This window comes from Triticum aestivum, chromosome 2B (assembly GCF_018294505.1).
Source record: "Triticum aestivum cultivar Chinese Spring chromosome 2B, IWGSC CS RefSeq v2.1, whole genome shotgun sequence".
NCBI lineage: Eukaryota > Viridiplantae > Streptophyta > Magnoliopsida > Poales > Poaceae > Triticum > Triticum aestivum.
In genome coordinates, this window is record NC_057798.1 from 89,049,701 (window position 1) to 89,121,789 (window position 72,089).

A 72,089-nucleotide genomic window follows, 5' to 3' on the forward strand; every position below is an offset into this window, starting at 1 on the left:
CTGCAAAAACAAGTTAGACGTCCTCTAATTGTTGTTTGCATGTTTTACGTGGCTGCTATGGGTTTCTAGCAAGAACGTTTCTTACCTACGCATGAACCACAACGTGATATGCCAATTGCTATTTACCCTTCATAAGGACCCTTTTCATCGAATCCAATCCGACTAAAGTGGGAGAGACAGACACCCGCCAGCCACCTTATGCAACTAGTACATGTTTGTCGGTGGAACCGGTCTCACGTAAGCGTACGTGTAAGGTTGGTCCGGGCCGCTTCATCCCACGATGCCGCCGAATCAAGATAAGACTAGTAACGGCAAGCATATTGAACAATATCGACGCCCACAACTACTTTGTGTTCTACTCGTGCAAAGAATCTACGCAATAGACCTAGCTCATGATGCCACTGTTGGGGAACGTAGCAGAAATTCAAAATTTTCCTACATGTCACCAAGATCTATCTATGGAGAGACTAGCAACAAGGGGAAGGAGAGTGCATCTACATACCCTTGTAGATCGCTAAGCGGAAGCGTTCAAGTGAACGGGGTTGATGGAGTCGTACTCGTCGTGATTCAGATCACCGATGATCCTAGTGCCGAACGGACGGCACCTCCGCGTTCAACACACGTACAGCTCGACGATGTCTCCCACGCCTTGATCCAGCAAGGAGAGAGGGAGAGGTTGAGGAAGACTCCATCCAGCAGCAGCACAACGGCGTGGTGGTGATGGAGGAGCGTGGCAATCCTGCAGGGCTTCGCCAAGCACCTACGGGAGAGGAGGAGGTGTCACGGGAGGGAGGGAGGCGCCAAGGGCTCAGGTATGGATGCCCTCCCTCCCCTCCACTATATATAGGGGCAGGGGAGAAGGGGGGAGGCGCAGCCTTGCCCCTTCCTCCAAGGAAGGGGTGCGGCTAAGAGGGGGGGAGGAGTCCATCCTCCCCAAGGCACCTCGGAGGTGCCTTCCCCCTTTAGGACTCTCCCCTTTTTCCTATATCTTGGCGCATGGGCCTCTAGGGGCTGGTGCCCTTGGCCCATGTAGGCCAAGGCGCACCCCCTACAGCCCATGTGGCCCCCGGGGCAGGTGGCCCCACCCGGTGGGCCCCCGGGACCCTTCCGGTGGTCCCGGTACAATACCGATGACCCTGAAACTTGTCCCGATGGCCGAAACAGGACTTCCTATATATAAATCTTTACCTCCGGACCATTCCGAAACTCCTCGTGACGTCCGGGATCTCATCCGGGACTCCGAACAACATTCGGTAACCACATACAAACTTCCTTTATAACCCTAGCGTCATCGAACCTTAAGTGTGTAGACCCTACAGGTTCGGGAGACATGTAGTCATGACCGAGATGTTCTCCGGTCAATAACCAACAGCGGGATCTGGATACCCATGTTGGCTCCCACATGTTCCACGAATAGGGTCTACACACTTAAGGTTCGATGACGCTAGGGTTATAAAGGAAGTTTGTATGTGGTTACCAAATGTTGTTCGGAGTCCCGGATGAGATCCCGGACGTCACGAGGAGTTCCGGAATGGTCCGGAGGTAAAGATTTATATATAGGAAGTCCTGTTTCGGCCATCGGGACAAGTTTCGGGGTCATCGGTATTGTACCGGGACCACCGGAAGGGTCCCGGGGGCCCACCGGGTGGGGCCACCTGCCCCGGGGGCCTCATGGGCTGTAGGGGGTGCGCCTTGGCCTACATGGGCCAAGGGCACCAGCCCCTAGAGGCCCATGCGCCAAGATATAGGAAAAAAGGGAGAGTCCTAAAGGGGGAAGGCACCTCCGAGGTGCCTTGGGGAGGATGGACTCCTCCCCCCCTCTTAGCCGCACCCCTTCCTTGGAGGAAGGGGCAAGGCTGCGCCTCCCCCCTTCTCCCCTGCCCCTATATATAGTGGAGGGGAGGGAGGGCATCCATACCTGAGCCCTTGGCGCCTCCCTCCCTCCCGTGACACCTCCTCCTCTCCCGTAGGTGCTTGGCGAAGCCCTGCAGGATTGCCACGCTCCTCCATCACCACCACGCCGTTGTGCTGCTGCCGGATGGAGTCTTCCTCAACCTCTCCCTCTCTCCTTGCTGGATCAAGGCGTGGGAGACATCGTCGAGCTGTACGTGTGTTGAACGCGGAGGTGCCGTCCGTTCGGCACTAGGATCATCGGTGATCTGAATCACGACGAGTACGACTCCATCAACCCCGTTCACTTGAACGCTTCCGCTTAGTGATCTACAAGGGTATGTAGATGCACTCTCCTTCCCCTCGTTGCTAGTCTCTCCATAGATAGATCTTGGTGACACGTAGGAAAATTTTGAATTTCTGCTACGTTCCCCAACAGAGCCCTTATTACAATGGACCCACATTTGAATACAAAATCCAATATATTTAATGGGCCTAGTTGATTGGGCCATCTGGGCGATTATGAGCCCACATAGATTAGGATGCACTAACTATTTAGTTGATAAGCCCAATTATGGTCCACTACGACTACCCATGTCTGTTCGTTCGGATGGTGTCCAGGTGATGATTAGGCGTATTGGCCCCCGTTTCAATGATAGCTTATACAAAGAATTATCCTACTCTACACTATATCCTATCAAAAACCTACACTATACAATAAAGAGATTAAAGTATAGAAACAAAGAATAATCCTACACTATACAATAAAGAAATTACAGCATATTATATCCACTGGGCATCATAGTTTGCCACTAGTGATAATAAAGTGTACCCAAACAGAAAATTACATACACTCGGCAAATAAAGCTCATGCATCATGGGCACGCTTCAACAAAACTTGCCATTTAAACTATAATCTCTTCAGAAAATAGGATTGGCCGGATTCAGATAGCACAAGTTTCAGTCTGCAAAAATCTACAACTCCTTTGTGGTTGCCTCAGTGTCTTGTTTCATTTTTTGACTCGTGCATCTGATATCTGCACCTCCAGTCTCAACTTGTTGATTACGTGTTGAGACTCATATGCACGTTGTCTTGCCACCTCTAGTTGATGTTCTAGAACAGAAGCACATTGCAATTACAATCCATAATAAATTGGTAATGGCCATGCCGAACTACTCTGAGATTGTTGTGTTGATGTTACTTCATCCTGAAATGTTTCTGTAAGTACACATGAGACTAGGGTAAAAATATAGTTACAATAGTGAAGCGAGCAAGACAACCTATCTTGTACATGGCAAAAAAGGACTAACAATAATGTACACGTCATGAAGCATAAGCAGGTGATATTTTAAAAATTATAAAAATGGTAGTCTATGCAGCCCGCGTAGAGAGATCTCTTGTAGCTCACCAAGGGAGCATGATGTTGGGGCCAAATCCAAAACACAAACATGTCACAAATTTACATATATCTTGTGTATAAGTAAGCAAGCAGTTAACAATTCCTTATATCATATTAACTAGCTGGAACATTGTGTGCCATGTGCCAAAAGAGTCTTAGGGAGTATAATGAACTGTAGAGGGATTCAGACAAACCTACAGCAACAAGCAAAACTATGCAATCATTAGCATCATATAAACTAGATTGTAAGCCTCATGCAGTAATAGTTGCTTAATAGACTTCAAAAGCTTCAGGCACACTTCACCAGAGTAATGAAATGGTAAGGCATTTAATTATGTTAACTAATAGTTATAACCCTACATCAGGCATCATTGTTTGGGCATCTCATTAACTGAGGACAAATAAATCAATTGAAAAGAGCAATTTAACTATGCCTGAAGCGAACAAGCAATTTAACTGTTGAGTTGGCAGCATGCATCCTTGGCCTAGCTACATTTGAATCAACTGATGTATCTTCTATACAATGGAACAAGTAATGTAACATTGTTTGCCCCTATGAAGTATCTCAACTAGTATGTAATCAAGATCCTAGTAATATAGGGAGGCTAATGATGTGACATGCGTTTGGTTATGACATTTATGACATTGAGAACTCTACCATAACAATAAGGAGTTTCTCACTGTTCACTAATATAAGATGTTTTAGATTTTTAAATGTAGACTACATCCATACTGAAATGAGTGAACATACACATTATAATGTGTCTATATACATCTGATTTACAAAAAAGTTAGAAGATGTTATAGTAGTGAGTGGAGGGAGTATTAATCAGTGGCCCAATGACTGGGTTACACGTGAAGAACCTAAGCAAGCACAATGCCAGACAAATAGGATGTCCTGGTAATTGTAATACAGTGACTTACCATAACTAGTTGTACAGGGTTAGCGCTCCTCCTTCTTCTCTTGCAAGGCTCCTTCTTAACATCTTGTACTTGGAAATCCTGAATCCTTGCTTCATTGCACCCCCTCTGCAAGGTAACACAAACTAGTTACTGGTCTCCTTACATGGAAGATAAATATGCATACTTTCCAGTCTCTGAACAACACCAAAGCATGAGTTTATAACAAAATGACACCACATAATGAAACATGCCACATCTCTTGCACACACTCAAATGCGTATTTACTATGTGTGCGCTTTGTAAAAACTAGGCGCACCTTAAATTGGACCTCCAGGTACTCTTGGAGAGCCTAGTTTAGTGCACAGGCAAACCTTTATGTCACCTAGGAGTTATACAAGCCCCCACTACAACAGCCCTTAGTGTTTAAATAGTTGACAAGCTATGTTAGGTCAAAAACAACAAGTAATCAAAGCAAGCAGTTCTAGTATGGCTGGCTGATACAAACAAGCAATTGGGCACATGCGAGAGCAAATCTTGCACAACACAGAATTACATATTAATAAAACAAGCATAGAAGGAGGCTTAAACACCATCACTTGACTGACCAGATTTAGGAGGCATTTAAACATCATGTGCAACATATGAACTAACACAAACATTGCATATTTCAGATTCTATAATGAAATGCACATGTATTAGGTTATACCATGTATGATGCCTAAATCTACACTATGGCAGGCAGGAGTGATTCATTATTGCACGCAGAATTGAATTGCAGGTTAAGGGCCAGTTCGATTCTATTTTTTGAGAGCTTATTGTCAAAATAAGACATAAAAGATGTAAATAACTTGTTTTTGAGTTATGGGCATGGGACTAACTTATTTGCACCACCAATTCCTTCACAACAAGAAAAAACTTGGGGGAGGGGGGTTGTGCTTTCCGTGGAAGCTCACTTAAAGTTGAAGGGAAGGGGAATAGCAAAATGACTCTATTGTGTGCATATATTACACTCACAATGCCACTACTCATGCCCCCGTCACACCTCACCCCAAGTAAAAACAAACACGCAAATGTTCATTGCACTGGCTGCTTGCATCTCCTCTCCCTCTACCTCGATTCCATGCCTACAACGCTAGGTTTATCCAGTGAGCCGCCGCCATGGGTCCCATCTAGCTTGCTCCACGATGATGCTCTGTCTAGCTAGGCTACATGGCCGGCGGGTAGGGCCCCATCTCCCCGGCTGCTGCTCCCTGTGGCGCCGCCTCTCACTCTCATGGTCTCTAGAAGCTGCTCCGCTATGGTCCGTCCAATGCTCCACTCCAGCGGTCGCCACACAACTATGTTCGATGCCCCACTCCGATAGAAGGCACCTCGCCCCACCTCCCCTCCTCTTAGGGTGGCCTTGAGGTGCTGTTGTAGGATGAGCTCATCCAATAAGGTGAGGAACTCCTCTGATTTTTTGCTAAATTTTCTTTCTGATCTAATATATGATGAATTTCTATGAGCTGCTGCTGCTATATGATGAATCGGTACGAGCTACTTTTGTTGTATGTTGAATTGCTATGAGCTGTTGCTGCTGCGATATGATGGATTGCTATGAGCTGCTGTTGCGGCCGCTGCTGCTATATGATGAATTGTTATGATCTGATGCTGCTACTATATGATGAATTGCTATGAGTTGCTGCTGCTATTTGATGAATTGCGATGAGCTGTAGCTGTTGTTGTATGATGAATTGCTATGAGCTGCTGCTATGTGATGCTTTCAGGTGGTGCTGCTATATGATAATAACCAGCCACTTGGACGATATAATTTTGATATAAATCATGGTTCTTCATTTAACTTTAGGCAATGGGTTCTTCATTTAAATTTAGGCAATGGGCTATGTTTGGAAGACATTGACCAAAATAAATTGTGCCAAGTAAATGGTATCTTTGTATTTGCATTTTGAACAAATAATGATGGTCTATTTTACTATCATATTAATTACTGCAATGGGGTCAATTCGTGATGTTTGCAAGTCAAATTAATTTCTATATGGATAAAAAAATGACAAAATATAATGCAATCTAGACTTTTCACTGATCATACCACAGATAAGCTGAAAAACAAGCAATGAAAAGAACTGGTTCACTTATTATCTGGAGGTTATATTCAGAGGAGCTTATTTTCTTAGGATAACTACAAATAAGTGTCCCTAAGAACCTTGGCCAACAACACTAACATACAAATAACATGTCACGGTGATTGCAATGGAGTGACCTACCATAGCACACTGTATAGGCTCACCGATGCCTCTCCTTCTTTTGCGATGTTCCACGAAAACACCACATACATCTTGTAATAAGAAATCTTGTACTTTTTCATTGCGGCACCCCATGTGCAAGTTGACACGGCTAATTAGAGATATCTCTACATGATAATACATTGCATATCCCTTGCAAATATTTAAACCACCATTTAACGATTGTGTGCGTCAGCATAAACTAGCCATGACTCTGTGTGCTAGACTTGCAGACACTCTTAAGGGATCCTAATTTAGTGCACTGGAATTCCTTGATGCCACCTATGATTTTGTGTAATGTATGATGTCTATGATGACCCACAAGTATGGGGGATCAATCGTAATCCTTTCGATAAGTAAGAGTGTCGAACCCAACGAGGAGCAGAAGGAAATGACAAGCGGTTTTCAGCAAGGTAATGTGTGGAAGCACTTAAATTATAAGTAACGAGTAGTTTGATAGCAAGGTAATTTGTAATGAGAAAGTAACAGTAACGGTAATAAAAGTGAAGAAAGGTATCCCAATCCCTTTGAGGCAAAGGATAGGCCAAAACGGTCTCTTATGATAAGAAAAGTGTTCTTCAGGGTACACAGGAATTTCATCTAGTCACTTTCATCATTTTGGTTTGATTTGTGTTCGCTACTTTGATAATTTGATATGTGGGTGGACCGGTGATTAGGTGCTGTTCTTACTCGCACAAACCTCCTACTTACGATTAACCCCTTCGCAAGCATCCGCAAATACGAGAATAGTATTGAGAATAAATTCTAATCATAGCATTAAACTTTTGGATCCAAATCAACCCCTTACGGAATAGCGCATAAACTAGGGTTTAAGCTTCTGTCACTCTCGCAACCCATCATCTAATAACTACTCCACAATGAATTCCCTTAGGCTCAAGTATGGTGAAGTGTCATGTAGTTGACGTTCACATGACACCACTAAGGGAATCACAACATACATAACATCAAAATATCGAACACATATAAAATTCACATGATTACTTGCAACAAGATTTCTCCCATGACCTCAAGAACGAAAGTAACTACTCACAAATGATAATCATGCTTAAGATCATAGGGGTATTAAATAGCATAATGGATCTGAATATATAATATTCCACCAAATAAACCATATAGTAATCAACTACAATATGTAATCAACACTACTAGTCACCCACAAGCACCAATTTGTAGTTCCGGTACAAAGATTGAACACAAGAGATGAACTAGGTTTTGAGAGGGTATGGTGCTATTGAAGTTCTTGATGGAGATTGCCCTCCCCAAGATGGGAGAGTTGTTGGTGATGATGATGACGATGATTTCCCCCTCTGGGAGGGAAGTTCCCTCGTCGGAATCGCTCCGCTAGAGGGCAAAAGTGCTCCTGCCCATGTTCCACCTCGAGACGGCGGTGCTTCATCCCAAAAGTACTCTCCTTATTTTTCTAGGTCAAAATGACTTAAATACCAGAAGAGGGGCACCGGAGGTGGGCTGGGCTAAGCACAACCCACAAGGGCGCGCCTGGGGGCCTTGGCATGCCGTGGTGTCTTGTGCTCACTAGGTGGCCCCTCCGGTTGTTATTTGCGCCATTATTTCTTATTTATTCCATAAAAATTCCTTGTAAAGTTTTATCTCATTTGGAGGTGTGCAGAATAGGTGGCCTGACATAGCTTTTTCAGGTTCAGATTTTAGCTAACGGAATTCTCCCTCTTTGTGTGAACATTGCAAATTATGAGAGAAAAAGCATTAGAATTACTCCAAAAAGCATTATTATGTATAAAAACATCATAAATAATAGTAGGTAAACATGATGCAAAATGGGCGTATCTACTCCCCCAAGCTTAGACCTCGCTTGTCCTCAAGCGAAAACCAAAATCGAAAAACATGTCCACATGCTTAGAGAGAGAGGTGTCGATAAAAACAAAATACGAACATAGAAGCATCATGTAAATTATTATAACAACAACAAACTTTAACATAAAACTTTTATCATAGAACTTTTATCTTAGACTTCTCATGAACAAGTAAGATTCATCACAACATTGAAGTATAAAGCATAAACTCTATTGAAAACCAACAAACTATGTTCTCAGTCAACTTTGCAAGTACAATTCATCATCTTTTCAGGAAGGGTCACGTATCGGAGCCTTTTTGGCAAGTCCATATACTCAACCATCATATATTCTTCTATGATTGCTAACACTCATCGCATACACATGAGCAAAACGTTTCAACCAAACACATAGAAAGATAGGGGCTTATAGTTTTGCCTCCCAACATACTCACCTCGAGGGTGATGTCAATAATAATAACTCATGCTACCCATATCCAACTGGACATATGTGCCTAGATCTTTCCTCCCCACATGATGCTTGCCAAAAGAGAAAAATAAAAAGGAATAGAGAGAAAAACTTTTACTCTTGCAACCTTAGTGCAAAAGAACGTCACATTATATTGTCCCTTGTGATAGCAACCTTTATTATGTAGTATATCGCTTTTATTCTTTGCCATCACAAGTTCGTACAACGCTCAATTTTCTCTTACACTAAATGATCTAACACTTTTTAGAAGCAATTTTTATTGCCTTATGGCACCGATGACAACTTACTTGAAGGATCTTACTGAATCATTAGCTATGTATGGTGGACTCTTGAAAATAATATTTGGGTTTAAGGGTTTTTGGACGCACAAGTAGTATCTCTACTTGGTGTAGAATTTTTGGCTAGCAAAGATGGGGGGAAAGCACAACATGTTGAAGGATCTATGCCAATATAACTTCTATGTGAATATGAACAAACATAAATCATTACATTGTCTTCCTTGTCCAATGTCAATAATTTTGGCATATAATATTTTGATGGGGGCTCACAATCATAAAAGATTTCCAAGATAGTGTATTTGCATGTGAATCTTCTCTCCCCTTATTAATTATTTCATGAATTGCATCATTGACCAATGCTATGTTTGTCAATCTCCAATAAAATTTTCTACTTATACTTTTCCTTATGTGGTGTCATTACTTATCATAAGGTTAACATATGATATTTTTCATTTATTTCCTTTATTTTCATTGAAGCATGAAAGTAAAGAAAGCAAAATTCAAACTAAACTTTATTATATATCGCGCACACGTTACAAGGATAGATCACTAAGCAAACTTTCGAAAGAAAGGATTGAACTAAACTTTTATTCATCTAAAGCAAAAGATAACTATGGATCGAACTAAGATAAGCAAAGGCAAAAGATAGTGGAGTGATACGATACCGGGGCACCTCCCCCAAGCTTGGCACAAGCCAAGGGGAGTGCCCATACCCGATACTCAATTTCCTTTGGTTGATGAAGAAGGAGGTGGTGGTGATGAGGTGGTAGCAATCTTGTCCTCGGGTTTCCATTGCAGAGGCTCACCATGACAAGAGGAGTGAGTCTCTCGGGTCCTGCAACTGGCAGCCAAACTCATACCTTTAAACCTTGCCTCATATTCAAAGACTTGGTTTTGAAGGTCATAGATCTGGCTCTTGAGGAAGTTGATTTGCTCGTTGAAGGAGAAGATGATGTCCTTCATGGACTTTCCATCCACCTTGAGATCACGGGTGTAGTCCGCGATCATGAGGTGATTGGCATTGATCCACGTTCCACCATCCCCTTGCACCGGAAGATTTCTTGCTCCATAGCTTCAATCCTAGCCTCCACGGATGCAGTCCCTTTGGGGCCTTGCACATCACCGATGTGGAGCACCCCCTCAAGCATCTGGATGGCTTGAGGGTGCTACATCACCTCCCACAAATATGGGTTGATGACGTTCTCGAAGAAATTATCCTTGGAGGAGCTTGAAGCGACCATGGTGAATTTGATCTGTCAAAAAACAACAAGAAAAGAAACAGAAGATTTCTCTGCAATACGGAGGTCAATAGGTTTCGGGGGTATATAAAGATTTTTTACCTTGGGAAACAAGAAAATAAAAATGGAGTCCAGAAGGTACCCGAGGTGGGCACAACCCAATTAGGCGCGCCTGCCAAGCCAGGTGCCACTGGTGTCTTGTGCCCACCAGGGGTGCCTTCCTGGTTGTTTCTTATTTTCCTAATTTTTATTATATTCCAGAATAGGAAGAACATATTTTTGCAGATTTTTTGGAGTCCGTTTACTTACCCGTATCATGTACCTCCTCTTTTTCATGATTCTAGAGTGTTCCAGAAGGTTTCTTTTATGTGTTCTTCCGGTGTCATAGTTTGGATAATATTGCTTTCAACCTTAATGGGCGTACCCGAGATATAATGTTTTATTCGTTGCCCATTAACAACCTTGAGGCTAGTGCCTTCGACATTATTTGTTTTGTTAACTCCAGATCGATAAACCTCCTCGATAACATAGGGTCCTTCCCATTTGGAGAGGAGTTTTCCTGCAAAGAATCTGAAACAAGAGTTGTACAAAAGAACATATTCTCCAACTTTCAACTCAAGCCTTTGGATTCTTTTATCGTGCCATGTTTTAAGATTTTCTTTAAATAACTTGGCATTTTCATAAGCTTGGGTTTTCCATTCATCTAATGAGCTAATATCAAATAACCTCTTCCCATCAGCAAGTTTGAAATCATAGTTGAGTTCTTTAATTGCCCAATATGCTTTATGTTCTAACTCAAGAGGCAAATGCCAAGCTTTTCCATAAACCATTTTATAGGGAGACATACCCATATGATTTCTATATGCTGTTCTATAAGCCCAAAGTGCATCATCTAGTTTCTTAGACCAATTCTTCCAGGACCTATTGACCGTCTTTTGTAAAATTAATTTTATTTCTCTATTGCTAAGTTCTACCTGAGCACTAGACTTAGGATGACTGGGTGACGCAATTCTATGGTTAACACCATACTTGGCAAGCATTTTAGAGAAAGCACCATGAATAAAGTGTGAACCACCATCAGTCATTAAATATCCAGGGACTCCGAACCTTGGGAAAATAACTTCCTTAAGCATCTTAATAGAGGTGTTGTGATCAACACTACTAGTTGGAATAGCTTCTACCCACTTAGTAACATAATCAACAACAACCAAAATATGAGTATACCCATTAGAGGAAGGAAAAGGTCCCATGAAATCAAATCCCCAAACATCAAATGGTTCCATAACAAGTGAATAATTCATAGGCATTTCTTGACGCTTACCTATATTATCTATTCTTTGACATTCATCACAAGATAAAACAAACTTATGGGCATCCTTGAAGAGAGTAGGCCAATGAACCCAGATTGCAATACCTTGTGAGCAGTTCTATCTCCCGCATGATGTCCACCATAAGCTTCGGAGTGACATTTCTGTAGTATTTGTCGTTGTTCATGCTTAGGTAAACAACGTCTAATAATACCATCTACTCCTTCTTTATAAAGATGTGGGTCATCCCAAAAGCAATTTCCTAAATCATGGAAGAATGTTTTATTTTGTTGGTATGTAAAGATAGGGGGGTGTATTTAGCAACACTATAATTAGCATAGTCAGCATACCAAGGTGTACTATTAGAAACATTTATTGCAGCTAATTGCTCATCAGGAAAACTATCACTAATAGGGGGTGGGTCATCAAGAATATTTTCAAGCCTAGACAAGTTATCAGCAACGGGGTTCTCCGCTCCTTTCCTATTAGTGATATGCAAATCAAATTCTTGTAGCAACAGAACCCATCAAATAAGCCTAGGTTTGGCATCTTTCTTTTCCATAAGATATTTTATAACAACATGATCGGTGTGAACAATTACTTTTGAATCTACAATATAGGATCTAAATTTATCACAAGCAAACACAACTGCTAAAAATTATTTTTCAGTAGTATTATAATTTTGTTGGGCACACTCTAGAGTTTTACTGGCATGATGAATACCATTCAATTTCTTATCGACTCTTTGTCCTAGAACAACACCAACAACATAATCACTAGCATCACACATAATTTCAAAAGGTAAGTTCCAATCAGGTGGTTGAACAATAGGTGCAAAAATTAAGGCTTTCTTTAGTGTTTTGAAAGCTTCTAAACAATCATCATCAAAAGCAAAAGGAATATACTTTTGCAAATGATTTGTAAGAGGCCTAGAAATTTTAGAAAAGTCTTTGATAAATCTCCTATAGAAACCAACAGGACCTAGGAAACTACGAATACCTTTGATATCTTTAGGACATGGCATTTTCTCAACTGCATCAACCTTAGCTTTGTCCACCTCAATACCTCTTTCAGAAATTTTATGGCCCAAAACAATACCTTCGTTAACCATAAAGTGTCACTTCTCCCAATTCAAGACAAGACTCGTTTGCTCACATCTCTGCAAAACTCGATTAAGATTTCTTAAACAATCATCAAAAGACTTCCCATAAACAGAAAGGTCATCCATGAAAACATCAACAATCTTTTTACAAAAGTCAGAGAATATAGCAGTCATACATCTTTTAAAGGTAGCCGGTGCGTTGCATAAACCAAAAGCCATACTTCTATAAGCATAAGTTCCAAAAGGACAAGTAAAGTTATCTTTTCTTGATCAGGTTGAGAAACATGTATTTGTGAACAACCAGAATATTCATAATGGAAGCAAAAATGTGTGTGCTTAGATAATCTTTCTAGCATTTGATCAATAAAAGGAAGAGGATAATGATCTTTTCTAAAATCAATTACCATTCTATATCCTGTAACAATTCTTTGTGGAATATGTTCATTCTTATAATTAGGAACAACAGTAATACCTCCCTTCTTAGAGACACGATGGACAAGACTTACCCATCTACTATGAGCTATAGGATAGATTATACCTGCTTCTAGAAGTTTTAATATTTCCGTTCTTACCACTTCTTTCATCTTCTGATTCAACCGACATTGGTGATCAATAACGGGTTTAGCATCAGGTTCCATATTAATCTTGTGCTGACATAGAGTGGGATTGATGCCCTTAAGATCATCAAGAGTATATCCAATAGCAGCTTGGTGCTTCCTTACAACTTTCAATAATGTTTCTTCTTCATGTCCTGAAAGGCTAGCACTAATAATAACAGGATATATCTTCTTCTCATCAAGATAAGCATATTTCAAAGTGTCTGGCAATTGTTTTAATTCAAACACAGGATCACCTTTAGGTGGAGGAGGACCTCCTACTGTTTCAATAGGCAAATTGTGTTTAAGGAGAGGTTGTTGTTCGAACAAGATTCTATCTATTTCATTTCTTTCGTGCATATGCAAATCATTTTCATGGTCTAGCAGATATTGTTCTAAAGGATCAGTAGGAGGCACAATAATAGAAGCAAGACCAATATTTTCATCCTTACTAGGAAATTCTTTCTTATGATGATTTCTACTAAACTTGAAAAAATTAAACTCGTGAGACTCATCACCAAAACTAACACCAACAGTTTGTTTCTCACAATCTATTTTAGCATTAACGGTGTTTAAGAAAGGTCTACCAAAGATAATGGGAAAAAATTCATCCTGTGAGGAACCAAGAACAAAAAAATCAGTAGGGTATTTTATTTACCCACACAAGACTTCAACATCTCTAACAATCCCAAGTGGTGTGATGGTGTCTCTATTAGCAAGTTTAATAGTAACATATATGTCTTCTATCTCAGCAGGTAATATGTCATTCATATTTTCTTGATATAAAGCAGAATGAATAGCAGTCGCACTAGCACCTATGCCACATAAACCAAGATAATATTGATATCCTATCTTATCTGAAACAACGGACATGCCAACAACGGGTCTATGTTTATCTTTCCCATCGGTTTTGGCAATTCTAGCAGCTTCACCAACGAAGTAAATAACATGCCCATCAACATTATAGACCAAGAGATCTTTAACCATAGAAAACCTAGGTTCTACCTTGATTTGTTCAGCTGGTTTATGTGTTCTAATATAACTTTTATTGGCCACAGTTGAAACTTTAGCATGTTCCTTCATCCTAAAGGGGAAAGGTGGTTTCTCGATGTAAGCGGTAGGAAAAACTGGATCAACATTGTAAATGATAGTCTCTTCTTCAGCAACTACTGGTTCTCTGATTTCTTCTTTGATAGGTGGGTGATATTTAAACCACTTCTCCTTGGGGGAGATCAACATGAGTAGCAAAAGATTCACAAAAAGAGGCTACTACCTCAGAGTCTAGTCCATATTTAGTGCTAAACTTTTGAAAATCATCGATATTCATAAAAGATTTAACACAATCAAACTCAAGCTTAATACCTGACACTTTACCTTCGCCGAGTTCCCAATCTTCAGATTTGCGTTTAATTCTTTCCAAAAGATCCCACCGGAATTGAATAGTCTTCTACATAAAGGAACAAGTACAAGAAGTATCGAGCATGGATCGATCATTATGAGAAAGCCGAGCATAAAAATTCTGAAGAATAATTTCTCTTGAGAGCTCATGATTGGGGCATGAATATAACATTGACTTAACCCACCCCCAAGCTAGATCTATACTTTATCCTTCACGAGGCCAAAAATTATATATATAATTATGGTCACGATGAAGATGCATAGGATATTTTTTTTTGGTGAAATTCCAATTTCAATCGATTCCAATTCCAAGATCCAATACCATTTCATAGCCTATACCATGACAATTATTTTCCCTTCAAAGATAAAGGGAAAAACTTCTTCTTAGCTTCATCTCTGGGTAAACCTGCAAGCTTAAACAATCCACAAATTTCATCCACATATATTAAGTGCATATCAGGATGTTCGGTTCCATCTCCTGCATAAGGATTAGCTAGCAGTTGTTCTATCTTACCCGAAGGAATATCATATTCAATATTTTCAGTAGGTGCAGTACGTTGAGGGGCAACTAATTGTGGTTTTGGTCGAGGCGAGGATACCCCAAACAAACCCCTCAAAGGATTGCTCTCCATAGTAACAAGTGACAATAAATTTCAGCACGTAGTAATAATTTCTCCTTACCAATTTCCACTTTCCAAGAGTGCTTCACTCCTCGTCAACGGTGCCAGAAAAGAGCCTTGATGACCCACAAGTATAGGGAATAAATCATAGTCCTTTTGATAAGTAAGAGTGTCGAACCCAACAAGGAGCAGAAAGAAATGACAAGCGGTTTTCAGCAAGGTAATGTCTGCAAGCACTAAAATTATAAGTAACGAGTAGTTTGATAGCAAGGTAATTTGTAAAGAGAAAGTAATGGTAATGGTAATAAAAGTGCAGCAAGGTAGACCAATACTTTTGAGGCAAAGGACGGGCCAAAACAACCTCTTATGATAAGCAAAGTGTTCTTGAGGGTACACGGGAATTTCATCTAGTCACTTTCATCATGTTGGTTTGATTTGTGTTTGCTACTCAGATAATTAGATATGTGGGCGGACCGGTGCTTAGGTGTTTTTCGTACTTTAACAAAGCTCCTAATTATGATTAACCCCATCGCAAGCATCCGCAACTACGAAAAAAGTATTAAGAATATATTCTAACCATAGCATTAAACTTTTGGATCCAAATCAGCCCCTGACGGAATAGCGCATAAACTAGGGTTTAAGCTTTTGTCACTCTCGCAACCCATCATCTAATAACTACTCCACAATGCATTCCATTAGGCCCAAGTATGGTGAAGTGTCATGTAGTCGATGTTCACATGACACCACTAAGGGAATCACAACATACATAACATCAAAATATCGAACACATATAAAATTCACATGATTACTTGCAACAAGATTTCTCCCTTAACCTCAAGAACAAAAGTAACTACTAACCAATGATAATCATGCTCAAGATCATAGGCGTATTAAATAGAATAATGGATCTGAACATATAATCTTCCACCAAATAAACCATATAGTAATAAATTACAAGATGTAATCAACACTACTAGTCACACACATGCACCAATCTATAGTTCCGGTACAAAGATTGAACACAAGAGATGAACTAGGGTTTGAGAGGAGATGGTGCTGTTGAAAATGTTGATGGAGATTGCCCTCCCCAAGATGGGAGAGTTGTTGGTGATGATGATGATGATGATTTCCCCCTTCGGGAGGGAAGTTCCCCCGGCGGAATCGCTCCGCCAGAGGGTAAACGTGCTCCTACCCAAGTTCCGCCTCGAGACGGCAGTGCTTCATCTTGAAAGTCCTCTCCTTATTTTTGATCTAGGTCAAAATGACTTAAATACCAGAAGAGGGGCACCGGAGGTGGGCTGGGCTGAGCACAACCCACCAGGGCGCGCCTGGGGACCCTAGCGCGCCCTGGTGTCTTGTGCTCACTAGGTGGCCCCCTTCGGTAGTAATTTGCTCCATTATTTATTTTTATTCCATAAAAATTCCTCGTGAAGTTTTAGCACACTTGGAGTTGTTCATAATAGGTGGCCTGACGTAGCTTTTTCAGGTTCAGATTTCTAGCTGGCGGAATTCTCCCTCTTTGTGTGAACCTTGCAAATTATGATAGAAAAGGCATTAGAATTACTCCAAAAAGCATTATTATGCATAAAACATTATAAATAACAGTAGGTAAACATGATGCAAAATGGACGTATCAACTCCCCCAAGCTTAGACCTCGCTTGTCCTCAAGCAAAAGCTGAAAACAAAAAACATGTCCACATGCTTAGAGAGAGAGGTGTCGATAAAAACAAAATACGGACATAGAAGCATCATGTAAATTATTATAACAGCAACAAACTTTAACATAAAACTTTTATCATAGAACTTCTATCTTAGACTTCTCATGAACAAGTAACAATTCATCATGATATCGAAGTATAAAGCATAAACTCAATTGAAAACGAACAAACTATGTTCTCAGTCAACTTTGCAACTAGAATTCATCATCTTTTTTAGGAAGGGTCACGTATCGGAGCCTTTTTGGCAAGTCCACATACTCAACTATCATATATTATTTTATGATTGCTAACACTCACTGTATACACATGAGCAAAATGTTACAACCAGACACATAGAAAGATAGGGGCTTATAGTTTTGCCTCCCAACATACTCACCTCGAGGGTGATGTCAACAATAATAACTCATGCTACCCATATCCAACTGGATATATGTTCCTAGATCTTTCCTCTCCACATGATGCTTGCCAAAAGAGAAAATAAAAAGGAATAGAGAGAAAAAATTTCAATCTTTCATAAAAATAAATACATAAAAGTAAAAGATAGGCCCTTCACAGAGGGAAGTAGAGGTTACCATGCGCTTGTTGGTTGTATGCTCAATCCCTTATTGCAAAAGAATGTTACGTTATATTGCCCCTTGTGATAGCAACCTTTATTATGTAGGTTGTTGCTTTTATTCTTTGCCATCACAAGTTCGTACAACACTCAAGTTTGCCCCAAATGATCTAACACTTTTAGAAGCAATTTTTATTCCCTTATGGCACCGATGACAACTTACTTGAAGGATCTTACTCAATCCTTAGGTAGGTAAGGTGGACTCTTGAAAATAAGATTTGGGTTTAAGGGTTTTTTGATGCACAAGTAGTATCTCTACTTGGTGCGGAATTTTTGGCTAGCAAAGATGGGGGGCAAGCACCACATGTTGAAGGATCTATGAAATTATAACTTGTATGTGAATATGAACAAACATAAGTCATTACGTTGTCTTCCTTATCCAATGTCAACAATTTTTGCATATAATATTTTGATGGGGGCTCACAATCACAAAAGATTTCCAATATAGTGTATTTGCATGTGAATCTTCTCTTCCCTTATTAATTCTTTCATGAATTGCATCATTGACCAATGCTATGTTTGTCAATCTCCAATAAAATATTCTACTAATACTTTTCCTTATGCGGTGTCATTACTTACCACAAGATTATCATTTGATATTTTTCATTTATTTGCTTTCTTTTATTGAAACATGAAAGTAAAGAAAGCAAAACTCGAACTAAACTCTATTATATATCTCGCACACGATTACAAGGATAGATCACTAAGCAATTTTTCGTCAGAAAGGATCAAACTAAACTTCTATTCATCTAAAGCAAAAGATAACTATGGATCGAACTAAGATAAGTAAAGGCAAAATATAGTGGAGGTGATATGATACTGGGGCACACCCCCAAGCTTGGCACAAGCCAAGGGGAGTGCCCATACTCGATACTCAATTGTTTTTGGTTGATGAAGAAGGAGATGGTGGTGATGAGGTGGTAGCGATCTTGTCCTCGGGTTTCCATGGCGTAGGCTCACCATCATAAGAGGAGGAGTGGGTCTCTCGGGTCCTGCAACTGGCAGCCAAACTCATACCTTTAAACCTTGCCTCATATTCAAAGACTTGGTTTTAAAGGTTGTAGGTCTGGCTGTTGAGGAAGTTGATTTGCTCTTTGAAGGAGAAGGTGATGTACTTCATGGACTTTCCATCCACCTTGAGATCACAGGTGTAGTCCGCGATCATGAGGTGATTGGCATTGAGTCCACGTTCCACCATCCCGTTGCATTGGAAGACTTCTTGCTCCATAGCTTCAAGCCTAGACTCCATGGATCCAGTCCCCTTGGGGCCTTGCACATCGTGGATGTGGAGCACCCGCTCACGCATCTGGATGGCTTGAGGGTGCTGCATCAAGTCCCGCAAATATGGGTTGATGACGTTATCAAAGAACTTGTCCTTGGATGAGCTTGAAGTGGCCTTGGTGAATTAGATATGTTAGAAGACAGCAAGAAAAGAAAACAGAAGATTTCTCCGTGATACAGAGGTTAATAGGTTCGGGGGGTTTATAAAGATTTTTTTATCTTGGGAAACAAGCAAACATAAGAAAAACAGAGTCCAGAAGGTACTCGAGGTGGGCACAACCCACCTGGGCGCGCTTGGCAACCCTGACCTATTATATTAATGACGGTTGTATTGTACTCCCTGCACCAAGGACAAAAGGGTAATTTCACATGCTACAGACTTATTCGCGGTAATTTTAGAAGGAGGCCGGAGATTTTGCCGCCTGCGGTATCGTTTGTATCCAGTTTCAACTAATTTTGGATAGTGCTAGCTGGAAGATCATGCAAGACTGTCTACACGGGGCACACGTGATCAGTTAATAACTGGTATGTAGTCCACCCCAGAAAAAAACAAAATAACCCGGGATGATGCACCGATAACTTTTTACAATCACATGGGCGTGACCGATTGTACGGGTGTAGAGGCACGTTAACAAAAAATGGATCAAACGCTCAACCTATGTATTTCTCGTGTAAATATATAATTTAGTGCCATTGGTTATTTATTTTAAATACAATGCATTGACGTGTTAATTTTAATTATATTGCACAGTAACAAATGGATAATATAGATGCACAAAAGAAATGGATATTATAGTCCCCTACTTAAAAGTGTTACCTCATATGATTACATCTATTTCATAAATTGTAGCACCAGTTGAATTTATGTATGAATATTGCGTATATTACTTCATAATAGAACCTTAAATCATCCAAAACTAGTGAATTTGAATGTAACACTAACAATGGTGCATGTACATGATAACTACAGTGGTTGTTTGAAGAAATATCGTTATAACTTTGGCACGCACAATTGAAAAAAGACTTTTTGAAAGAAAAAAACATATGCGATATGTGAGTGTACAATCTTTATAGCATTGTATCAATATTGTATCTTCGACCACTGTATGAAGTAGATATTGATTATGTTCAAGCGATGCACGTCCTTGACCGTTAGATAGGGATACGTGAATGAATTGTGCAATCTCTCTGACACACATACAAAGCTCCTTTTTCCATGGGCATCTCAGTCACACACACGCAATTCATCTATTTGTATCCCTCCGTATAGGTTAGAATTCGTTTTCTACCTCGTCCTACAAGTCTCTCAAACACACACACACACACACCCCTTTAATTCCGCCCACCCACCGCCACTCATGTCTCGAATAATAAATATGTCTCGCACACTTATCCGTAAGGTTAAGTTGAGTCCTGGGACAATATGAATCCATACAATTGGATTCCAGTACATCACCTTTTGTTTCGGGACTTCGAGAAGAGTTCGCACACACGCACACGCACGCACGCACACACACACACATACACACACACAGTTTATCTCTTCATTTATTTCCGGCACTTGCATGCACACCCGCTTGTTTATCTCCCTAATGCTTTAAGTATGCTTCGCGCACATGCTATCTACCTATCCCCAAGTATAGTTATGTGACACACAAACTCCATCTCTCTTTCTCTCTACCTCCCTCTCTAAGTGTCACTAGCACCCTCCCCCCTTCCCAACATTGAAGGAGCGGGGTGACACCTCGATCTTGATATTAATCTATCTACTAGCTTCTCTCTCAAACACACACACACACACACACTTGCTAGTTGTGGATCTTTGCCTAGCACACACATACACACACACTCACACACACACACACTCTCTCTCTATTGATATGTCTTTCTCCCCACAGCAAAGACATGAGCAGGGGGACACCTCGATCTTGATCTTAATCTATCTATTGGCTTCTCTCTCAAACACACACACACACACACACACACTCGCTAGTTGTGTCTCCGTGCCTCACTCACACAATCTCAATACAAATTTCTCTCCATTGCCCCTCAATATGTAGGTTTCTCGATGTTCCTTGATGGTGGGTGCGGAGTCACGCGCACACGGGTGTAGTTATGATGACACCGAATTGCAACCTGGACAACGCTTTTGTGTTTGACATCATGTGCACGTTCTTGTGTCTGTAGCCAGCACACCCAGTGTGCCTTATCTTTACACGCCTGATGTGATGGTTTTCGCCCCAGTTTCTATTAATTAACCAGGCAACCTTTTTGTTAGTTACTACTAAAGAATTCGAGATTATTCGGGAAGACATAAAATATATCACTTATAACCCATTATCACAGTAACTATATAAGAAGGCCAACATCTCTTGATTGCTCAAGAAATAACATCTGGGGGACTGGTTAGCACCCTATGCTAGCAACCTGATGACCCCAATTCGAATTCTGTCGGAGTCTTCAGTTTTTACATTTTTTATATATACTTCTTTCTCTACTCTACTGACAGTGGAACCCACATAGTACTTAGAATACAAGATTATGGATTGATTTGTTTCTTTTCGAACTTTTTGTACGAATTTGTACCCACCATGCAAGTCATCTACTATACTATGTGACTCTTATTACCAGCATAAGAGCATCGCCAATGACAATCGACAAATTGTCTCCCGCTTCCATGCACAGACAAGGATGCCAGACATTGATGCCAACGGCATACATTTTGACAACAACTGGAACCAACCAGACGAAATTCGTGCAAACACGGCCGTATTTTCATATAGACATGACAAATTTCGTTACATTTACAGCAACTAAGTGGTGCTAGTCTAGCTCTGGAGGTATAATAAATACCTAATCTAAATGGTTGCCGGCGGATCCCTCATGTCCGGCAGACACTTGCGGGGTCGACAAAGGTCCTTGAAAGAGAAGAACCGGGCAAGACACGACATGTGTATGTAGTATCTTCTCAGCGGTGGCCTTCATGGGAACCAAATGGAGGCGGCCTCCCGTGTTCTACTTCTCCTTGATGATGGCGGTGGACACGGAGGAGATGGGGGCCGACTCATCACTCTCCGTGCACCCAGCTTGTGTGCTTGCCTGCATGGCACTGCCGCAGGCACTAGAGGTGCGGCCATCACAGACAATGGACGCGTGGTACCATGAGGCATCATCGACGGCAGCAACGACGCCCGTGTCGGCATGGAGCAACTCGCCACACCTCATCAAGCTGAACTAGAGCGGCGAGTTGCTGAACCACGAACCGGCATGGGGCGACAATTGGCTCCGTCAGGCTAGGCGAGGTAGTTGGAGCAGCGAGCTGATACTTCTCCATCTTATCTACTTTTCCTAATGCTTTTGCTCTTGTTTTGGACTCTAATTTGCATGATTTGAATGAAACTAACCCGGACTTACATTGTTTTCAGCAGAACTACCATGGTGTTGTTTTTTGCAGAAATACAAGTTCTCGGAATTGGACGAAACATTTTGGAGAATTATTTTGTAATAGATAAAAAATACTAGAACCAAGACCCACTAGAGGGGGGGGGGGGAGTTGCCCACAAGGCACCAGGGCATGCCACCCCCTCTTCCGTGACATGGTGGGTAATGTAGCCCACGAGGCTCTGCTGACCCTAATTCCAACTCTAAAGTTTCCTATTTTTGGAGGAAAAAAATAAGAGAGGAAGTTTTATTGCGTTTTACAATACGGAGCCACTACCACCTCCGGTTCTTCATCAGGAGGCCAGATCTGGAGCCCGCTCGGGGCTCCGGAGAGGGGAATCTTTGATCTTCGTCATCATCAACCATGCTCCATCACCAATTTCATGATGCTCACCGCTGGGAGTGAGTAATTCGTTCATAGGCTTGCTGGATGGTGATGGGTTGGATGAGATTCATCATGTAATCGAGTTAGTTTTGTTAGGGATTGATCTCTAGTATCCATTATGTTCTGAGATTGATGTTGCTATGACTTTACTATGCTTAATGCTTGTCACTAGGGCCCGGGTGCCATGATTTTAGATCTGAACCATTTATGTTTTCACCATTATATCTATGTTCTTCATCCAGTCTTCCAAGTTATATGCACCTGCTACGTGTTATGATCCACATACCCCAAGGTGACAATATTGGGATTCTTTCTGGTGATTACCGTAGTTTGAGGAGTTCATGTATTCATTATGTGTTAATGCTTTGTTCTAGTTCTCTATTAAAAGGAGGCCTTAATATCCCTTAGTTTCCTTATGGACCACGTTTCCACGGGAGGGTAGGACAAAATATGTCATGCAAGTTATTTTCCCTAAGCACGTATGAATATTTAGGGAATACATGCCTACACTATATTTATGAACTAGGGCTAGTTCTGCGTCACCCTAGGTTATGACTGTTATATGATGAATATCATCCAAAAAATCACCGATCCAATGCCTACAGGTTTTCGACATATTGTTCTTGCTAAGTTACAATTGCTATTGCTACTGTCACAACTGCTACAAAACTACTACTATTGTTACCGTTACTATTTTTTACTGTTACCACTACTATCAAACTATCAAACTACTGTGCTACTGATCACATTGCTACAGATATTTAATTTCCAGGTGTGGCTAAATTGACAACTCAACTGCTAATACTGACAAATATTCTTTGGCTCCCCTTGCTTTGAATCTATAAATTTGGGTTGAATACTTTACCCTCGAAAACTGTTGCGATCCCCTATACTTGTGAGTTATCAAGATCTTTTTCTGGCGCCGTTGCCAGGGAGCATAGCTATATTTGTTGAGTCACTTGGGGATTTATATCTATTGATCACTATGAAGAATCTTAAGGATGATAGAATGAAGATCGTTTCCTCTAAGATGAGGGGAGGTCAGGAACTTTATATAGCTCTACACTTGATTCGCCTTCTGTTTTGAGTAAGCTTGCAACACCACCACATGCTATTAATCATGATATGTTGCAAGTAATTGATGATGCTACTTCTGCTATGAATGATGCTTATGATGATGCTAGTACTCTTCTTGATAAGACTGTGCCACTAGGTGAATTCCTTGATGAACAAATTTCTAGAGCTAAAGAAAATGAAATTACTAAAACTGATGAAATTATTGAAACTGATGAAGTGTTTGAAATTGAAAATTATGAAACACCTATTAGATCTAGCTCTCCTAGATATAAATTTCATGAGATACCCGAGGGTTATGTTATGGATGGAGAGGTAGCTAGAGACTTTCTTGCTTGTAAGGATAGAGATGATCTTAAGAAATAACTAGTCAAGTTGAAAGAAAAATCTTTGAATTCTAGAATGAAATATGATCCTAAGTTTGCTACTTCACCGATCTTTATTACTGATAAGGATTATGAATTCTTTGTTGACCCAGACTTAACTACTCTGGTTGAATTTGATCCTTTCCATGGCTATGAAACTAAAACTGTTGTGGCGCATCTTACTAAATTAAATGATATAGCCACCCTATTTGCTCATGAGGAAAATATTCATTACTACAATATTCTTAAGTTATTTCCATTCTCTTTAAAGGGTGATGCTAAGATATGGTACAATACTCTTGCTCCTGGTTGTGTGCTCCCGAGGATATGATTTATTACTTCTCTGAAAAATATTTTCCTGCTCATAAGAAACAAGCTGCCTTACATGAAATATTTAACTTTGTGCAAATTAAAGAAGAGAGTCTCCCACAAGCTTGGGGGAGGCTTCTCCAATTCCTTAATTCTTTACCTAATCATCCTCTTAAGAAAAATGAAATACTTTATATCTTCTATAATGGACTAACCGATGCTTCTAAGGACTTCCTAGATAGTTGTGTTGGTCGTGTTTTCAGGGAATGGACTGTTGAACAAGACGATGATTTATCGAATAATATATTGAAAAATTATGATGAATGGACACTTCCCGAACCACCGCCTAAACCCCTTCTGAAAAGAGGGACATTTTATTTCTCATTCCTGAAGATATGCAAGAAGCAAAGAAATGCATGAAGAGAAAGGTATTAAAGCTGAGGATGTTAAGAATTTACCACCTATTGAAGAAATACATGGTCTTGACACACCACCACCATGGGTGGTAGAGGTAAATTATTTATTAAAGTTTGATGAAGGCAACATCCCTTACAATAAACATCCTAGTCAATGCTTGTATGAATTTGACAACTACATTAGAAAACAAGATCACTAGAATGCAAATGTTATGAAACAATATTCTTATATGATTCGTCGCTTGAGTGATTTGTTATTTAGAATTAAAAATGATGTTAGAGGTGTAGGAAAACATTCTTCTATGGTTTGAACCCAGTTAGAACAAGTTGCTAAATCTGAAAGTGAGCTTCTTAATGAAATGAACAATAATGTGAATGATTATGTTGGTAGAGTAGCAACTAGAGGAGGTAAAATGACTCAGGAACCTCTTTATCCTGGAAGTCACCCTAAAAGAATTGAACACGACTCTTAGAGAATTAATACTGATGCACCTTGTCCATCTAAAAAGAAAAAGAAAAGGAAAAATGATAGGACTTTGCATACTTCTAGTGAACCCGAGGTAGAAAAACCTTCTGAAGATAACAATGATGTTTCTATCTCTGATGCTGAAACTCAATCTGGTAATGAACATTCACCTAGTGATAATGAAAATGATAATGATGATGTTCATGTTGATGCTCAACCAGACAATGATAAAGAACCAGATAATGATGTTGAAAAAGAACATGTCGTTGATCTTGATGACCCACAACCTAAAAATAAATGTTATGATAAAAGACACTTTGTTGCTAGAAAACATGGTAAAGAAAGAGAACCATGGGTTCAAAAACCTATGTCCTTTCCACCTAAACCATCTAAGAAAAAAGATGAAGAAGGATTTGAACGCTTTGCTAAAATGATTAGGCTAGTCTTTTTGCATACTCAGTTGACTGATATTTTAAAGATGGCCCCTTATGCTAAATACATGAAAGACATTATCACTAATAAAAGAAAAATACCTGAAGATGAAATCTCCACCATGCTTGCTAATTATTTCTTTAAGGATGAAGTACCTAAAAAACTAGGAGATCCTCCAATACCGACTATACCTTGCTCCATTAAAAGAAATTATGTCAAAACTGCTTTATGTGATTTGGTTGCTAGTGTCAGTGTTATGCCTTTCTCTTTATACAAAAGACCTGATTTGAATAAACTCACACCTACTAAAATATATTTGCAAATGGCTGACAAATCAACTGCTATACATATCGGTATTTGTGAGGATATTCCCATAATAGTTGCAAATGTTACTATCTTGACAAACTTTGTTATGCTTGAGATGCCCGAGGACGACAACATGACGATTATCCTTGGTAGACCCTTTTTGAACACTACAAGGCCTGTTATTGATGGTAATAAAAGTAAAGTCACTTTTCATATCAATGTCAATGAGCACACGGTGTATTTTTTTAAAGAATCAATTGCAAGTGAATGGTATTAATGTTATTGAAAAGTCTCCAACAATCACTATTGGAGCTTTCAACTTCTCCTTCCTACTGCCAAAAATAAATATGAAATACTTATTGTTGGGGATATGCATATCCCCGTTGAGGTAACTTAGTGTTTTAGGAAAGTTCTTCGGTTTCATTCTAATCGAAAGTGGTTGTTAATAAGACCTGATCAACCTTATTGATGAATTATTTTTGAAAGACATGTGGTCGATGAATTTAGTAAGCACAACCGTCTGTACCCACCTTTTATTTTCTGTCATTTTTAGTTAAATACAATAAAATGACATGTTTATCCTGTTTTCTGAATTTTTTGTGCAATAAAAATGCCCAAAAATAAAAATTCTTAAAATGCCCTAAAATTTTGACACGATTTTTTCTGAATATTTCAGAATTTTTATGCAACAAACACCATAGGGGGATGCCCCTTGTGCCCACAAGGCACTAGGACACGCCACACCCTCCAGGTGCGCCCAGGTGGGTAGTGGGCCCCACGAGCCCCCCTCACTTATCCCTTTAGCTCATATCATCACCTACCTCCAGAAAAAAATCTCTGTAGCTCTCTCTCTCTCTCTCCCCCTCCCTCTCTTTCTCTCTCTATCGTGTTCTTGCTCTCAACCCACAGATTTCGATCTCTTTGCTCGAAGCTCCATTTTTGAAACTATTTTGGGGGATTGCTACTTGGTATGTGACTCCTCCATTGCTCTAGTTAGTTTTCGTTCTAGTTGTTTATATTTTGAGTAATTATCTACTTTTGGTGCACCTCTAAATGAGCTTACATGTTGAATTTTGGGAGTTCCAAGTAGTTTGAATGCTTGATATGGCCTCTACACATCCATATGAGTAGTTGCTATCAATCTTGTTAAGTTTTGTTGATATAGTTTTGTGTCCCAAAAAATTTCAAAAAATGTTCACAAATAAAAATGCACTTCTTCAAGGAGGAGGTCCTTGGGAGCATCATCGAGCGAGATCTCGATACGACGATCCTATGTTGAGCGAAGTGAAAGCTCGATGCGGGATGCCGACACTGTATCATGTTTATGGTTGTGTGACGAGTTCATGATATGAGCAGGGATAAAGGAAGAATTTAAGCAGTATGTTCAGAACACTGAGCTTGCTCCCTTCATCACAGATAAGTGCATCCAGCATCTCAATCTAACCCAGAATTTCACCAAGAAATTTAAATATCATTCTCGTGATTCTAGAGTTTCATTTAGCCTCGATGGTAGTGCCTTTACCATGCCTCTAGAACAATTTTGTGTTGCCTGCAAAATTCCATATTGGGGTTCGCTGGATAAACCACCAAAATCTATGTATGAGATGTTTTTATCTGGTCTATGTTGTGGTTCGGATAGAGGAGTGGCACAAGTTAGAATAAAAAGCATGCAATTTCCATCAATTCGTTAGTTTGCACTCTTCAATGGCAAATGCATCTTGGGCAAACAAGATTGCAGTACCCTCTGTGCCCCAGACTTGAGCCTCATACACACTGCACTGACCGGGATTAAATGTTATAATCTTGGATCAATCGTTGCATGAAGGTTGCAATGCAATGCTGATAGTGGTCACTTTTGTGGAGGTATTTATGCCTCCCATTAAGCTAGTGAGATGGGTGTGTCACCTCGGCCCAATGATCCTATTTTACCTATCGAGTACCTATACTTTGGGACCATGTAGCATCTTGAATTCATTAAATATAAGGCCACCAACTACAACTACAACTTGATGTTTGATAAGAAACCCATTATACCTCTTATTTTGCTTGCACCCACTCTCTTTGATTAGTAGGGAAAAGGAAGATATTAAATTCTTGAGAGAAAGGCCCGCGAGTAGAATGTGGCAGTAGCGGCCACTCGCCAGGCTGAGGAGGCTGCTCCGAGAGCCTCCACAAGCTATCATGCTGACTATTATCCGAGCTACGGGTGGTGATTTCCATGCTTGGCTAAAAGCCTAATCTTGGGGGAGTACGTATTTCCACCGACATTACATTTATGTTCACACATTACATTCCAGTTGTCGGTGTCCACACTTTTTCATTGTATTATCTGTGCTAGTTTTTCTTTCTTTCTTTCTTCTTGTGTGTTTGAGAAACATTGAGAAATCAAAAAAATATTTCTCGCGGTTTTTCTCTCTAGTTTAAATTAGTTGTAGTATTAAAAGAAAATCCCAAAATATTTATCATTTCTTCTTTTACTTGTTGGGAGCTTTCCCATGAAAATAGCTTTTCTCGTATTTGTTTTTCCTACTTTAATTTGCTTTCTTCAAGAAAAACTAAGAACTCCAAAAATATTTTAGTGTATTTCTCTGAAGTTCTTTTCCTTTTTGTTGAGTCGTACCAAGGAGAGGACCGCGATGAAAATGTTGAGTGGCCCTCATATGCATTATGGTTGATCTAACAAAGAGCCCAAATTACCTTGTCTTCTCCTTTTTGAATAAAATATTTGCAGATTCCAGTTTAGTCCACGACACTCTTGCACTATTATTATTTTCACATCATCCGGTCATGCAAGTGAAATGCAATAATGACGATATATGATGAAGTGATTGTGGCAGGAAAAGCGGGTATGAACTCAACTTGTTTTTGTTTTTGTAAATATGTTTAACTCAGTATCCATGATTCAGCATATTAAGATTAAACATGTTTATGATAACAATTAGAGATTATAGTTTCTCATGCCATGCTTAAGTAGCTAGTAGCGAATAATGATTTACCTTGAGTGTCAACATGCATTAAAATGATTGTGATGCAGTATGATGATTTGGTACCCTCCTCTGAATATTTCAAGTGGCTTGACTTGGCACTTGTTCATGCATGTAGTTGAATCAAAACAAACATACCCTCCATGATATTTATATTCAAGATGTTTATATCCTACTCATGCTAGTATTCAATGTTGATTATTCATAATGCATGTTCAGGACAGTTTTGCTCTCTAGCTGGTCGCTTCTCAACCTATTTGCTATCTTTCTCCTGTACTAAGCGGGAATACTACATTTGCATCAAAATCCTTAAACCAAAATTATTCCAGATGAGTCAAGTATATCTACCTATATGCGGTACTACCTTGTCGTTCTAAGTAAATTTGCATGTGCCACCTCTAAATTTTCAAATGAACAACAGTTTTGTGTGCCCAGACCGGTCATGGAGAGATAGGGGGTGGTCAATATCTTCCATGCTAAACAGGTTATTCTCACGATGAGTGTTTATTCACTCTTGCTTGCACGTGAGGGGCTGGTAATAGGGATGCCCGGTCCTGAAATAAAAATGCAAATAATTAAACAGAACTCCCCCAAACTGTTATTGGTATGGAAGGCACCCATGGATTCGGTTAGCCATCACTCGTACAGCGACGTGATATACAAATGATTCTTAACCACTTTCCGCGATGGCGTTTGGAACCGTCGCCAAGTGAGTGTGGGCGATAGGGGGGGTCCTTCCCACCCGACATAGTAACCTCCGGGGATAGGCCCTCCTGGCACACTGGCTGGGGCAAAATGAGTTCGTGTGCGATCTTGTGAGGCATCGAAACCCAATTATTTCCGTTCATATGTACATCCCACACGGTGAATCCTAGAAAAACATTTCCGCTCGTATGTATATCACACATAGTTTTTTGTGTGGAAACGTTTGTGTAAGGTAGCCTAACGCAAATAGTTCTCTGCCGAAAGCCATGTGTGATTGTTAGTTGATCGAACACGCCAACTTTCTAGAAACCGTGTGTGTTGTTTGATTTCATCGCCCATGGTGTTGTCTGAGTAACCGTCTGCAATAGAAAACCCCAATAAGTAGGGTAATTAGCCAATTATTGATAATCCATGTACTAATCAAATTGATATTTCCAATAAAAACACACCAGATATTTCATATCTGTATAACAGCAACCATGATTTCATAATCGAATTACATCAGATAGCTTTGGCACTCAGTTCCGCCATTACACAACAGAACCAAGTTTCACATGTAACATCAAAAACCTTTCGAAATTAGCATAATAAATGGTAAATAGATAGATGAATCTCATCCGGGAAACTGCAGAAGCGGAAGGCAAATGTTGAGCCTTTAGTGATGTTGAATGTCCTTGCAACTTTAGGCCAGTGGCTATGGATAATTGCCCACCCAACCTTCATCCTCTTCAGTGAGACTTCAATATTGTACCGTGGGTGTTGAATGAATACCTTCCTTGCCTCTTGACCATGCAGGTGGTTTGAGAGGTAATCATTCATGAATTGCTTTGAAAAGTACTGAAAACAAAGATATGTAAACAAGGTAAAAGAGTTAGTACCATCCTATAGTTGATTGATGGTGCAAGGGGTAAAAACAAGGTAAAAGAGTTAGTACCATGCTATAGTTGACTGATGTCTTCTTCATTGTGCAAACAAAGATCTTGTTGTTATTCTTCGCAAGTTTCTTCATCCTAAAAATCTTTCTGAGTTTCTTAACTTGCCTGATATTCATGGACATCTCATTTCCCCATATGCAAAATGGGTCGAACAGTGGGTCTAAGCCTCTGATAGCAGGACCTACATGTGCAAGACCAAATTGTTAGAAACCTAAATATTAGAATGATTCCTGCAACTGCACAATAATGTGCTATTAGCCTAAGGACCATGCTTGAACAAACCTCGATGGTAAACCGCAGTGTCTCCCATTGTTTCCCTTTAACACACATAAGGAAGACCTTGATCAGGTTAACTGAGAGTTGTCATACTATCAATACAATATGTATAGAGTACGGGCAAATTCGATTTATTTCACATGCGTAACAATACAAAATTGTACCCACAACAAATGAAAATCAAATTGCAGAACTGAACCAAACAGTTAAATGGATAGTAGACCAAATGAACCAAAATAGTTAACTAAGCACGACATTGCAGAATAGAAACATGTACTAGAAGATAAGATAGTTAACAAAACAAAGAATTCTTGAGAACACTATGAAATGTAGCAATTGTTGGACCAAACTGTTAACTGAACATTACATTTCAGAAGACCAAAGTGTTAAATAAACATTACATTTCAGAGGACCAAACTGGAAAGTGAACATCAGATTGCATATTAACATTACAGAGGACAAATCACTAGAAGGCATTGGCGGTGGCCTCAAGAAACCAGTACGAACTGTATTTTAAAGAAGAAACTACGTGGCGGTCGACGGTGGCCTCGAAGATGAGGTGCTCCACCAAGATCTGGAGGTCGGCATGCATGGCAGCCATAGCGACCTCGTGCGTGCGTGCAGCCGCGATTTGCTTCTCCGCTGCCAGATGCTACTGAGCTTCATGTTATACTGCATGCAAAATGGTTGTGGGCAGCGCTTAATTGGAGGAGGGGGACAGTGATTTCGGTGGAAGGCGTCGTGTCGTTGGTCGGAGTATGTGGGACAGGAAAGGAGGAGGATAGTGTGGGTGGGGTGTGGATTACCTGACCATATCGACGAGGCCGCACATCAAGAAGAAGGGTCGGCGGCAAGGAGGCCACGCAGCAAGAAGAAGGGTCACCGGCAAGGAGGCGGCGCTGCAAGAAGAAGGGACGCTGGCGAGGAGGAGACGCTGCAAGAAGAAGGGTAGACTGCGAGGAGGCGGCGCAGCAAGAAGAAGGGTCGTCGGCGAGGAGGCTGAGCTGCCAGAAAGCAGCAGTGAAGGTTTGAACTTGCAAAGCAAGGAGGAATAGTGGAAATTTTGCGTTTGGTGGGAGGGAGGGGGTGGGGAGATAGATATTTCCGCGGTGGCAAACAATTTTCGCTCGATGCCGTGAGAAACTGGCGTGCAAGTGTGGTTCAAGCGGGGACGGTGGACTGTAGATGATGATGCTTCCTGCGTAAGCCAGACAAGATGGTGCGCCAAGATATTTTATATCGCATCCCACACGATTCTTTCTAGTAAACTGTTTGTGGTATACTTGATTTTTTCATTATGTTTTGAAAGACAAATGTTGTTACGGAGGGAAAGGATGGTGTTTGAATTGCTAGAACATTTATGTAAAGTGAACATGCAACTACATGAGTGTCGTGTTTAAATTTAGAATTATTCCGGGTTCGTTTGGCCTTTTTATGGATTAATTGAGTTTCTCGGCATTTAATGTGCATAATCCAAATTTGAACTACAAGCACATGCTCCAGTGCCGCAAAGTTTGTTGAAAAATTTCATGTGTGTCTTCGGGTGAATTTATAGGTCCCATGCAAGAAATAGGAATGAAATTCAAACATCTGGGCGTCGTGGCTTGGTCGGGAACATTGAGAAACTTGGTTTTTAAATTCCTGGAAATTCAAAACTTGCCTGAAAATCGTGAAACTTTGCATGGTGTCATTTCATGGCACCAACATGTTGTGGTACAAAAATTGGCCGCAGTTGGACAAGTTTTTGGTATAAGCTTCTTGCAAACCGGAGCTTCTCTCGAGAAGACTCATGGTTCCCAAGGGTGGACGTGTCACCTTTGTATTTGAAACAATATACGGTGCCTCCCCCCTTATTTTTTTTACAGAGGCAACATAGAACTATATGAGTGTCGTGTTAAAATTTGGAATTATCCCGGGTTCATTTAGACTTTCTTATACATTAATTGAGTTTCTGGTCATTTAAGATGCATAATTCAAATTTAAAATACAAGCACATGCTCCAATGCACCAGAGTTGGTTGAAAAATCACATGTGTGTCCTTGGGTGAATTTCTAGGTCCCATGCAAGAAATGGGAATGGAATTCAAACAACTGGGCGTCGTGGCTCGGCCGGAAAGATTGAGAAACTTGGTTTTTTAATTGATGTAAATCCAAAACACACCTGAAAATCATGAAACTTGGCATGGTGTCATGACATGGCACCAACATGTCGCGGTATTTTTTTGGCCGAATTGGGACAAACTTTGGTATAAGCCTCTTGCAAACCGGAGCTTCTATCAAGAAGGCTCGTGGTTTCGAGAGGGAACGTGTCACCTTTGTGTGCGAAATGACATACGTACACTGCTTTCTCCCACCTTAATTTTTTACAAAGGCAGATTAGACCAAATAGAAGTATCGTGCTAAATTTTTTAATTATTCCAGGTTTGTTTGGACTTTTTCATACATTAATTGAATATCCGGGCATTTAATGTGCATAATTCAAATTTGAACCACAAGCACATGCTCCAGTGCACCAAAGTTGGTTGAAAAATCACATGTGTGTCCTTGGTGAATTTCTAGGTCCCATGCAAGAAATGGGAATCAAATCAAAAATCTGGGCGTCATGGCTCGGCCGGAACGATTGAGAAACTTGTTTTTTAATTCATGTAAACCCAAAACACGCCTGAAAATCATGAAACTTGGCATGGCGTCATGACATGGCACCAACATGTTGCCGTAATTTTTTTGGCCGAATTGGGACAAGCTTTGGTATAAGCTTCTTGCAAACCGGAGCTTCTATCAAGAAGGCTTGTGGTTCCGAGAGGGAATGTGGCACCTCCGTGTGCAAAACGACATACGTACACTGCCTTCTCCGACCTTAATCTGTTTACACAGGCAGATTAGACCAAATAGAAGTATCGTGCTAAATTTTGGAATTATTCTGGGTTCGTTTGGCCTTTTTTATACATTAATTGAATTTCTGGGCATTGAATGCGCATAATTCAAATTTGAACTACAAGCACATGCTCCAGTGCACCAAAGTTGGTTGAAAATCATATGTGTGTCCTTGGGTGAATTTCTAGGTCCCATGCAAGAAATGGGATTGAAATTTAAACATTTGGGTGTCGTGGCTCGTCCGGAAAGATTGAGAAACTTGGTTGTTTAATTCATGTAAATCCAAAACATGCCTGAAAATCATGAAACTTGGCATGGTGTCATTACATGGCACCAACTTGACGCGGTAAATTTTTTGGACGAACTGGGACAAGCTTTGTTATAATCTTACTGCAAACCGGAGCTTCTCTCAAGAAGGCTCATGGTTCCGAGAGGGAACGTGTCATCTCCCTATGCGAAACGACATATGTACACTGCCTCCCCCCACCTTAATTTGTTTACACAGGCATATTAGACCAAATAGAAGTATCGTGCTAAATTTTGGAATTATTTCGGGTTCGTTGGGCTTTTTTATACATTAATTTAATTTCTGGGCATTTAATGTGCATAATTCAAATTTGAACTGTAAGCACATGCTCCAGTGCACCAAAATTGGTTGAATAATCACATGTGTGTCCTTGGGTGAATTTCTAGGTCTCATGCGAGAAATGAGAATGAAATTCAAACATCTAGGCATCGTGGCTCCACAAGAAAGATTGAGAAACTTCATTTTTTTAATTCCTATAAATCCGAAACATGCCTGAAAATCATGAAACTTGGCATGGTGTCATGACGTGGCACCAACATGTTGTTGTAATTTTTCTGTCCGATTTGTGAAGGCGCACACAATAAAAATCAACAAAGTCATTTTGGAACAAGTGTTGTCACGTTACAACTCAGAAACACAACTATTATTGAAACCATGGGTGTTCTATTTACCAATTATGTGCCGCCGTGCGTCCCTTTTTATTGGCTAGGAGGTGTTGTGAGGGGTAGCTATTTGAGTATGGGAGGGGTGCGATCAGACCCCTGCGCATGCTCATCAGGAGGAGAGCCCTTTGACCTCTATCTGCCGCGCACCTCCCTCCCAACGTCTCCATTAATGGCGCCCGAGCCCCTGTTTCACGACGTGGCTATGTCTCACTGGACTAAGATTTAAGAGAGAAAAGTGAAAATCTGAAAAGAAATTTTGCACGGATCTTGATGTAAGATTCGACAGACCTATATAGCATCGACTACGACTTATAGCAAGCATGATGAATATAAGGATGATGACAGTGGATAATAATTGTCTTACATATCTAGGAAGATAACTTTAAAAGCCACATGCGGCTACGCCCGAAATACACAAGGGCAAAAGAAGAAGGAAGACGCATGCAACGATCTGGCTCGCTGATCTCTACTTTCTTGATGTGCTGCAGGTCGCGGAGACTAGTTCTTGCGGCGAGCGGCGATGCTCTCTTTCATCAGTTTCATGTCCTTAATACGCTGCTCGACAGCAACTGCGGATTCCTCCACCAGCCTTTCGCGCTTGATGCGGAGCATGGCATTCTCGTCCATAAGTTTCTTGACGATGACGCCCGTCCTCTTCAACAAGGCAGCGGTCTACTCTGCCTGCTTCGCCCTTCCGGCGATCTTCGCCCTCAGCAGGTCGCGCTCGGCCCGGAGTTGTTCAAGCGAGGCATTCAACTCGTCTTGCAGCTTCATCCAGCCGGAGATCTGATCCATCTGGCTATGGACGATCGCATGCATGCGCCTGTAAGAGTCCTCGCCTGCTCGCAAGAGATTTTCCTAGGCTGCCGCGGCGCGGGAGGACATCTCTGCTGCATTCGCGGTGCGGTAGGACATCTCTGTTGCTTTCACGGTGCGGGCGGACCAATCTGCTGCATCGACGGTGCGGCGGGACCTCCGTGCTGCGTCGGCGGCGCGGCGGGACCTTTGTGCCGCTACTTCCGTGCGCGGGACATGTTGGCTGCTTTCGCGGCTAAGCGGGACTTCTCCCGTGCTTCCGCTTCCATGCTCACCTCTCCCTGGTGGTAATCTCTCGAACGAGAACTTACTCTGGCCATGGCAGACGCAAGTGAACGATGCTGAATGACTTGTTTGCTTTTGTGGATCAGGAGTTGAGGAAGGAATGTGCAGTCATCTTGGCATAGTACAGTATTTATAATTGACTACTAATATGCTCCAAAGTGGGAAACCGTTTAGGTTTTGATTGGTGTGAACAGGTTTGCAATTTGGAAGGTGACGGGACGCAGGCTCAAAATTTATTGACGGTTCTGTAATTTCTAAGTGCATCACTATTCTTGGATGGCGTAACGTGGGCACGCTTTCTCGTCCGTGTATGTGGCGTTTGGTGCATCGCAATAGGCAATGTCACCACACGTCTTGTTCCAAGAACCGTGCGCGCTTGCTATTACCATCGCACACGCTTCTTTTAATTAGAATGTGTGCCCATCTAGCGCACACATGTTGATCTGTCTAACTATTTTTGTTTATTGAGGCTAATCACAAACAGTTCATTCGTGTGAAGAATATGCCATCAATCGGACACACCTTTGATCTGGCTGACCGTTTCTGTTCTGTTACCCAATCACAAACAGTTAATCCTTCTGAAGCATATGCCCTCAATCGCACACACCTTTATCTAGCTGTCCGCTTCTGTTGTTCTGCCTTATCACAAACAGTTAATTCGATTGAACTGTATGCCATATATCGCACATTCCTTCATCTAGCTGCCCGTTTCCATGCTTCTTCCTCATCGCAAACAGTTCATTGAAGTGAACCGTATGCCGTGCATCGCACACGCAACTAAAATCTGAACCGTGTCTGATGCATCCGTCGTCACAAATGTTTTGCACCTTTTTTGATGGGTTTTTTACACCACCGTTTGTGATTATTGCATCGCACATAGTTTTGTCGGAGGGTATCTGATCGTAGTGTCATGTTACCAGCATCCTGCAGTAGTGCATGGCTTGTGTTTGTTGGTGGAGGGGTAGTAAACTTTACTTTTTACCGCTTGGGAACCGCCACTAATGTGTTTAGCATGGAAGATATTGATAACCCTTGTTCATAACGTTGACAGGAAGGGTATGCCTCACAAAATTGTATTTATCTCTGATTTAAGCTTCGAGCTCTGGCACCTCTGCTAATCCCTGTTTCCCTCTATGAAGGGCCTATCTATTTACTTTCATGTTATTTTACTTTTATGATTGAGTCATCACCTTATCAAACAAGCACCAGCCCTGGGAGCACTATTATCATCCTCATGCATTGTGTATAGTTAATGTTGAATGCATCATGACTTGATCTCTTCAACCATGAATTACAATGTTTAGTCGCTGCTTGAACTTTGGAGGTGCTCTAAATTTATGTTTTGCGGTCTCATAAAGGGCTAGTAAGATACCACTATTTTCATGTTATATCATGCATGCTTGTTTTGACAAAGTGTTTGCATTTGAAATATTTTATTTTGCTGGCACTAAGAAAAAAAGACACATCCGTGACATTTTGGGTCGAACAAATTTTCTCTCTCTCATACTTATGACACTTCTATGACGAAAATTATGACAAAACCCTGCATCAGCATAGGCATGGTGGGCTCCTACTTCTATGACAAAAAATCATGACAGAAAATGGGATTATCATCCTGGGCGGGCCGGAGAAGCACCTGCATGACATTCTTTCGGCCGTCAATGACGGAAAAATCATGGTAGAAGCAAGGGCGATGAAAATATCGGGGATTTCCTGGTTATGGCAGGTGGTCGGGGCCGAGCGATGCACGGAGGTTTCTGTGTTTCTCTCATTTACACGCGTATGTGCAAGGCATTGCCTAACTGAACCTGAGCGATCGCACGTTACGGAACCCGAGCGATCGATCCCTTGGCTGTTAACTGAACCCGAGCGATTCATTCGCTGCTGACTGAAACCGAGTGATTCCTTTGCTGCTGCTGCTAATTGAGACCGAGCGATCGATCATTGTTGCTGCTTACTGAAGCCGATAGAGCCCCCGTGCGAGACATAGCCAGCCAGTGTTGGGTTACCTCTCTATGAATAGTGACCGTTGCTATCGTGCACGTGGTACGTAGAATGAGTCAAGATGTGGTGAGTCAAGCCGGTCGGTTGGCTGCGGATGAACAGTTCCCGGTGGGGGTTGGATGAACAGGACCCCGTGGTAGTAGGCCGTTGCCGCTGGATGAAAAGGACCCCCAGGAGGCCGCCGCACCCCAGCCTGTTGGGGGTGGATGAACAGGATCCCATGGAGGCTCTATGAATACCAACCGGTGGAGGCTGTACGAACAGTAGCCGTGGATGTACAGTAGCCCGTGGAGGCTGGAGGAGGTCGAAGGTGGATGAACAATGGCCCGTGAAGGCTGGAGCGAGGTAGTAGAAGGTGGATGAATAGGACAGCGTTTCGACCGTAGGCGCTCCAGCACATGTTTGTTTCCTCCGTTTTGCGGTTCGCCACACCCTCCCGATCAACAGGACCCCGTTTCGACTGTAGGAACTCAAATAGAAGTCCGTTTCCTCTGTTTTGCAGTAGCCAGACCCTTCCCGATGAACAGGACCCCGTATTGACCGTACGCGGTCGAACAGAAGGCTCGTTTCCTGTTCTGTGATATGTCAGACCTTGTTTCGGCTGTTCTGTCCGAGCCGACTGGCTCCCGGCAAATACGACGTATTCCGACCCAGTCGGTTGCCTCCCGATGAAAACGACGCTGTTTGCTCAGTTCCAACACAGCCGGTTGGCTGCCGATGAACAAGACAACGTCGTTGTACGCCTTCAAGACTGATGTCTACTATGCAACCTTCTTCTTGTAGACATTGCTGGGCCTCCAAGTGCAGAGGTTTGTAGGACAGTAGCAAATTTCCCTCAAGTGGATGACCTAAGGTTTATCAATCTGTGGGAGGCGTAGGGCTAAGATGGTCTCTCTCAAACAACCCTGCAACCAAATAACAAAGAGTCTCTTGTATCCCCAACACACCCAATACAATGGTAAATTGTATAGGTGCACTAGTTCGGCGAAGAGATGGTGATACAAACGCAATATGGATGGTAGATATAAGTTTTTGTAATCTGAAATTATAAAAACAGCAAGGTAACAAGTGGTAAAAGTGAGCGAAAACGGTATTGGAATGCTTCCAAACAAGTCCTAGGGTTCATACTTACGCTAGTGCAAGTTCTCTCAACAATGATAACATAAATAGATCATATAACAATCCCTCAACATGCAACAAAGAGTCACTCCAAAGTCACTAATAGCGGAGAACAAACGAAGAGATTATTGTAGGGTATGAAACCACCACAGTGTCACAAACATCCCTAGAGTTCATAGTAAAATAACACCTTAAGACACAAATCAACCAATACCCTAATGTCACCTAGATACTCCAATGTCACCTCAAGTATCCGTGGGTATGATTATATGATATGCATCACAGAATCTCAGATTCATCTATTCAACCAACACAAAGAACTTCAAAGAGTGACCCAAAGTTTCTACCGTAAAGTCAAGACAAAATCATGTGCCAACCCCTATGCATAGATTCCCAAGGTCACGGAACCCGCAAGTTGATCACCAAAACATACATCAAGTGAATCAATAGAATACCCCATTGTCACCACGGGTATCCCACGCAAGACATACATCAAGTGTTCTGAAATCCTTAAAGACTCGATCCGATAAGATAACTTGAAAGGGAAAACTTAATCCATTACAAGAAGGTAGAGGGGGAGAAACATCATAAGATCCAACTATAGTAGCAAAGCTCGCGATACATTAAGATCGTGCCAAATCAAGAACACGAGAGAGAGAGAGAGAGATCAAACACATAGCTACTGGTGCATACCCTCAGCCCCGAGGGTGAACTACTCCCTCCTTGTCATGGAGAACGCCGGGATGATGAAGATGGCCACTAGAGATGGATCCCCCCTCCGGTAGGGTGCCGAAATATGGTCCCGATTGGTTTTTGGAGGCTACAGAGGCTTGCGGCGGTGGAACTCCCGATCTAGGTTTCTATTTGGGGGTTTCTTTATTTATAAGAATTTTGGCGTGGGTCTCGCGTCAGTGGGGTCTCCAAGTCATCCACAAGATAGGGGGGTGCGCTAAGGGGGGTAGGGCGCGCCCTACACCCTCGTGGATGTCTCGGGACTCTTCTGGCCCAACTGTTTCACTTCGGGGGCTTCTTTTGGTCCATAAAAAATCCACAAAAATTGATAGGTCAATTGGAGTCCGTTTGGTATTCCTTTTCTGCAAAACTCAAAAACAAGGGAAAAAAACAGAAACTGGCACTGGGCTCTAGGTTAATAGGTTAGTCCTAAAAAAATCATATAAAATAGCATATAAATGCATATAAAACATCCAAGATGGATAATATAATAGCATGGAACAATCAAAAATTATAGATACGTTGGAGACGTATCAAAGACCACGTCTGTATGTATGTACGTCATCATATTTACTTTCTTGCAGTGTGGTTGTACATGCGTGTACATGTTATAGATGGCACTGCGCGACATCGCTGCAGTTCATCGCTGCAGAGATACCGATCGCACAGTATGTACGTACACATTCGCGACCAGACAGACAACACTACGTATGCTTCGACCGGGTGGGTCCTAGTTGTTCCTTGTGTGCGAAGATATAGCTGGTGGGTCCCAGCTGTCAGGCAGGAATTTTTTTTCGTAGTATGGACGTACTTCATTGCGTGTGAAGATGTAGCTGGTGGGTCCCAGCTGTCAGGGGGGAAACGTCTTTTTTGTGAACACAGTGGCCCGTCCGGTGGGTCCCTGCTGTCACGTGGAGGAATCATTATTTTTGCGCGTAATAAGGAGGCACTTCCTTGCTGTGGCCGTGGACCCAGCTGTCAGCCTCTCCACGTACAGTACTCTTCCGATGGAAGTCGTTCCTTGACCACATTGACCAAGTCGCACCGAGAGAACCAAGGCGGTGGACGATGGCGAGGCCTAGGAAGGGGATGACGCGGAGTTGGGGAAAACGCGGCAATGGATGCCCGCACAGAGAGGAGTATGGGGGTTGACTGGTTCAGCTGCGGTGTGAGGCTGTCGTCGTTGCAGAATAACAAGGGTTGTGGGTGACTAGAGGGATGGCCTAGCCAGTCGTAGTATGGTCGGTCCGTGAGGCATGCGCGACAGCACAGCCGGCCACGAGAGGCTGGAGCAGGCGGTACAGCGGGCCTGCTTTGGGAGGGTGGAGCAAGAAGACCAGAGGTTGAAGACGCAGCATGGCCGTTGATTTAACATCCAATGGTCAATGCAGCTAGAATCATTTTGACTAAGTTGACAAAGCCCGTACGCGTCCACTTAGTTGGCCCACAAGTCAGCCTCCAAATCTAGTGAGTCCCAGCTAGCAGGGGGAATCATTTTTTTGCTCGTAATAATATGGCACTTCCTTGCGTGCGAAGATGTTTTTTGAGTTTTTTAATTTCTCATTTCGAGTTAGAACAAAAAGAAAAAAAATTAGCATATTTGGTACAATCTATACTTTTGCAAAAGGGATCATAATAAAGCTGGTGGGTCCCAGCTGTCAGGGATATGTAACTTTTTCTCACGTAATAAAGAAAACACTTCCCTGCGTGCGAAGATGTAGCTGGTGGCTTAAACCTGCGAGGGGGAGAATTCATTTGTTTTCGCATAATAAGAGGGACTTACTAGTGTGCGACCATGGGCCACGCATGTCCCTACTGTCAGCCACTCCTCGTTCATGCCTCTTTTGATGGTTGTGGTTTGTTGAAAAGGTTGACCACGCCGCGCCGAGAGAACCAACGCGGTGGACGATGGCGAGGCCTATGAAGGGAACGACCCAGAGCTGGCGAACAGACATAAGTGGATGCCCACGTGGAAGGGAGTACAAGGGTTCACTAGTTCGACTATGGTGTGAGGTTGTCGTCGCCGGAGAATAATAGGAGGTGTTGCTGAGGAGAGGAATGGCCTGGACGGCGATGGGAGTAGGGTGGGTGGTGAGGCCTACGCGGCAGCACAGCCGGCCATGGGAGGCGGTAGCAGGCGGTAGCTCCGACAGTGGTTTGGGCGCCTGAAGCATGAATATCCGAGATTGAAGAAGCACCACATCCATTAGATGGACATCCAACGGCCACTACTAATAGAATCGTGTGTTGACTATAAGTTGACACAACCTTGCATACGCGTTAACTTAGTAGGCCCACAAGTGACCATCACATCTGTTGCAGAGAACATATAACCCATTTGTGATTTGTTATAATGTACAACTCATTTTTTAATTCTAATGAAATTTACTCAGCCCATTTACTGTTTGTTAAAATTACAGCCCATTCTCTAGCCAGGATTTTTTAATAATTTCAGCCAATCGCTCAAAAAAATTCAACAAAATTTCTAACATTTTGATGGGATCCAAAATATTTTTAACCCGAAATTTAGAGTCGGATTAAAAAAATTTGTGCCCACAACAAGTAATGAAATTAAAAAAATTACCTTTTTGAGAAGAATAAAAAAATGTACTTGTTCGGTGCATTTTTTATATTTACAACCAATTTTTTAATTACAACCCATTTATTATTTCTTAAAGCTCATTTTCTTGGCAAGTCTAATGCGGCCTGGAGAATCACAAGTTGACCTGGGTTGGGTATTCCGCAAAAAAAGAATAGTTGGGCTAGCCATTTTCATATTTAAATATTAATATCTAGGCTGGATATTTGGCCGACATAAAATAATAGCCTGGGTCAGACGGGCCACAACCTTGATACCATGCTCCTCTGAACAACAGAAAAACATCGCTCAAGAAAAACTCTGCTCACACCTGAAAAACACAAATACTGCTAGAGCTGCTGGGTCCCAGCTGTCGGCCGCTCCTTGGGCAATTCTCTCATTTATTGACTATATAGGTTGGGGATGGTGTGAGACCGTGATGTCAGGAAACTGGGAGGAAGGAAAAAATATTGTTGGAAATATGCCCTAGAGGCAATAATAAAAGGATTATTATTATATTTCTTTGTTCATGATAGTTGTCTTTTATTCATGCTATAATTGTATTATCCGGAAATCGTAATACACGTGTGAATACTTAGACCACAACATGTCCCTAGTGAGCCTCTAGTTGACTAGCTCGTTAATCAACAGATAGTCATGGTTTCCTGACTATGGACATTGGATGTTGTTTATAACGGGGTCACATCATTGGGAGAATGATGTGATGGACAAGACACAATCCTAAGCATAGCACAAGATCGTGTAGTTCGTTTTGCTAGAGCTTTTCCAATGTCAAGTATCTCTTCCTTAGACCATGAGATCGTGTAACTCCCGGATACCGTAGGAGTGCTTTGGGTGTACCAAACATCACAATGTAACTGGGTGACTATAAAGGTGCACTATAGGTATCTCCGAAAGTGTCTGTTGGATTGACACGGATCGAGACTGGGATTTGTCACTCCGTATTACGGAGAGGTATCACTGGGCCCACTCGGTAGTGAAGCATCATAATGAGCTCAAAGTGACCAAGTGTCTGGTCACGGGATAATGCATTACGGTACGAGTAAAGTGACTTGCCGGCAACGAGATTGAACGAGGTATTGGGATACCGACGATCAAATCTCGGGCGAGTAACATATCGTCTAACAAAGGGAATTGTATACGGGGTTCATCCGATGAGATCATTGAGGAGTATGTGGGAGTCAACATGGGTATCCATATCCCACTGTTGGTTATTGACCGGAGAGCCGTCTCGGTCATGTCTGCATGTCTCCCGAACCCGTAGGGTCTACACACTTAAGGTTCGGTGACGCTAGGGTTGTATGAATATGAGTATGCAGCAAACCAAATGTTGTTTGGAGTCCCGAATGAGATCCCGAACGTCACGAGGAGTTCCGGAATGGTCCGGAGGTAAAGAATTATATATAGGAAGTGCTGTTTCGGCCATCGGGAAAGTTTCGGGGTCACCCGGTATTGTATCGGGACCACCGGAAGGGTCCCGGGGCTCCACCAGGTGGGGCCACCTATTCCGGAGGGCCTCATGGGCTGAAGTGGGAGGGGAACCAGCCGCTAGTGGGCTGGTGCGCCCCCCTGCGCCTAGGGTTGGAAACCCTAGGGTGGGAGGGCGCACCACTTGCCTTGGGGGGCACTCCACCCCCCTGGCCGCCGCCCCCTTGGGAGATTCCCATCTACAGGCCCCCCCCTTGGGGGCCTATATAAAGGAGGGGGGAGGGAGGGAAGCCGCACCCTGAGTCTTGGCGCCTCCCTCCCCCTGCTACACCTCTTCCTCCTGCCGTAGTTGCTTGGCGAAGCCCTGCCGGAGTTCTGCTGCATCCACCACCACCCCGTCGTGCTGCTGGATCTTCATCAACCTCTCCTTCCCCCTTGCTAGATCAAGACGGAGGAGACGTCACGCTGACCATACGTGTGTTGAACGCGGAGGTGCCGTCCGTTCGACGCTAGGATCTCTAGTGATAGGATCATGACGAGAACGACTACCTCAACCCCGTTCTCTTGAACGCTTCCGCATGCCATCTACAAGTGGTATGTAGATGCATCTCTCTCTCTCGTTGCTAGATGAACTCATAGATTGATCTTGGTGAACGTAGGAAAATTTTTATTTTATGCAACGTTCCCCAACAGTGGCATCATGAGCTAGGTCTATGCGTAGTTCTCTATTGCACGAGTAGAACACAAATCTGTTGTGGGCGTAGATCTTGTCAACTTGCTTGCCACTACTAGTCTTTTCTTGCTTCAGCGGTATTGTGGTATGAAGCGGCCCGGACGGACCTTACACGTACGCTTACGTGAGACAGGTTCCACCGACTGACATGCACTAGTTGCATAAGGTGGCTAGCGGGTGTCTGTCTCTCCTACTTTAGTTGGAGCGGATTTGATGAAAAGGGTCCTTATGAAGGGTAAATAGAAGTTGACAAAATCACGTTGTGGTTATTCGTAGGTAATAAAACGTTCTTGCTAGAACCCAATTGCAGCCACGTAAAAGATGCAACAACAATTAGAGGACATCTAACTTGTTTTTGCAGCAATTGTCATGTGATGTGATATGGCCAGAAGTTGTGATGAATGATGAATGATATATTGTGATGTATGAGATCATGTTCTTGTAATAGGAATCACAACTTGCATGTCGATGAGTATGACAATCGGCAGGAGCCATAGGAGTTGTCTTAATTATTGTATGACCTGTGTGTCAATGATTTAACGCCATGTAATTACTTTACTTTATTGCTAAGCCGTTAGCTATAGTAGTAGAAGTAATAGTTGGCGAGCAACTTCATGGAGGCACGATGATGGAGATCATGATGATGGAGATCATGTTGTCATGCCGGTGACGAAGATGATCATGGAGCCCCGAAGATGGAGATCGAAGGGGCTATATGATATTGGCCATATCATGTCACTACTTTATATAATTGCATGTGATGTTTATTATGTTTTATGCATCTTGTTTACTTAGAACGACGGTAGTAAATAAGATGATCCCGTATAATAATTTCAAGAAAGTTTTCTCCCTAACTATGCACCGTTGCTAAAGTTCGTCGTTTCAAAGCACCACGTGATGATCGGGTGTGATAGATCCTTACGTTCACATACAACGGGTGTAAGACAGTTTTACACATGCAAAACACTTAGGGTTAACTTGACGAGCCTAGCATGTATAGACACGGCCTCGGAACACAAGAGACCGAAAGGTCGAACCTGAGTCGTATGGAAGATACGATCAACATGGAGATGTTCACCGATGATGACTAGTCCGTCTCACGTGATGATCAGACACGGCCTAGTCGACTCGGATCGTGTAACACTTAGATGACTAGAGGGATGTCAATCTGAGTGGGAGTTCATTAAATAATTTGATTAGATGAACTTAATTATCATGAACTTAGTCTAAAATCTTTGCAAAATATGTCTTGTAGATCAAATGGCCAACGCTCATGTCAACATGACCTTCAACGCGTTCCTAGAGAAAACCAAGCTGAAAGATGATGGCAGCAACTATTCGGACTGGGTCTGGAACCTGAGGATCATCCTCATAGAAGCCAAGAAAGCATATGTCCTAGAAGGACCGCTAGGTGATGCACCCATCCCAGAGAACCAAGACGTTATGGACGCTTGGCAGTCACGTGCTGATGATTACTCCCTCGTTCAGTGCGGCATGCTTTACAGCTTAGAACTGGGGCTCCAAAAGCGTTTTGAGCGACACGGAGCATATGAGATGTCCGAGGAGCTGAAAATGGTTTTTCAAGATCATGCCCGGGTCGAGAGATATGAAGTCTCCGACAAGTTCTATAGTTGTGAGATGGAGGAAAACAGTTCTATCAGTGAGCACATACTCAAAATGTCTGGGTTGCACAACCGCCTGTCCCAGCTGGAGATCAACCTCCCGGATGAGGCGGTCATTGACAGAATCCTTCAGTAGCTCCCACCGAGCTACAAGAGCTTTGTGTTGAACTACAATATGTAGGGGATGGTGAAGACCATTCCTGAAGTATTTTCAATGCTGAAGTCAGCAAGGTTGAAATAAAGAAAGAACATCAAGTGTTGATAGTCAATAAGACCACTAAGTTTAAGAAGGGCAAGGGTAAGAAGAACTTCAAGAAGGACGGCAAAGATGTTGCCGCGCTCAGTAAGCGAGTTGCCGGGAAGAAGTCAAAGAATGGATCCAAGCCTGAGACTGAGTGCTTTTATTGCAAAGGGAAGGGTCACTGGAAGCGGAACTGCCCCAAATACTTAGCGGACAAGAAGGCCGGCAACACTAAAGGTATATGTGATATACATGTAATTGATGTGTACCTTACCAGTACTCGTAGTAACTCCTGGGTATTTGATACCGGTGTTGCTGCTCACATTTGTAACTCACAGCAGGAGCTGCGGAATAAGCGGAGACTGGCAAAGGATGAGGTGACGATGCGCGTCGGGAATGGTTCCAAGGTCGATGTGATCGCCGTCGGCATGCTACCTCTACATTTACCCACGGGATTAGTTATGAACCTCAATAATTGTTATTTAGTGCCAAGTTTGAGCATGAACATTGTATCTGGATCTCGTTTAATACGAGATGGCTACTCATTTAAATCCGAGAATAATGGTTGTTCTATTTATATGAGAGATATGTTTTATGGTCATGCCCCGATGGTTAATGGTTTCTTCTTAATGAATCTCGAACGTAATGTTACACATATTCATAGTGTGAATACCAAAAGATGTAAAGTTGATAACGATAGTCCCACATACTTGTGGCACTGCCGCCTTGGTCACATTGGTGTCAAGTGCATGAAGAAGCTCCATGCTGATGGACTTTTAGAGTCTCTCGATTATGAATCATTTGACACATGCGAACCATGCCTCATGGGCAAAATCACCAAGACTCCGTTCTCCGGTACAATGGAGCGAGCAACCAACTTATTGGAAATCATACATACTGATGTGTGTGGTCCAATGAGCGTTGAGGCTCACGGAGGATATCATTATGTTCTCACTCTCACTATTGACTTACGTAGATATGGGCATGTCTACTTGATGAAACACAAGTCTGAGACCTTTGAAAAGTTCAAGGTAATTCAGAATGAAGTAGAGAATCAACGTGACCGAAAGATAAAATTCTTAAGATCAGATCGTGGAGGAGAATACTTAAGTCACGAATTTGGTACGCACTTAAGGAAATGTGGAATCGTTTCACAACTCACGCCGCCTGGAACACCTCAGCGTAACTGTGTGTCCGAACGTCGTAATCGCACTCTATTGGATATGGTGCGATCTATGATGTCTCTAAAAGTTACATCCACTTTAAATAGGGCACTGTCTAAATCCGTTGAGACGACACCGTATGAACTATGGTTTGGGAAGAAACCTAAGCTGTCGTTTCTAAAAGTTTGGGGATGCGATGCTTATGTCAAGAAACTTCAGCCTGAAAAGCTCGAACCCAAGTCGAAAAATGCGTCTTCATAGGATACCCTAAGGAAACCATTGGGTATACCTTCTACCTTAGATCCGAAGGCAAGATCTTTGTTGCCAAGAACGGATCCTTTCTGGAAAAAGAATTTCTCTCGAAAGGAGTAAGTGGGAGGAAAGTAGAACTCGATGAAGTACTACCTCTTGAACCAGAAAGTAGTGCAGCTCAGGAAAATGTTCCTGTGGTGCCTACACCGACTGGAGAGGAAATTAATGATGATGATCAAGGTAATTCGTATCAAGTTGCTACTGAACTTCGTAGGTCCACGAGGACACGTTCCACACCAGAGTGGTATGGCAACCCTATCCTGGAAATCATGTTGTTAGACAACAGTGAACCTTCGAACTATGAAGAAGCGATGGCGGGCCCAGATTCCAAAAATGGCTAGAAGCCATGCAATCCGAGATAGAATCCATGTATGAAAACAAAGTATGGACTTTGACTGACTTGCCCGATGATCGGCGAGCGATAGAAAACAAATGGATCTTTAAGAAGAAGACGGACACGGATGGTAATGTCACCATCTATAAAGCTCGACTTGTTGCTAAGGGTTATCGACAAGTTCAAGGGATTGACTACGATGAGACTTTCTCTCCTGTAGCAAAGCTTAAGTCCGTCTGAATCATGTTAGCAATTGTCGCATACTATGATTATGAGATATGGAAGATGGACGTCAAAACGGCATTCCTTAACGGTTATCTTAAGGAAGAACTATATATGATGCAGCCGGAAGGTTTTGTCGATCCTAAGAATGCTAACAAAGTATGCAAGCTCCAACGATCAATTTATGGGATGGTGCAAGCATCTCGGAGTTGGAACATTCGCTTTGATGAGATGATCAAAGTGTTTGGGTTTATGCAGACTTATGGAGAAGCCTGCGTTTACAAGAAAGTGAGTGGGAGCTCTGTAGCATTTCTCATATTATATGTAGATGACATACTTTTGATGGGAAATGATATAGAATTCTTGGACAGCATTAAGGCCTACTTGAATAAGTGTTTTTCAATGAAGGACCTTGGAGAAGCTGCTTACATATTAGGCATCAAGATCTATAGGGATAGATCGAGACGCCTCATAGGTCTTTCACAAAGCAAATACCTTGATAAGATTTTGAAGAAGTTCAAAATGGATCAGTCTAAGAAAGGGTTCTTGCCTGTACTGCAAGGTGTGAGATTGATCTCGGCTCAATGCCCGACCACGGCAGAAGATAAGAAAGAGATGAGTGTTATCCCCTATGCCTCAGCCATAGGATCTATTATGTATGCCATGCTGTGTACCAGACCAGATGTAAACCTTGCCGTAAGTTTGGTAGGAAGGTACCAAAGTAATCCCGGCAAGGAACACTGGACAGCGGTCAAGAATATCCTGAAGTACCTGAAAAGGACAAAGGACATGTTTCTCGTTTATGGAGGTGACGAAGAGCTTGTCGTAAAGGGTTACGTCGACGCTAGCTTCGACACAGATCTGGATGACTCTAAGTCACAAACCGGATATGTGTATATGTTGAATCGTGGAGCAGTAAGCTGGTGCAGTTGCAAGCAGAGCGTCGTGGCGGGATCTACATGTGAAGCGGAGTACATGGCAGCCTCGGAGGCAGCGCATGAAGCAATATGGATTAAGAAGTTCATCACCGATCTAGGAGTCATACCCAATGCGTCGGGGCCGATCACTCTCTTCTGTGATAACACTGGAGCTATTGCCCTTGCCAAGGAGCCCAGGTTTCACAAGAAGACCAGGCACATCAAGCGTCGTTTCAACTCCATCCGTGAAAATGTTCAAGATGGAGACATAGATATTTGCAAAGTACATACAGATCTGAATGTCGCAGATCCGTTGACTAAACCTCTTCCGCGAGCAAAACATGATCAACACCAGAACTCTATGGGTGTTCGATTCATCACAATGTAACTAGATTATTGACTCTAGTGCAAGTGGGAGACTGTTGGAAATATGCCCTAGAGGCAATAATAAAAGGATTATTATTATATTTCTTTGTTTATTATTGTTGTCTTTTATTCATGCTATAATTATATTATCTGGAAATCGTAATACACGTGTGAATACTTACACCACAACATGTCCCTAGTGAGCCTCTAGTTGACTATCTCATTGATCAACAGATAGTCATGGTTTCCTGACTATGGACATTGGACGTCGTTCATAACGGGATCACATCATTGGGAGAATGATGTGATGGACAAGACCCAATCCTAAGCATAGCACAAGATCGTGTAGTTCGTTTTGCTAGAGCTTTTCCAATGTCAAGTATCTCTTCCTTAGACCATGAGATCGTGTAACTCCCGGATACCGTAGGAGTGCTTTGGGTGTACCAAACGTCACAATGCAACTATGTTACAAGGTGTTCTTGCCTGTGTTACAAGGTGTGAAGTTGAGTAAGACTCAAGACCAGACCATTGCAGAAAATAGAAAGAGAATGAAAAGTCATTCCCTATGCCTCAGTCATAGGTTCTATAAAGTACGCTATGCTGTGAACCAGACCTATTGTATACCTTGATCTGTGTTTGGCAAAGGAATACAATTTTGATCTAATAAGTAGATCACTGGACATGGGTCAAGAATATCCTTAGTGAGGACTACGGAGATGTTTCTCGATTATGGAGGTGATAAAAGAGCCCGTCGTAAAAGATACAATGATGCAAGCTTTTACACCAATCCAGATGACTCTAAGTCTCAATCTGGATACATATTGAAAGTGGGAGCAATTAGCTAGAGTAGCTCCGTGCAGAGCATTGTGGACATAGAATATTTGCGAAATACATACGGCTCTGAATATGACAGACCCGTTGACTAAACTTCTCTCACAAGCAAAACATGATCATACCTAGTACTCTTTGGGTGTTAATCACATAGTGATGTGAACTAGATTATTGACTCTAGTAAACCCTTTGGGTGTTGTTCACATGACGATGTGAACTATGGGTGTTAATCACATGGTGATGTGAACTATGGGTGTTAATCACATGGTGATGTGAACTAGATTATTGACTCTAGTGCAAGTGGGAGACTGAAGGAAATATGCCCTAGAGGCAATAATAAAGTTATTATTTATTTCCTCATTTCATGATAAATGTTTATTATTCATGCTAGAATTGTATTAACCGGAAACATGATACATGTGTGAATACATAGACAAACATAGTGTCACTAGTATGCCTCTACTTGACTAGCTCGTGAATCAAAGATGGTTAAGTTTCCTAGCCATGGACACAAGAGTTGTCATTTGATTAACGGGATCACATCATTAGGAGAATGATGTGATTGACTTGACCCTTTCCGTTAACTTACCACACGATCGTTTAGTATGTTGCTACTGCTTTCTTCATGACTTATACATGTTCCTGTGACTATGAGATTATGCAACTCCCGTTTACCAGAGGAACACTTTGTGTGCTACCAAACGTCACAACGTAACTGGGTGATTATAAAGGTGCTCTACAGGTGTCTCCGAAGGTACATGTTGGGTTGGCGTATTTCGAGATTAGGTTTTCTCACTCTGATTGTCGGAGAGGTATCTCTGGGCCCTCTCGGTAATGCACATCACTATAAGCCTTGCAAGCAATGTGACTAATGAGTTAGTGGCGGGATGATGCATTATGTAACGAGTAAAGAGACTTGCCGGTAACGAGATTGAACTAGGTATTGGATACCGACGATCGAATCTCGGGCAAGTAACATACCGATGACAAAGGGAACAATGTATGTTGTTATGCGATTTGACCGATAAAGATCTTCATAGAATATGTGGGAGCCAATATGAGCATCCAGGTTCCGCTATTGGTTATTGACCGAGAATAGTTTTAGGTCATGTCTACATTGTTCTCGAACCCGTAGGGTCCGCACGCTTAAGGTTTCGATGATAGTTATATTATGAGTTTATGAGTTTTGATGTACCGAAGGAGTTCGGAGTCCCGGATGAGATCGGGGACATGACGAGGAGTCTCGAAATGGTCGAGACGTAAGGATCGATATATTGGATGACTATATTCGGAGTTCGGAAAGGTTCCGAGTGATTCGGGTATTTTTCAGAGTACCGGAGAGTTACGGGAATTCGCCGGGGAGTATATGGGCCTTATTGGGCCATACGGGAATAGAGGAGAGAGGCCGAAAGGAAGGAGGTGCGCAGCCCCCCTCTGGTCCGAATTGGACAAGGGGTGCAGCCCCCTTTTCCTTCCCCCTCTCCCCCTCTTTCCTTCTCTCCTACTCCAACAAGGAAGGGGGGAGTCCTACTCCCGGTGGGAGGAGGACTCCTCCTGGCGCGCCCCTCCTGGCCGGCCGCACCTCCCCCCTCCCTCCTTTATATACGGGGGTAGGGGGGCACCTCTGGGCACGACAACACAAGTTGATCTACGGATCGTTCCTTAGCCATGTGCGGTGCCCCCCTCCACCATATTCCACCTCGGTCATATCGTCGCAGAGTTTAGGCGAAGCCCTGCGCCGGCAGAGCATCATCATCGTCACCACGCCGTCGTGCTGACGGAACTCATCCCCGAAGCTTTGCTGGATCGGAGCCCGGGGATCGTCATCGAGCTGAACGTGTGCTGAACTCGGAGGTGCCGTACGTTCGTAGTTGGATCGGTCGGATCGTGAAGACGTACGACTACATCAACCGTGTTGTCATAACGCTTCCACTTACGGTCTACGAGGGTACGTGGACAACACTCTCCCCTCTCGTTGCTATGTCATCACCATGACCTTGCGTGTACGTAGGATTTTTTTTGAAATTACTACGTTCTCCAACAGTGGCATCCGAGCCTGGTTTTATGCGTAGATGTCATATGCACGAGTAGAACACAAGTGAGTTGTGGGCGATACAAGTCATACTGCTTACCAGCATGTCATACTTTGGTTCGGCGGTATTGTGAGATGAAGCGGCCCGGATCGACATTACGCGTACGCTTACGCGAGAATGGTTTCACCGTTATGAGCACTTGTGCTTAAAGGTGACTGGCGGGTGTCTGTCTCTCTCACTTTAGCTGAATCGAGTGTGGCTACGCCCGGTCCTTCCGAAGGTTAAAACAGCACTAACTTGACAAACTATCGTTGTGGTTTTTGATGCGTAGGTAAGAACGGTTCTTGCTAAGCCCGTAGCAGCCACGTAAAATTTGTAACAACAAAGTAGAGGACGTCTAACTTGTTTTTGCAGGACATGTTGTGATGTGATATGGTCAAGACGTGATGCTATATTTTATTGTATGAGATGATCATATTTTGTAACCGAAGTTATCGGCAACTGGCAGGAGCCATATGGTTGTCGCTTTATTGTATGAAATGCAAACGCCCTGTAATTGCTTTACTTTATCACTAAGCGGTAGCGATAGTCGTAGAAGCAATAGTTGGCAAGACGGCAACAATGCTACGATGGAGATCAAGGTGTCGCGCCGGTGACGATGGTGATCATGATGGTGCTTCGGAGATGGCGATCACAAGCACAAGATGATGATGGCCATATCATATCACTTATATTGATTGCATGTGATGTTTATCCTTTATGCATCTTATCTTGCTTTGATTGACGGTAGCATTTTAAGATGATCTCTCACTAAAATTATCAAGAAGTGTTCTCCCTGAGTATGCACCGTTGCCAAAGGTCGTCGTGCCCAGACACCACGTGATGATCGGGTGTGATAAGCTCTACGTCCATCTACAATGGGTGCAAGCCAGTTTTGCACACGCAGAATACTCAGGTTAAACTTGACGAGCCTAGCATATGCAGATATGGCCTCAGAACACGGAGACCGAAAGGTCGAGCGTGAATCATATAGTAGATATGATCAACATAGTGATGTTCACCATTGAAAACTACTCCATCTCACGTGATGATCGGTTATGGTTTAGTTGATTTGGATCACATGATCACTTAGAAGATTAGAGGGATGTCTTTCTAAGTGGGAGTTCTTAAGTAATATGATTAATTGAACTTTAATTTATCATGAACTTAGTCCTGGTAGTATTTTGCAAATTATGTTGTAGATCAATAGCTTGCGTTATTGCTTTCATATGTTTATTTTTATATGTGTTCCTAGAGAAAACTATGTTGAAAGATGTTAGTAGCAATGATGCGGATTGGATCCGTGATCTGAGGTTTATCCTCATTGCTGCATAGAAGAATTATGTTCTTGATGCACCGCTAGGTGAAAGACCTATTGCGGGAGCAGATGTAGACATTATGAACGTTTGGCTAGCTCAATATGATGACTACTTGATAGTTTAGTGCACCATGCTTAACGGCTTAGAATCGGGACTTCAAAGACGTTTTGAACGTCATGGACCATATGAGATGTTCCAGGAGTTAAAGTTAATATTTCAAGCAAATACCCGAGTTGAGAGATATGAAGTCTCCAACAAGTTCTATAGCTAAAAGATGGAGGAGAATCGCTCAACTAGTGAGCATGTGCTCAGATTGTCTGGGTACTACAATCGCTTGAATCAAGTGGGAGTTAATCTTCCAGATAAGATAGTGATTGACAGAGTTCTCTAGTCACCATCACCAAGTTAGTAGAACTTTGTGATGAACTATAGTATGCAAGGGATGACGAAAATGATTTCCGAGCTCTTCGTGATGTTGAAATCGACGAAGGTAGAAATCAAGAAAGAGCATCAAGTGTTGATGATTGACAAGACCACTAGTTTCAAGAAAAGGGCAAAGGGAACGAAAGGGAACTTCAAGCAGAATGGCAAGCAAGTTGTCACTCCCGTGAAGAAGACCAAAGCTGGACCAAAGCCTGAAACTGAGTGCTTACACTGCAAATGAAATGGTCACTGGAAGCGGAAATGCCCTGAATATTTGGTGGATAAGAAGGATGGCAAAGTGAACAAGGGTATATTTGATATACAGGTTATTGATGTGTGCCTTACTAGTGTTTATAGTAGCCCCTGAGTATTTGATACTTATTCGGTTACTAAGATTAGTAACTCGAAACAAGAGTTACAGAATAAACAGAGACTAGTTGAGGGGAAGTGACGATGTGTGTTGGAAATAATTCCAAGATTGATATCATCATCATCACACACTCCCTATACTTTCGGGGATTAGTGTTGAACCTAAATAAATGTTATTTGGCGTTTGCGTTGAGCATGAATATGATTTGATCATGTTTATTGCAATACGGTTATTCATTTAAAATCAGAGAATAATTGTTGTTCTGTTTAAATGAATAAAACCTTTGATGGTCATACACCCAATGAAAATAGTTTGTTGGATCTCGATCGTAGTGATACACATATTCATAATATTGATGCCAAAAGATGCAAAGTTGATAATGATAAGTGCAACTTATTTGTGGCACTGCCGTTTGGGTCATATCGGTGTAAAGCGCATGAAGAAACTCCATAAAGATGGATTTTCGGAATCACTTGGTTATGAATCATTTGATGCTTGCGAACCGTGCCTTTTGGGCAAGATGACTAAAACTCCGTTCTCCGGAACAATGGAACAAGCTACTGACTTATTGGAAATAATACATACCGATGTATGCGATCCAATGAGTGTTGATGCTCGTGGCAAGTATCGTTATTTTCTTACCTTCACAAAATGATTTGAGCAGATATGGGTATATCTACTTGATGAAACATAAGTCTGAAATAGTTGAAAGGTTCAAAGAATTTCAAAGTGAACTGGAAAATCATCGTAACAAGAAAATAAAGTTTCTGCGATCTGATCGTGGAGATGAATATTTTGAGTTACGAGTTTGGTCTTCAGTTAAAACAATGTGGAATAGTTTCACAGCTCACGCCACCTGGAACACCACAACGTTATGGTGTGTCCGAACATCGTAACCGCACTTTATTGGATATGGTGCGATCTATGATGTCTCTTATCGGTTTTACCACTATCGTTTTGGGGTTGTGCATTAGAGACAACTGCATTCACATTTAAAAGGTCACCATCTAAATCCGTTGAGACGACACCGTATGAACTATGGTTTAGCAGTAAACCTAAGCTGTCATTTCTTAAAGTTTGGAGTTGCGATGCTTATATGAAAAAGGTTTTCAACCTGATAAGCTCGAACCCAAATCGGAGAAGTGCGTCTTCATAGAATACCCAAAGGAAACTGTTGGGTACACCTTCTATCACAGATCCGAAGGAAAAACATTCGTTGCTAAGAATGGATCCTTTCTAGAGAAGGAGTTTCTCTTGAAAGAAGTGAGTGGGAGGAAAGTAGAACTTGATGAGGTAACTGTACCTGCTCCCTCATTTGAAAGTAGTTCATCACAGAAATCTGTTCTTGTGACTACTACACCAATTAGTGAGGAAGTTAATGATGATGATCATGAAACTTCAGATTAAGTTACTACAGAATCTCGTAGGTCTTACAGAGTAAGATCCGCACCAGAGTGGTACGGTAATCCTGTTCTGGAAGTTATGTTACTAGACCATGACGAACCTACGAACTATGAAGAAGCGATGGTGAGCCCAGATTCCGCAACATGGCTTGAGGCCATGAGATCTGAGATAAGATCCATGTATGAAAACAAAGTATGGACTTTGATTGACTTGCCCAATGATCGGCGAGACATTGAGATTAAATGGATCTTCAAGAGGAAGACGGACGCTGATAGTGTTACTATCTACAAAGCTAGAATTGTCGCAAAAGGTTTTCGACAAGTTCAAGGTGTTGACTACGATGAGAGTTTTTCACTCGTATCTATGCTTAAGTCTATCTGAATCATGTTAGCAATTGCCGCATTTTATGAAATCTGGCAAATGGATAAACAAAACTGCATTCCTTAATGGTTTTCTTAAAGAAGAGTTGTATATGATGCAACCAGAAGGTTTTGTCAATCCTAAAGGTGCTAACAAATTGTGCAAGCTCCAGCGATCCATCTATGGACTGGTACGAGCATCTCGGAGTTGGAATATATGCTTTGATGAGTTGATCAAAGCATATGGTTTTATACAGACTTTTGAAGAAGCCTGTATTTACAAGAAAGTGAGTGGGAGCTCTGTAGCATTTCTAATATTATATATGGATGACATATTGTTAATTGGAAATGATATGGAAATTCTGGATAGCATGAAAGGATACTTGAATAAGAGTTTTTCAAAGCAAGACCTCGGTGAAGCTGCTTACACATTGAGCATCAAGATCTATATAGATAGATCAAGACGCTTGATAAGATTTTTCAATGAGTACATACCTTGATAAATTTTTGAAATAGTTCAAAATGGAACAGTCAAAGAAGGAGTTCTTGCCTGTGTTACAAGGTGTGAAGTTGAGTAAGACTCAAGACCAGACCATTGCAGAAAATAGAAAGAGAATGAAAAGTCATTCCCTATGCCTCAGTCATAGGTTCTATAAAGTATGCTATGCTGTGAACCAGACCTATTGTATACCTTGCTCTGTGTTTGGCAAAGGAATACAATTTTGATCTAATAAGTAGATCACTGGACATGGGTCAAGAATATCCTTAGTGAGGACTAAGGAGATGTTTCTCGATTATGGAGGTGATAAAAGAGCCCGTCGTAAAAGTTACAACGATGCAAGCTTTTACACCAATCCAGATGACTCTAAGTCTCAATCTGGATACATATTGAAAGTGGGAGCAATTAGCTAGAGTAGCTCCGTGCAGAGCATTGTGGACATAGAATATTTGCGAAATACATACGGCTCTGAATATGACAGACCCGTTGACTAAACTTCTCTCACAAGCAAAACATGATCATACCTTAGTACTCTTTGGGTGTTAATCACATAGTGATGTGAACTAGATTATTGACTCTAGTAAACCCTTTGGGTGTTGATCACATGACGATGTGAACTATGGGTGTTAATCACATGGTGATGTGAACTATGGGTGTTAATCACATGGTGATGTGAACTTGATTATTGACTCTAGTGCAAGTGGGAGACTGAAGGAAATATGCCCTAGAGGCAATAATAAAGTTATTATTTATTTCCTCATTTCATGATAAATGTTTACTATTCATGCTAGAATTGTATTAACCGGAAACATGATACATGTGTGAATACATAGACAAACATAGTGTCACTAGTATGCCTCTACTTGACTAGCTCGTGAATCAAAGATGGTTAAGTTTCCTAGCCATGGACAAAAGAGTTGTCATTTGATTAACAGGATCACATCATTAGGAGAATGATGTGATTGACCTGACCCATTTCGTTAGCTTAGCACACGATCGTTTAGTATGTTGCTACTACTTTCTTCATGACTTATACATGTTCCTATGACTATGAGATTATGCAACTCCCGTTTACCAGAGGAACACTTTGTGTGCTACCAAACGTCACAACGTAACTGGGTGATTATAATGGTGCTCTACAGGTGTCTCCGAAGGTACATGTTGGGTTGGCGTATTTCGAGATTAGGTTTTCTCACTCCGATTGTCGGAGAGGTATCTCTGGGCCCTCTCGGTAATGCACATCACTATAAGCCTTGCAAGCAATGTGACTAATGAGTTAGTGGCGGGATGATGCATTATGTAACGAGTAAAGAGACTTGCCGGTAACGAGATTGAACTAGGTATTGGATACCGACGATCGAATCTCGGGCAAGTAACATACCGATGACAAAGGGAACAATGTATGTTGTTATGCGATTGGACCGATAAAGATCTTCATAGAATATGTGGGAGCCAATATGACCATCCAGGTTCCGCTATTGGTTATTGACCGAGAATAGTTTTAGGTCATGTCTACATTGTTCTCGAACCCGTAGGGTCCGCACGCTTAAGGTTTCGATGACAGTTATATTATGAGTTTATGAGTTTTGATGTACCGAAGGAGTTCGGAGTCCCGGATGAGATCGGGGACATGACGAGGAGTCTCGAAATGGTCGAGACGTAAAGATCGATATATTGGATGACTATATTCGGAGTTCGGAAAGGTTCCGAGTGATTCGGGTATTTTTCGGAGTACCGGAGAGTTACGGGAATTCGCCGGGGAGTATATGGGCCTTAATTGGCCATACGGGAATAGAGGAGAGAGGCCGAAAGGAAGGAGGTGCGCAGCCCCCCTCTGGTCCTAATTGGACAAGGGGTGCAGCCCCCTTTTCCTTCCCCCTCTCCATCTCTTTCCTTCTCTCCTACTCCAACAAGGAAGGGGGGGAGTCCTACTCCCGGTGGGAGGAGGACTCCTCCTGGCGCGCCCCTCCTGGCCGGCCGCACCTCCCCCCTCCCTCCTTTATATACGGGGGCAGGGGGGCACCACTAGGCACGACAACACAAGTTGATCTACGGATCGTTCCTTAGCCGTGTGCGGTGCCCCCCTCCACCATATTCCACCTCGGTCATATCGTCGCGGAGTTTAGGCGAAGCCCTGCGCCGGTAGAGCATCATCATCGTCACCACACCGTCGTGCTGACGGAACTCATCCCCGAAGCTTTGCTGGATCGGAGCCCGGGGATCGTCATTGAGCTGAACGTGTGCTGAACTCGGAGGTGCCGTACGTTCGGTACTTGGATCGGTCGGATCGTGAAGACGTACGACTACATCAACCGTGTTGTCATAACGCTTCCGCTTACGGTCTACGAGGGTACCTAGACAACACTCTCCCCTCTCGTTGCTATGTCATCACCATGACCTTACGTGTACGTAGGAATTTTTTTGAAATTACTACGTTCTCCAATAGGGTTGACACGGATCGAGACTGGGATTTGTCACTCCGTATTACGGAGAGGTATCACTGGGCCCACTCGGTAGTGCATCATCATAATGACCTCAAAGTGACCAAGTGTCTGGTCACGGGATCATGCATTACGGTACGAGTAAAGTGACTTGCCGGCAACGAGATTGAACGAGGTATTGGGATACCGACGATCGAATCTCGGGCGAGTAACATACCGTCTGACAAAGGGAATTGTATATGGGGTTGCTTGAATCCCCGACATCATGGTTCATCCGATGAGATCATCGAGGTTTATGTGGGAGCCAACATGGGCATCCAGATCCCGCTGTTGGTTATTGACCGGAGAGCCGTCTCGGTCATGTCTGCATGTCTCCCGAACCCATAGGGTCTGCACACTCAAGGTTCGGTGACGCTAGGGTTGTATGAATATGAGTATGCAGCAAATCGAATGTTGTTAGGAGTCCCGGATGAGATCCCGAACGTCACGAGGAGTTCCAGAATGGTCCAGAGGTAAAGAATTATATATAGGAAGTGCTGTTTCGGCCATCGAGAAAGTTTCGGGGTCACCCGGTATTGTACCGGGACCACCGGAAGGGTCCCGGGGGTCCACCGGGTGGGGCCACCTATCCCGGAGGGCCCCATGGGCTGAAGTGGGAGGGGAACCAGCCCCTAGTGGGCTGGTGCGCCCCCCTTGGGCCCCCCTGCGCCTAGGGTTGGAAACCCTAGGGTGGGGGGGCACACCACTTGCCTTGGGGGGCACTCCACCCCCCTGTCCGCCGCCCCCTTGGGAGATTCCCATCTCCAGGGCCGGCGCCCCCCTGGGGGCCTATATAAAGGAGGGGGGAGGGAGGGCAGCCACACCCTGAGTCTTGGCATCTCCCTCCCCCTGCTACACCTCTTCCTCCTCCCGTAGTTGCTTGGCGAAGCCCTACCGGAGTTCTGCTGCATCCACCACCACCCCGTCGTGCTGCTGGATCTTCATCAACCTCTCCTTCCCCCTTGCTGGATCAAGACGGAGGAGACGTCACGCTGACCGTACGTGTGTTGAACGCGGAGGTGCCGTCCGTTCGGCGCTAGGATCTCCGGTGATAGGATCACGACGAGAACGACTACCTAAACCCCGTTCTCTTGAACGCTTCCGCACGCGATCTGCAAGTGGTATGTAGATGCATCTCTCTCTCTCATTGCTAGATGAACTCATAGATTGATCTTGGTGAACGTAGGAATTTTTTTATTTTATGCAACGTTCCCCAACAAATATAGTTGTATATAATAAGGAGGAACTTGCATACATACGGCTATGGCCCTGGTGGGTCCCTAATGTCATCCTGTCCAAGTAAAGTTATCTCCTGTTTCCTCATGTTCGTTGACCATGTTGACAATGCTCTATGCCACGGCGAGCGCAACAAGTCGAAGGATGACAAAGAGGGCCTCACGGGCCCTACAGATGGTCTGATACAGCGACCGCTGCTCATTTGGGAAGCCATGATCATTGGACGCCTATGAGCACCTTTGAGAGACTGAGCCAGCATGAAACGATAAGGCCGCGCTTGGGAGCTCTGGATTGTTTCACACCTATATTAAGATACAAGTGTAATTTACCCGTCACTGAAAACAACGCGTAAAATAAAGGCGCAATGAAACCGACGACCCAAGGTCTGTAACGAAAACCGGTGAGTTACGCGTGTAATTTGAGAGATCATTGTATATTTTACTAGTCGAAATCGACCAACCGACTGCTTCGCCCAAGACCATCTGCTTTTATTTACAAGCATCAGTTTTACAAGCGGTTTTGGTTGGAAAACGACGATCCAATCACGGCCTAAGATGATGAGTTGGTCGGAAGATCATATGGTTTCACCTATAATCTACTCGAGTTGTCGTATAGGCTATGAATGAAACATAATATGATGAACTTTTCAAGCACAAAAACAATAGAAGAGGATGATCTTAACATGCAAATCACTAGCATTAGATCAACATGCAAAATAATATGAAGCACTATTCTCAGGAGGCACAGTGTACAGCTCGTGATGCCGCATGCCACAACATTCCAAGCTCAACTTCGCAATCAAACTCACAAGGCTTGGCATCACATAGACAACATTCAGAACAAACTCTTAAAATACCTTACATAAATCAACATTCATATGACTATGCATCTCAGCAGAGTAAATATTTACTTCTAAGTTGAACACATGAATAGGAAAAAACGATCGACGCTGCTCACAGCAAACGGCGTCCCAATCAAAAATATCAAATGCATGTCTTCTGGATAACACCAATGATTAAAATTTGACAAGCATTGGTACAACGACGTGCTATACAAACGGTCTTTAACCCTTTTCCGCGGCGGCGTCTGGAATGGTCGCCAAGTGAGTGTGGGCGATAGAGGGATCCAATCCAGACGACCCAGAATCCGTCGGGGGTAGGCCCTCATGGCACACAAGCTAACTCGTGTGCGATCGGGCGAGGCATTGAAACCCAATTGTTTCCGTTCATATGTACATCACACACGGTGAATCGCGGAAAAACATTTCCGCTCATATGTATATCACACATAGTTTTTGGTGTGGAAACGTTTGTGTAAGGTGGCCTAACGCAAACAATTCTATGCGGAAGCCGCATCTGATTGTTAGTTGATCGAACACGCCTACTTTCTAGAAATCGTGCGTGTTGTTTGAGTTCATTGCCCACGGTGTTGTCTGAGTAACCGTCTGCAATAGAAAACCCTAATAAGCAGGGTAATTAGTCTATTATTGATCATCCATGTACTAATCAAATTGATATCTATCTATTATATTATTAAAACGATAGAAAACGAAAGGCTCAGATCTAACAGTTGAAAAAGAGTTAAAAAGAACGGTTGTGATTTGCAAGACAAGAGGTAGACTCATGGTATTGGAATTGGCAAGACAAGCAAAAACACTATGGAAAAAGTAAAGCCCGAGTCCGGACTCAATACTATACGGAATCGGCCAGACTATGAAAACACGATGGAAAAAGGGAAAAACTGTAGTCTGGACTAAATACATTACATACAAATAATATCATGAGATACAAATAGTGCAATGTGTCACGTCCAAATAAATATATGTGTGGAACAGAGCCAAATAAGTTGAGAGGAAAAGAAGGAGCTGTCTGATTAGTACACGTTCATACGCATTAGGCACCATTGGCAGTGTGGTGCAATCCGTTTTGTATTGGCATCCAAGTGAAAACAATGACATCGCTGCTGTTAATATTAATATTATTTTATTGAAGAGTGATATTTGGCAACAGTGTGCCCAATAGGAAATGTACCACCCCGCCACCTTACCAGGCCGATCACCCCGCAAGCTTAGCAGGCCAATCACCCGCCAGCTTACCAGGCCGATCGACGTATAAAGCCCAACAGAAAATGCCATCCCCCCACGATGCACTTTCCAGATCGCAACTTTCCCCCCACCACCCTTACCTCCGACGCAAGTATACCCTCTCTCACCCTCCTCACAACCCACACGCCCCTCCCCACCACCCACCCGCCCCTCCCCCCTACACAGCTGCTCAAAACCAACACCAAAAACCTAGCCCTCCTCCAGATCTGGATCAAACCAGAGCAAATCATCAGGGAAAGCGCCGGAAATTACCAGGGATACGGCGAAGAAATCACCAGGCAACATCACCTAACCCTGGTAAGAATCAAGACTCATCCAAAATCTCCAAAAAATTCTGCTTAATACAAAGACTTACCCCACCCCCACCCCACCCCACCCCACCCCAATCTGTGCAAAAATTACCATCCTTCCACCTCACTGAAACAGAATAAGCAAACTTCTCTCAAAATTCTGCCTATTGCAGTGACTTACCAATCAACTAAGTGCAAAATTACCAACCCATCGTAGTTTTTGTTACCAACTTTCCTTGCTACAAAAAATACCCCATTTCCTTGCTACAAAAAACATAGATTTTGTGTCTACCATGGAAAGAGGAACCTTTATTGATCACAAAAATCATTCTCTCATACAATGGAAAATGCATTGCAAAAAAAAGGTTCATTTTTTAGTCTACAGTAATGTTATACTGCATGAAGTAAACAAGTTATCAATCTATACATAGGAAAAGTTATCATCCACTTTAGCTAAGAACTAACACTGCATAAAAAAATTGGTGCCTTTTAATGCATATGCTCATGCTGTACTGTAATTTTCCTGTTTAGTGTTCTTCCCAATCACCCTAGCGATTCTTGCCTTCAAACAACTCTGTAAAGAGTAAACAAAATGATGAGTTTTAAAAAAAGAGTCAACATGTGTAAACGTAGACTAACATGCAAACGTAAAAACAATCTAGCAGGAGTAGACAATGGATGCTAGCAGAGGAGATAATGCAGAAGATGGAGGAGGAGGGAGAATGCATGAAGAGGATGATGCAGTGCGCACACCAAGCAACAGTTCTGCATACCCAAACATCATGGAAACATGTAAAATTACCAATATTATTGTTTACATATCATCATGAAATGAAAAGCCCAGTTTTAAACTTTATTGTTGAAGTGTGTTTGAAAATTACCAGCATTGCTGCACACATATTACCAGGTTCAAAAAATGCAAATTACCAGGGTTTTTTAGGCATAAAGAAACTTTACTGTTGGTGCACACATATTACCATGTTTATAGGATGCAAATTACCATTGTTTTTTAGGCAGAAAGAATGCTTTACTGTTGAAGTGGGTTTCAAAATTACCAGCATTGGTGCACTCACAATACCAGGTTCAGAGTATGCAAATTACCAGGGTTGTTTAGGCAGAAAAGAAAGATACAATCACTGAATCTTCAAAAAACTACCATGGTGGAAAACTGTTATTTATCATGTAGTATTCCACTAATCTACCAGGCCAAAGTGTAGGTGCTCGGGCAATCAGCGCAAACAAAAGCTTGCCCAGTGGTGGAGCAAGTGCACATAGTGCTGGAAAAAATGCAAGCACAAGAGCTGGGACCCTTGGAGAGCAGACAATAAGCGAACCAGCCACTCCAGAATCTGCTGGGATCGATGCTGATATGGAAGGCAGCAACATGGAGGCATATTCCACACCTAAGCCACCTCTACGAGGGACAAAATTTGACACCATGGAGAGCGCACGTGACCACTACAGCACCTATGCGCGTAGGACTGGCTTTGCAATTAGGCAGCAATTCAAGAAAGAGAGGGTTGATGGAACTATAAGTAGGGTGCTACTAGTTTGTACAAAATATGGCAAATGACGCAAGGATAGGGATGAGCTACAAGATGTGGAAAACCCAGCCAGCATTGTCAAGAAGAGGAAAAAAAAGAAAGTTGTTAGGACTGAATGTGAAGCGCACATGTACCTATCCCACGATGATGCATGGTGGACTGTTGACCGTTTCGAGGACACCCACAATCACCCCCTGATCAAAAAGCCTTCCCTAACAAAATTCTTATCATCACATCGGTACATTCCGAAGGAGGAGCAGGACTTCTTGAGGGTTCTGCATGGATGCAACATTGAGACTGCGAGGCAGATGCAACTGATGTCATGGTTCTACGGGAGCGCTAAAGACGTACCCTACACGACACAAGACATTGTTAATCAACAAGCTAAGTTCCTCTTAGAGCACCGACACAAGGACGTTGGCAGCACAATTGCATACTTCCAAGAGATGAGGGCCAAAGATTCATATTTCTACTGGAGAATCAAACTTGATGATGAGGACAGGGTTGAGAACTTATTCTGGATAGATGGCGCATCACGCAGGGCATATGCAAAGTATAATGACTGTTTGTCGTTTGACACAACATACATGAAAAACATGTACAAGATGCCGTGTGCACCATTCATTGGAATTAATAACCATGGTCAATCCATCCAGTTTGTGTGTGGCTTCGTTCGAAACGAACAAAAGGAAAACTTTGTGTGGCTGTTTAACACATTCCTCCATGCAATGGGTGGTGTTGCCCCTAAAAACATCATCACAGACCAGGACTTTGCAATGAGGAGTGTGATCGACGAGGTCTTCTTGAACATAATACACAGAAATTGCCGCTGTCATATAATGAAGAAGGCGCAGGAGAAACTTGGAAAACTTATGGCTGATGATAAACCACTAAACAAAACATTCAAAGACTGTGTCGACAACAGCTTGACTGGTACGTACCTATTCTGTTGACCCATTTTAATTACCATGCAGCAAACTTTAGAAGCCATATGAATATATGTGATGCACAAGTTACCATGTGTGGGTCTACACAAGTTACCATGATCTTGTTGGTTATATTACCAGGGGGCAGTTACATATTTGATACCAACTATTGGTTTGGAAAAGTTACCAGATCTGAAAAATTGTTCAATAAAGTTACCATCTAATAACTAGGAAAAGTTACCAGCATACTTGTACTTTAATTACCACTGATTGTGTATGATGTTGTAATTGTCTCCTGTTTTGTGTATCGCAGAGGAAGAGTTTGAAAACAAATGGTGGGCAATGATGGATAAATATGGGCAGACCGACAACGGACATTTTCACTGGTTGTGGGAAAATAGGAAATGTTGGGCCCCGGTGTACTACATGAAGCATTTCTTTCCATTCTTGCAGACAACTGCAAGGAGCGAGGGATTCAATGTTGTGCTCAAGAAGTACATGAACCCCAACAACTCATTGATTGAATTCGCAACTCAATACACTGCAATTCAGGAGAAAGTAATGGTGGTTGTGGCGAAAGAGCAAGTGGACACAATTTACAAAGAGCCAGACATGTATTCATAGAACCCAATCGAGTTACATATGCGAGGGATATACACACAAAATCTGTTCTCCATGTTCCAGGTAGAGATGAAGCTAAAGACTGCTTACGGATGCGACACTTTGCAAGATGGAACCTTCAGGATATGGTCACTCCGAGGAATGCTACCAAAGTATGGGGATAGGGACTACCATGTGCAGGCGAACAAGGATGAAGGGGTATACTCATGCACTTGCTGCAAGTTTGATCGCGATGGGCTATTGTTCGCACACATACTACGAGTAATGGAACAGATTGGAGTCTACGAGATACCGAGGAGGTATATCCTGGATAGGTGGACATGGGATCCATAAGAGGATCTTGTTCAGCCTGATTACCAACAGCCAACAGTTAAGAAGGGTATGATAGAGGAAGGAAAAAATATCATGAGATATACATCTATTCTAAATGATTTCAAGGAACAAGCAAAAGACGCTTGCACTACTGATGAAGGGATGGCATTGGGAAGGAAACATCTTAATGCTTTCAGAGACGACATGGATGCACTAAAAAAGAGGCAGCTAAAGAAAGCAAGAAAGGAAAAAGATGAGGGAAAAGAAGCACAAATGTTTTCTTCACCACCAGGGACTAGTGCCACTGAAGGTGTCCCAGTAGAGCATCAAGGAAGTATTCCTGTCACGCATGTGTCTGGCAATATTTTCCAATTCAAGGGCTCACATACTGAGGGATCCCAATCATCAAACACAAGAGTGATACTAGACCCACCAAAGTCTACTACAAAAGGGCGTCCGAGAGAGAAAAGATTCCAGCACCCATTTGACATTGCAAAGCCAAAAAAAGAGAGGAAGTGTAGAGTCTGCGGGTCGACAGATCATGATAAACGCAAATGTACTTCACCCATCCCGCACTGAGAAATGCAAGTTAGATGGGCATTGAAATGCAAGTTAGATATTTTACTTATCAATTTTACCCATTTTATTGTGTAAAACGGTATCGAGACACCATGTAATGAAAAGTTATCAGCACTGAAACATGTAAGTTAAAGTCCAGAATGTAATGGGGATTTTCAGAAATGAGAATAACATTAGTTATCGTTCGTTGTTTGTGAGCAAAATGTTATGACACAATGAAAAAGAAAGTTATCAGCACCTGTTATAGTATGTTATCAGCATTGACTATCATAAGTTATCAGCAAAAATGTATAAAAAAGATAGTAATCAGCCAAGAAAAAAATGTATAAAACTATCACCGATCTTAAACATAAAACTTATATTGGTGCAAAATTCTTAAATCAATTACTCCTTATTGAACAAGTGATAGCGCCATTGCGTGCATTTGTTAAGAGGATGGTCCAGCCACATGCTTGTCAATATCTTCCTCAGCGCCGGGATCTACTCCTTAGTTATTGTCGGGATGTTTTTACCATCCCAGAACTCCAAGTTCTTGAACGCAAAGAAACCGCAATCAGTGCTGAAAGGAAAAAAATAAAAAAAATGTGTTAAATAGAAAAATAAGATAAGAAAAAAGGTGAACGAACTTTTAAGATGCTACACTACTAAGTTACCGGGTATTCGGATGAAAAAAATGATGGAGTACTAGCAAAAAAACTAACCCATTGTCCTGTTTGAACACATCGATGTACACCAGATCATAGTCTTGGATGTGCTTACTTGAGTCCTTGTACACAACCAACCAGGCTTTTTTAATGCCATTCATAAGCTTCGTCGCATGTGTGATGAGCGAAGGGCTATCTTGTGGACGAAAAGAATCAAGAACTTCAAATCGTTTTGCCTTGAGATTAAGGCACAAGACATACCAATTCCCGTCCTTTGGTAGAGGTCCCAACTTGTGCAGTGTTGGAAACAGTAGCTATTAAAAAAATGTGAACACATGAACACAATAAGTTATCAATCCATTTACAGTTAAAAAGGCAAAGTTATCAGGACACTGACAACATATCTTATCAGTAGGCATACATGAAAGTTACCATGGAAACGAAAAATGTGAACACATGAACACAACAAGTTATCAATGCATTTACAGTTAAAAGGGCAAAGTTATCAGGACACTGACAACATATGTTACCAGTAGGCATACATGAAAGCTACCACTGAAAAGTAACATAACTAGGTACAAGCTAAAATTCTTTAAAGGTACGATGTCTGACAAAACCAAAAGAAGAGCCTGATAAAATTGGATGCGAGACCCATTAAAAAGCAGCTTGTACGATTTAAAAGAAGAAAATTATGTAGTTTACGTAAAAAATTGTACCTGATTTTGATGACTAAGTATGTAGTTTGCATCACGACGGAAATGTTTGATTAGGAACCTGCTCGTCATATCATGTATGAGAAGATATATTGACACCAACCATGGAAAGATGATCTTCCCTGGGGGTACAGAATCAGAAAGAATTCGGATGTGGAGCTCTACAATATTATTCGAAGCTTGACCACCTTCTATCACACTATTAGCGAGCTCCTCCAATGTGACCCACCGCCCATCGATGTCAATAACCCTAATACTGAAAAGCAAGCAAAGAAAAAAAGTATATAAGCAAATGTTTTGCCGGTGAGGGGTCAAAATACTAGAGAAAAGATAAATAGTAAATGTCATTACTGTTTTATCTTGGAGTCAACTGAATCAGTGGTGTGCTTGATAACTTCTGCGTAAATAACCTCTTCGAGTGCAGATGCTGTGAGGCCACAATATGGAGGCAGAAGGAATTGCGATGGGATGCTTACCCTAACTTTCTGAATGTACGATTTAGGAGTCACACTGGCTGAATGATTACCATTGGGAGGTTGAATAACTGGTGTAGCAAATTCAGGGCTGGTGGGGTGGTCTAGAAGAAAAGTGAAGGGAGTTATTAGAGTTGGGAATGATGGAAAGAAATATTATGGGGAAACAAAAAGAAAAGAAATCATCAGAGTTTAGAACAGTAAATTATCAACATGAAGATAATGATGTTATCAAGGTTGGCAGTAGGAAAAAGTTTGTTAAATAAAATCTTCCTATCAGTACCTTTTACAGACCCGTATTTTGTTTTTGTTCTAACAGTAGCACATTCGACTTCTTCAACCCACATAACTACATCGTCGTCTTCAACATCCGCATCATAAACTCGAAATCGACGCTCTTCAAAAAGTTGCGATCAGGTCAGTTTGTGAACTGACTAAAGGAATGTCAAATATGTGGAAAAACAGCTAAAGAAAAAGTGATAGATAGTACAAAATGATGATATAATTACTGTAGAGAGAAAAAGCGAAGAAAATGAGGGGGGTCACGATAGTTAAAGGGGTAGCATAAATGTATTAGAATGGTTTGTCTGTGCATGCAGGGAAAGGAGGGGGAGGGGTGTATTTATAGCATCAATAAAGGAAACAAAATGGTTGAAGTTATCAGCATGGTGATAGCAGAAGTTATCAGGGTATGATCACAAATGTTACCATTTAAGTAACTAGTTAGCAAAAAAAATTAGAACAAAAAATACTAGCACAACATTCGCAAAAAGTTATAATGGTGAAAGTTACCATACGATAAAATGGTAAGCTTGACAACAAGGTACAAATATCTTTCATGTAGAGCGATGTATTTATCAGTTAAAAGAAGAGCGCTACAATTATCAGTCATATGTTAGCATGGTGATAGCATAAGTTACCACACAAAGGGTTGAAGTTATCAGCATGTTGATAGTAGAAGTTATCAGGGTATGATCACAAATGTTACCATTTAATTATCTAGTTAGCAAATAATTATCAGTCTGATGTTATTAAAAGTTACCAGGAAAAATGAACAATAATAATCACGTATAATACATCCACACACCAGACAACATAAAATATAAAAGAGCGCAAATGTGAAACGAAAACACATAGTTCATTACATAGCACACACGCAAAAGCATAAGTCATTACATGAGAGAGAGGGGGGGAGGTTGTCCATACATAGGATAAAAAGAGCATAAATATACACACAAGGATCAAACTAAAAGCATAAAAAAGGTCTTCGAAAAGCAGACATCCATCCCATCACTCTTTTTGATAAAGCGAAGACACGTATATGCCTTCACTTACCAATCTCAGCAGGCTCAAAGCCTGAAAACGGATTGGAGTCAATAGGATTATCTTCAGAATTCTTTAAATCTCGTGGTGCTGCTGCCATATGATCAATTGGGGATGCTGCTACTCGGTCTTGGGGAGTATTGTTAACCGTTGGGACCACTGCTCGTGCTTGAGTTGTCGAAACAACCGCTGGGGGCGGTGTTGGTACTGCAGCTGGGACTGCGGCCGTCGTAATAATAACTGGTCCGGGCGGTGTGGAGCCAAAATCTAGGCCAAGAGAGCATGATGGTGGGGTGAAATCCCAGTAGGCCCTATCAGCAACATCTTCTACATCTGCATTAATGCTGAATTCTTGAGCAGGGACTTGGTCATCCCCAGGTTGAGCTTCAACAAAAACTGCATCTTTAGTTTCAACTAGTTCTGCCAAATTGGATTGGGAAGATTCAACTTCAGCTTGAACAACATATGCTATTTTGACAGGAGCTTGGTCATCTTCAGCTATAGCAGCGGTCATTGGAGGAGCAATTCCTTGAACTTGATCAGCAGAAGATTCAGCTACGGCAGCGCTCGTTGAAGGAGCAATTCCTTGAGGTTGATCAGCAGAAGTTTCAGCTACAACAGCGTTCATTTGAGGAGCATTTCCTTGAGGTTGATCAACAGAAGTTTCAGCTACAACAACGTTCATTGGAGGAACAATTCCTTGAGGTTGATCAGCAGAAGTTTCAGATTCAGTGCCAATAGCAACATTGGCAAATTCTTCTACCACTTGAGTAATAGTGGTTGCTGCCACGAGCTCATCCACAACTTCATCCACAGGTATTGGAGAAGTGACCACGGGGGAGTCTTTAAAATCATCTTTCGGTCCTTGGGAGCAAAACGAGGACAAGACCTAGTTGCAACTGCAACTTTAGAAGACTTCGTAACCTTCCTCACAGTAATCTTGATCTTCTTGCTGCACACAAAGAAAAATAAACATGGACATCACCAGCTTATAAAAACATTAGTTACCAGCTTATATTAACATTAGTTATCAGATTATATTTGCATACAACAGCTAAAAATAACATTAGTTACCACCTTATATTGACAGAAGTTAACAGCTAAAAAATAACTTTAGTTACCATCTTGTATTCAAATTGTTTGACATCTTATGGCCAACTTGGTTATCCACAAAATGCAAACAATCAACATCGTCACGAATCATTAATGAATATGGTAACTATGAAGATAACAAAGTTACCAACAAATTTATCATGCTAAAAAAATAGTAAATATTGTAAGAGCTTTGACTATAAAAACTACCAGTCACTCCCGTACAGATTATGATGCCACACATAAAAGAGTTAAATTACCGGTATATATTCACCTAATTTACAAATGAAAAATAAACAAATAGAGAAAATCATTTACATATCATATAGTGAGGAAAACTAACATTCATAATCACCTGGGTGACATGTCAGACGAGTCAACATCTGCCGAAGAACGCGCAGGATTACTAGGTATCTCCTCAGACGTGACACCCATACTGCTCAACCGAGTTTGCTGAAGGTCGGCAACACTAATAGATGGAGCATTCGAACACCTGACAAGTTATTATTTGAAAAGGATATAGTGCACGTGAGAAAAATGTTACCGTAGACAAATAACACATGCTTACCAGCATATAATTACTAAAATTATCATGCAAACAAAGTTCAACTACATATTGTTCAAATAAAAAGTTGAAGTTATTATCGTGAAAATAGCTACTAAAAGTTATCAGCCTTACCATGATATAATTACTATCC